Source organism: Anas platyrhynchos, chromosome 21 (genome assembly GCF_047663525.1).
Source record: "Anas platyrhynchos isolate ZD024472 breed Pekin duck chromosome 21, IASCAAS_PekinDuck_T2T, whole genome shotgun sequence".
In the NCBI taxonomy this organism is placed as follows: Eukaryota; Metazoa; Chordata; class Aves; order Anseriformes; family Anatidae; genus Anas; species Anas platyrhynchos.
Genome location: NC_092607.1, coordinates 16,466,808 through 16,519,992, shown reverse-complemented (window position 1 = coordinate 16,519,992; position 53,185 = coordinate 16,466,808). Strand labels below are relative to the sequence as shown.

At 49.1% G+C, this 53,185-nt stretch overlaps 2 protein-coding genes across 5 annotated transcripts; both read left to right on the top strand.

Moving 5' to 3' along the window:
* Nucleotides 1-1,337: 1,337 nt before the first annotated feature.
* Nucleotides 1,338-43,249, top strand: LOC101794631 (peroxidasin homolog). Of its 2 annotated transcripts, none has more exons than XM_027472929.3 (23): nucleotides 1,338-1,618; nucleotides 10,570-10,641; nucleotides 17,932-18,003; nucleotides 18,232-18,303; nucleotides 21,081-21,152; nucleotides 22,663-22,734; nucleotides 24,143-24,312; nucleotides 26,459-26,576; nucleotides 28,099-28,268; nucleotides 28,674-28,946; nucleotides 29,120-29,236; nucleotides 30,517-30,675; nucleotides 32,046-32,158; nucleotides 33,369-33,525; nucleotides 34,976-35,078; nucleotides 35,594-35,751; nucleotides 36,856-38,359; nucleotides 38,838-38,972; nucleotides 39,600-39,808; nucleotides 40,334-40,448; nucleotides 40,808-40,901; nucleotides 41,043-41,160; nucleotides 42,408-42,545. In XM_027472929.3, the coding sequence occupies exons 1-22, from the start codon at nucleotides 1,455-1,457 to the stop codon at nucleotides 41,136-41,138; spliced, it is 4,215 nt and encodes a 1,404-aa protein (XP_027328730.3). In that variant the 5' UTR covers nucleotides 1,338-1,454; the 3' UTR covers nucleotides 41,139-41,160; nucleotides 42,408-42,545. The 2 variants fall into 2 exon arrangements, with proteins under 2 accessions (XP_027328730.3, XP_027328729.3); XM_027472928.3 differs by having other exon boundaries at nucleotides 1,339-1,618; nucleotides 34,970-35,078; nucleotides 42,408-43,249.
* Nucleotides 43,250-45,626: 2,377 nt separating this feature from the next.
* Nucleotides 45,627-52,959, top strand: LOC101795926 (tyrosine-protein kinase Srms). Of its 3 annotated transcripts, XM_072026360.1 has the most exons (9): nucleotides 45,631-46,056; nucleotides 46,155-46,320; nucleotides 48,345-48,466; nucleotides 49,235-49,401; nucleotides 50,434-50,572; nucleotides 50,980-51,138; nucleotides 51,568-51,749; nucleotides 51,904-52,060; nucleotides 52,362-52,959. In XM_072026360.1, the coding sequence occupies exons 2-9, from the start codon at nucleotides 46,259-46,261 to the stop codon at nucleotides 52,553-52,555; spliced, it is 1,182 nt and encodes a 393-aa protein (XP_071882461.1). In that variant the 5' UTR covers nucleotides 45,631-46,056; nucleotides 46,155-46,258; the 3' UTR covers nucleotides 52,556-52,959. The 3 variants fall into 3 exon arrangements, with proteins under 3 accessions (XP_071882459.1, XP_071882461.1, XP_071882460.1); XM_072026358.1 differs by having other exon boundaries at nucleotides 45,627-46,320; XM_072026359.1 differs by lacking the exons at nucleotides 45,631-46,056; nucleotides 46,155-46,320 and adding an exon at nucleotides 46,434-47,649.
* The last annotated feature ends 226 nt before the right edge of the window (nucleotides 52,960-53,185 follow it).

Below are 53,185 nucleotides of genomic sequence, written 5' to 3'. Positions count from 1 at the left end.
GTATTAAATGACTCCTGCTTAAATTTCTAAGTGCTCGAGGATGATGCATCAGCTATTGTATAATGGCAATTTGTCCAATGTGTCAGCAGAAACTAAATACCTACAAGTTCTCTGGGTGAGGAGGAGACCAATAATCTTATTACTGTATCCTGGAAGATGCTTTCTAAGCCTTGATTTACAGGGTCATTGAGAGAGGGAGACTGGCAAAAATAACCCCCTGAAAAGAAACTACAGAAAACAACGCTTGGACCACAGATACTCAAGTGACAAAATATCTGAGGGGAAAAGAGACCGGGGAGGTGATGTCGCTCTGGTTAAGTACCGTTTTGTCATGTTAATTGTTTTGCAGCTCACACCATAAAGCAGACTTGCAGGTTCATAGAAAACTTTGGGTTGGTCCTGCAGGTAGTATGAAATGATGCCACCTCTGGACTTCCTGAGGTAGCTTTATATCCTAACGAGCCTTAATGTTCCACATTTCTGTTAAAACCACACATTTAGGAACTTGTATAGTTATAACCGAAAACTTAAAGACAAGCCATTGGCACTCTTAAGCTGTGTAATATAATGGTAGAAATGATTAATTAAACTAGGAACAGGTCTTCCATTTTGCACCCCAATTTTCTTATCCTTCAACGGGATAAACAGAAGCCTGTATCTCCTGCAGGAGTTACTGCAGTTCAAACGTGGTTGTTTTCATTGTTTCTTTCCCTCTTCACCCCTCAATTGCCCTTGGTTTTTCCAAAGCCCTAACGTTTTTCTAAATTACATCTTTGTAGTATGAAACTACATTAGCTAAAAAGTCTTCGAAATTAATCAAACTTTACTCTGTATAACATGACAGAAAGCGTACAGCCAGGTTTTTTTTTCTCTTTATTTGCAGGTTATTTATCTTTGTTAGTGGTCTCCCTTTTAAAATCCCTTATCTGGAGTGCTCCAAGGTCCCACAAATTGTGGGAGATGTATTTTACCAGATGTTATGCGTACGTGCAATAACTATCCTAAAAGTCGTCTCGTCTGCTGCGTTTTACAGAGGCCATCCTCAGTCTGAAGTGTGTGCTAAGGCAAAAATTTTGCCCTAAAAGCATGATCCCAGGCTATCCAAGTCCTGGCAGTTTTTTGTCATTGTCCACAAAGGTGCATTCTGTATGTTTTTTAGATAAATGGCTAAGGAGTTAGCCTGCTGTTAAAAAAAAAACAAGAAACAAGGCAAAAATAAATCAAAATTAAGACTTAAGGTTTCAACACCACAATTAAAGAGGGGTGGGAACAGTCTGATCTTCAATGATGTACATAATGGCAGGGAGGGTGGGCGGTTGGACTGTCAAACTGCCTTAATTTAATTGCAAACACATGCTGATGAGTCCCCTCCTCCTGGACCTCAGGGCTGGGAAACTTTTTTTTGTCAGCTCCCTGCAGTTCAGAATTGAGGAAAATCCACTCGGGCAAACACCATGCTGATCAAACCTTCAGCTCTCCTAGGCTTTTTGTGTTTTCTCCTCTTGCTTAGTTTCTCCTGTTCCTGCCCCAGTCGCTGCCTGTGCTTCAGGACTACGGTGAGATGCATGCATCTGATGCTGGAAACCATCCCCGACATCCCACCCCAGACAAACATTCTGTGAGTAGCCGTTTTGTTTTACTGCCTTTCTTACCTGCTTGGTCTCTAGAAAGACGAAAGAAAAAGCTTGCTGGTTAAAGGCATGCTTTTTCCCCTTTTTGGTGCAGTTGTCTGTGCTGCAAACTGTTTCAAGGCTTTTAGAGCATAGAAAAGAAACTGCTTCTTTTGGCATCAGTTAATCGTTAACAGGACAATCAAGGGAGTTGAAAAATGCAGAAGAAGAATGGCATGAAATCCCTGGAAGATGGTTTTGGGGAATCAAAGGTCACAAATATTAAGCTGTGCTTATAGAAAGGTACACAGTTTATGTTTGAGAAGGCTTTGTGTATGGGTGTAGGAGAGAGAGAGGAAACACAGCAGTTCGGGCTCTTATCTCTACGGAACAAAACACCTAGTTTTTCATAAATACCGCCCTATTTCTTTCCTAGGCTTTAAGTTTTGGCTTTCCAGATTCTATCTGAACTATACAAACCACATGCAAGGCTTATTAGGAAAGCAGCAATCGGGGCATCTCACAGGCTCCTTGAGAAGTAAAACTCTACCTGTTGGGTTGGATGTGCCTTCTGGGGGGGGGGAGCTGCTGGTGTGTCCATTCAAATGGAAAAGGTGTAGGAAAAGGGCACATAGCACTTCCAGACTTCTAAACAGCTCCTACTGACAGGTCCAGAAGAGCACCTTCCTCTCATTCTGTGGTATATCATATACTTAAGGGTGTTAATGTGACAAAATGTTTCTCTTAGCTGCTCCCTTGGTTTGGAAGACCTTTTTTTGTAAATAGCAGGAAAGACTTGTCAAAAATTCATCTCAAAACCGTTAAATCACTGCTGATTGTCAAACTTTTCCAACTCTGGTGGGTTGAGAAGCCGTTCTCTCTGCCCATAACAATCCAAATTTGGTCTCAGCCAGAACATCCATACGAGCGTGTCTCCTGTAAGCATTTCTCTAATATTACTAATGCGATTTATCTGCTGGCAGCCTAAGGAGCATAATGCAGGCAGGATGCTGGCATTTTAATTGCTGCCATCTAGATCTGCTTGGGTGGATGGAAAAAAAAGCACAGAGGTCCTAGCAGGACTGGCACAAAGGAAATGCCTACTCTAGCTCCATCTGCCAGAGCTGTGCTGGTGCAGAAACTGATTGCAGCTGGGCTACGTGGGGTTCACCCCGACTTGGGGCAGACCCAAATCTGGACTTGCTTTCTGTCGAGGCTGGTGATGCTGTAGTTATTGTGCAGGGTGATGCTTCCTACTCCATGGTTTGTTGCACATTAGCTGGGTTGTAGCTATCTGCTCTTCAGGAACTTGCAGTTTCCCTCTCCAACTTGTCACCAGCCTTTTTTCTCCCCTTACAAGTCTTTCTTGAATGGGAAACTGGGGTTTTAAGCATTAGCTACATGGTATAGGTGTGAGATATGAAAGCAGTCGTGTTTCGAGATGACTGTCTTTATAGACTGATATTTTTGAGGGAGTTTTGTCTGGTATATTCTCTTCTAATAGTGCCTGCATAATTATAAGTAAAAGCCATACTGCTAAGTAGTGATTCCCATAGATACAGAATAATAAGAGTCTGGTAAGTTCTCTATTGGCATATCACATGCCTTTTGTATGGTGTGCAGCAAGCCGAGATACTGACTTTCTGGCAATCTTGAGGATTTAATGTATGTAAATGCATTTGGCATCCAGCATCCCATTGTATCTGTTATAAATACCATTTGAATAATTAAACTTTTTTTAAAAAAATCTGAAAGATCAAAATGCTTCTTAACCCAGGCCCTGACTACTCCAGCTTTTAGGTATGTTAATCTTTCTCTTGGGAGAACTGTTACTGCTCAACGCGAGCACTCAGAATTATAGCAAGAATATCTGATCGTGGAGTTACTCTGAGTAGAAAATGTGGGATTGTGATATTTTCCACATTTGCCCTTTGGTATGAACAGGACCAAGCCTGTGCCTGCAGATTCAAACACCGATGCGAGGCTCCAGCTCTGTTCCCTCGCCGAACAGCTGCAGCTTCCAGATGGGCTTTGCTTTGAAGTCGGGAGTTTGGGACTTTCTGACTTCCGTGACTCCGTGCCACCCTCTCTCGAACAATCCTTGAAGAGCAGGGAAGTCTTCTAGCCGGCACACGCTGTGCTTCAACAAGCCCTGCTGGCAGATGGCCCCCTCGGGGCGGTAGCCAGCTGGCGTAACTTGGAGCAGCCCATGGCCGTCTCTGAGTGATGCTGGGACTGGCATGGAACCAGCTCCGGGATTGATGAGCTGTTACTGGCTCCTCTTTGGTCGCCGTTTCCCTCCTCCCTTCCCAGTCCCAGCTGGGTGCAGCCGAGGATCTGGCCCAGCGTCTGGTTTTAGCAATAGCCTATTTGTCTTTGGTAACAAAGTCTGCTCGTTTTGTCCCGAGCAGAGAAGAGGATGGCAGGCATGGCTACGTGTGTACAGATAAGTAAGCTATAAAAATTTGTGGTGTTTAACTGCAAACGTATTTTGGCTGCCGTCTGTTCGACTGGAACGCGATTATCCAGATGTGATCTGCTGGTTACCGCTGGGATTCGAGCAGTTTCTTTAGCCAGCAGCCCAAAGAAGGGAACAGCTGCGAAACATACACTCCGAAAATTTCAATAGGTCTTTAACCTTCAAAGTCATTTGTTCTACAGAGTGACATTTGAAACAATAAACTTTGAAACGTGTGGGCACGAGGGGAAGAAATCCATGGCAAGAAGTTCCCCTCTGGCTGGCAGCTAATGGATGGCAATCCAATTATCCGTGGGCTGGTCTCCTTTCTGCATTATGCATAGCACGTAATGAATGGGGACTTCGAGGGAAACGTAGCTGAGGGCACCAGCAAAAGACGGCGCGGTAGCTGGGATGCGAACACGCTGCTGGCATGAACGGGAGGTGACCCAGTTGTTCACGGACCTGGCTGCTAATTGGGCAGCGTGGGCACGCTTTGACGAGCTTTGTTCCCCATCGTGGCTGTGCAGGGTGCTGCGGGGTGGCTGCCTGCTCGGTTCCCCTCTTCCTGCAGTAGGATGCTCCGCAGCAGGAATGAAGGCTGTGCTGGGACAGGCTGCAGCACTCTCCGTGTGTCTTAAGAAGCCTATTTGCAGGAAAAGCATCTGCATTTGCAGGGGGAAGGCTTCCTGAGCAAATGAGTTCTTGGAAATGCTGCTCCCATTGTGGTCTCTGTCATGCACTCTCGGTCTTTCAGATGAAGAATGGATTAGTCATTTCCTCTGCCTGTGATAGTCCTATGTGCAGTCATTGAATGTACACCCACACATTCTGCATCTTCCAGGTGTGATCTCCTTCCGACTTGTTCTTTGCTGCAGTATTTAATCATCATTAAACATTTTGGAGGTGACCGAAATCTTCTTTATGTTCTATTTATAAGTCACTTCGTCAGAAGGAAGATGGGGAGGGGAGGTATTTAAAGGTTTTGTGTTTTTTCTTTCCTTCCTAGAGGCATTCCAGTATCTTTTGGTGAAATCACCCAAACTCTTGGGTTTGTGGTTACCTCAAGTATTTAGAAATCCTGGCTTCACTGACCTGTAGTGCCTCTTCATCTGGTTCTCACTTGAATATCTGCACTTTCCCTGACTGCTCTGCTCTCACCACATCCCTCTCCCCATACTTGTACCAGGGCCATCACTGTGCTCTTTAAGGCCACTTTCTCAGAGCAGGCTACAGCAGTAGGTTGGAGAAATCAGTATATTTTGGTGCAAGAATGCATTTATATTCTGGTTAAAGACTGAAACGGTCATGCTCTTAAAACAGAAAAAAGCCAACATCTTTGCTGCAAGGGACTTGGTATTTAAAAATGCCATTAGCAGTTCATTTAAGCTGACATGGTGCTACTGCTTTTTGGGTTTTCCTGAAAAAAATAAATATATCTTTGCACTCTGAAACTTTCTTTTACCACTTCTGGATCAGGGTCAGGATACAGTTCAGGAGGAGGGAATGTTGTCTGTATTCGATGTGGGCAATATCTTGATTAGGCTAAGAGACTCCTCTTTGCTGACATGAATATCCAAGAATAGATTTAGCTCATTTGATTAGGATCAGACCCTAATCTCCATACCAGCTGCTAATAGATAATGGCTCAAATTATCTAAGATTGATGAGGTCAACAGTTTGCTGTGTAATCTTCCTACTTTAAGACGTGTTCAGGGCCAAAAGTGTGTTTTGGAGGTATTTGTTGCACCTGCCTTTTACTGCTGAAAGCTATGGGATGCTTGGTGGCACATGGCAAAATGGTTCCAGCGAGGAAGGAGCAGCAGCAGACACATTGTGCAACTCTTCCAGGCACATTGTACAGCCCAACTTCCTCCAGACACTGACCAGAATCGCATCTTTGGTAACTGGGCTTCCAGGGGGGCTGTGGGGAGTGCCTGTGGTGGTCCCAAACCACCCAGAACTGCCTCTAACCACTTATTTTTGTATGAACGAGTGCCTGTGAGTGTGTGCTGGCTTGTGTGCACGGAAAAAGGGGGATCAACACAGCAGCAGTCAACACACCAAGCTGAATTACTGTCGAGTTCGTGCTCCAGCTGACGAAGAGGGAGCCCTTTTAAAAATCCTGACCTGTTTGTGGGTGCTGAAATTTTAAAACGTTTTTCTTCAGGAATGCCTGTGGTGATTTCTTAATTAAAACCTGGCGTGCCCATCCCTCTACTTTCCATCCGTAAGTGTACAAAAGGGAACAGCAGCTTGTTCTGCAGCATGAGGCTCTCTGCGTATGCTTGCTCTTCCCTGTTTCATCCGTGATCTTACTGACTTCTTTATCAGTATTTCCATGCTGAATGTATTTTTCCTTCCTCTTCATTCCTCGAAGAGTCAAATCTTGATGTCTTAAACAGTTACACCCCAAAATAGCAGAAACTTGGAGCGCCCCCAGCCCTGAGCCCCCCTGTGGTCTCCTCTCCCTAGCGGAGATGACAACGCTCAGCTGTCCTTGTAGGGACTCACAGATGAAAGCTGTCATTTATTAAAGCCATTTGGGGACTTGTGTGCAAGAGGGACATTCCTGAGCCGGGGAGCTGATGACAATGAGCCTGGAAGACTTCATTCCCATCTCAGCAAGGCTGTTTTCCCTTCCTGCCAGCACTGTAGCTGCTTGGCAGCGTGGAGGAACCTGCAGAGCTGACTGCGATGTTCTGTGGATGAGTTAGATAAACGAGCATCTTCCTGACAAGTGCTCTGGCTCTTATTAGAAGTGGGAAACTTGACTTAAAAATCATGTGTAGAATGTCCCACACACCCCAGGAAAAACTGGAAGGAACCTCAATGTCTTATCTCCCTCTGTAAAACAACCATTACTCTCGGTGTCTTTGGTGATAATGGTTGGTTGGTTGCCACTTACCCAACCACTTCTGGGTTAAATGGCCCCAAACTGGCAGCATCATTGCTGTGCACGGTGTTTTGAACACAGAAGATACTTCAGTGAAGCAAACCCAGTAATTTCCACAGAACTGCAGTAAAACACCTCGTGTAGCTAATTATCTGGTTAGGTAACGTGGTAATATATATCTCATTCTTTAAAAGCCGAAATAGGTTAAACAGAAATGGAAGCTTCTTGTAAAAACTGTAGATTGCTTTATATGCTAATCATTGTTAATTATTTAACACAGTGATTTCAGGAACGATTGCTCTGATAACAGCTGGGAGGATCGGAAAGATTTGGGTGTAAATACCTGTGTCCTCAGTCCCTTTGCAAATTCTCTCATTCCTGGTAAGCCTCGGGGATGGGGCTGGGAGTTCCCACAGTCAGGAAAGGTGAGTGATTTCACTAGCATGGGGGAGAGGCAAATCACAAGGGATTCCCCCCTGGCCCCCAGTTTTGCAGATCCCAAGGTGAAGGAAGCAGGCGGGAGGGAGGGAGCCCAGCTGCTCACGTCCACAGCAGCTGGGACAGGCTGGCACCCGAGCAGCTGCGTGGTGGGTCCCGGTGAAAAGCACGCTGCTTTGTTAGGAGAAATGTCGAGTTTCCAACACGAGTACCCTGGGAATTGGGAGAAACAAGCCTTTCTGTGTAAAAAGGGGCAAACTCTGCAGGGAGCGGGAACGCTCTCAATCACTGCACGCAAGCCAGGAATTTCCCAGTGCAGCCCTACATGGTGTTCTTTCACCAGCTAAGCTTAGGGCTAAAGAAAAGTCTGGAGGAAGATGCTGTGGATGAGCCAGAGTTGGATCTTTTTTTTTTTATTATTTTTTAAAATGCATTGGTAAGGATGAAGATATGGGTTGCTCTCAGACTGTTGCCATTGTGTGATGGAAGGCAAGCCAGAGTGACCTTTCCAAAGGAGTGCAAACCAGACGAGTTCAGAACTTGGCGTCCAGGGATTCATTTGAAGATCTTACCTGGAATCGAAAAGGGGTGAAAAATCAAGACATTTCATTAAAATAACATGCTAAGCTTTACTATTTGCTCCTCAAGGGTGGTGGAGGGGAAAAGTTCCTGAAAGTTTGCAGTGCGTGAAACCAGACCCATTGCTCACCCAGCAATGGGAATATCAGGAGGCATCTCCATCCCTGTGCTTCTCGCCAGCAGGGGCACTGCTGATGGTGAAGGTGCTGCCAAGCTGCAGTGCTGGGACCTTTGTTAGTGATGCATGATTGCTCTTGCCAGGCTCTGCAGCCCAGGCTCGCTTTATTTGCTCTCACAGGTGAAAAATCCCACTCTCTAGGAGGTCAGACTTGCTTAGTGAGCTGCAGACTTCTCCAGCACCTTTCCATAGAGTAGTTTTCGGCAAGTGACCCAAAGTGAAAGCAATCCTGGGAGTGGGGGAGCTTGTGTTTTATTTTTGCTGGCTTTTCAGAGGTGTTTTCGGTCACCCGTGGTTTTGGGTTTTGCTTCTAGTTTCAGCTGGGGAAGCTGTGCTCTTATGCATGAATGCTGGGGTGTGAAGGATTGTAGTTGTCTGTGTTCATTAAAATAGTTGGATGTTTTTTCCACCAGCAGTCTGTGACCCAAGGTGGTATTTTGCACCTCACCATCCGCTTCCCACTGCCTTTCTCGAGCATCAGCAGCCTCAGCCTTGACTCCTGTGTGTTTCTTCCATTTGTTTGTTCCCTCCCCTATTACCTGTAGCCAGCTGCCAGGACTAATTACACTGTCCTCACAGCCCCCCAGGGAGGCAGAGTTGGTGTCTGCGTGTTACAGTGCATAAATCAAGTTTGCATTTCTTCACCTTTTCTCATGGTCTAGTTTTTCCCTCATTTCCTTTTAATGAGACCATGGAGAATAGTGCATTGTGCTATCGCCTTTGCCAATACTTAATTGTATTTGGCTTTACGGTGTCAGCCGTGGCCTCGAAAGCTCGGCACAGATACCATCAAATTCACATCATCAGTGAAGAGGGATCTGTAACACCTTCCAACAAGGCGAGCAAGAAATGTTTGAAACACTTTTCAAAATGCTGAAGCTGCGTGCTTTCCTGCCCTCTAGCTCTTCAGCGTGCAATACTTACCACTAAGAAAGAGGAGAAAGTTTTCTTATTTAGTCTTCTCATGTCTTTGTTCAAAGCTGAAAAGCTACAGAAATGGGAAAAAAATAACAGGAGAGACAACTTCCACTGTCATTCTATTGCATTCAGTGATTAATGGGGTAACAAGGCAGAGATTTAATATTTCAGCTTGAGTTCAATAAAAATACTGTGTATTTTCTGCCTAAAAGTAAGAAAGCTTAGTGGGATTCTTTTTAACATAAAATAACCTTCTTTGCAAACTGTTATGCTGAAGAAACATTACATCTTAAACTAAAATCAGCTCTACTTACTGGGTACCCTCCTATCAAATACTTGCTCCAAGATCTTTCAGCCCCCTTGGATGCTCACTCTGTTTGCTTACAGCTATCTGCAGCAAATGCACTTCGTTATAGTCTTACATAGGCCACAAGTCTTGTCGAATCTCATTCTAAAAATAAGTGTTGAACACTTAGCAGTGTGTAGAATTCCTGTTTTAAGCTGTGACTCCAAATTCTCCTTGGTTTACCACCAGAATGACAGGCATTTCAGCACATTCATGTGTTTTTCCCCTCGAAGCAAGTGCCCTTAAAAGGCTGTCTTAAACAGAAATAGCTGTGTGTTCACTAAAGGTAGTATTGGAGAAAAAAAATAATTATTGTTGTGCTTTGGATAGAAACTAACAGCAAAAACCAGTTGTCAGTCTTCTGCAATTTGTTATAATATGCTGGACCATGCAAGGTGCCAAATCGATGCGCATTCCCTATAGAAGTGTTTCTACTTGGTTAACCAGGTTAAACCACTTAGCTCTTATTTTATTATCTCATTAGCCATCAAAACAACATGTTTTAGGGTTCCAAATCAATGTAGATACATGGACAGCCCTTGAAAATTGCCAGAATCCCCTGGACTCCACTAATTCTAATTGAAGTTGGCACAAATTTGAAATGCAGGCAGCGATAAGCTGTTCTGAGTCTTGGAGCACTGTGGAGCAGAATGTGAAATGCTTATTATATGAGGTTATTTGATCAGATTTAACCATTTTAGGACAAAGATAATTTTGCTAGGGACCTAAAAAGTGGGTCAACATGATTATGTGCATTCCTCTACAAACCAGCATGAGGTGCAAGAGCAATTGTACGTGAACTTGGGGTGCCGAGCAGCAGACCTTGTGCACTGCTCGTGGAATTGATCACTCGAGTCCTTTCAGCCTTTAGTTTTCTATGAAATGAAAATAAATTTTGTACATTTTGTAAATGTAGGGTTGGTTGTGCAGGCTTTTGGCAGACTTTGCAGGCAATGGTAGCCCCCTAGCCATTATCCCCACTCCTCCTCCTCTTCTTCCCCCTCCCCATCCCTGATCATTGTCTCCATTTCTCCAGTCCTGTAGACCTGATACAATAAACTCTTCCAGAATTCCTTCTCCCTTTGTTGCTGTTTGCTACTGCCTCATTTATATTTTGAGTGTACTGATTGTGTTTTCTGCTTTCAGAGATTTACGTTTCAACCACATCAAGGAGATACGACCCGGAGCCTTCAGGAGACTGAAGAACCTCAATACTCTGTAAGTCCCACTCAGTGATCCTGCAGTGAGCTTATTTATTTATTACATTAGTGCTATCATAGTTTAAGGATGACCTTGGTCTTAGTTATTTCAGCCGATTTGCCCATACCCAGTTAAAGCTTTAAAATTCTGTTCTACCCTGGATCACGTGTCTTACAATTTTTAATTAAATGAGCAATTTAATAACTTTCATTTTGGTAGTTAACCTGTCTTTAAAAAAAGATTTTTTGTGCATGCTCTTACTGCCTGAGGATGTTTCAGCAGGTATGGCTGGAGCAGCCCATAATGGCCTGGATGGCAGAGGGATGCATTAAAAGTGTCTTTCTTTCCATGGCTGCCTCAAATGTTTCCTGAAGTGAGCAAGTCCATATAAATGCCAGTCTGTCACTCTGTTTTGCCATAGAATAAATACCTACCCCTACCCTACTGCAGATAGGGATGGGATTAGAAGGCAGTTCCTTGAGCCTTGCATCCCAACCAGGGCAGGCGTGCTCATGTCAGTCTGCTACACTACTCTACTAATGAATTTCTTGCTCTGCTCAAAGGAAATAATGGGAGCCTTTGCTGCCTCTTGCTGCCTTAAGGCTGAGGGTTTGAAGATAGATATGAGTACATCTGCACTGTGTAGCCAAGGCGTTGAAAACAAACCAGCCCCCAAATCAGAAACAGAAGCTGTGTCAGCACAGCACTGTGCTGGATGTAATTGGCCTGGTGAGGCTCAGATCTGATTATTCAAGCTGTTACATGGCGCTAACAGCTATAGGATTTCTAGGTTCAAGCTCTTTGTGAGGCAAACCAGCTAGTCTGAGAGTCTGCACTGCATGACAGGCGCATTCATATTTCCTGGGTTCAGACATCCGTGGCCCCAAAAAGCAAGAGAAAGTCCAGATTATTTTTTCTCCGTCTGACCTTGAAAGATCTGAAGTCCCTGATCCAGTAAAGATGTCAGTGCTGAAAGAAGGCAAACCCAGAAAATAAGAAGTTCAGTCAGTTGTAAGAAGTTGTAGAAAGAGTAGCAATGCAGGAGTAATTTGTCACAGAGAGCTGTTTAAAAGCTGAATTTTGAAAATCAGCATTTGCTGAAGTTTGTTCCACTGTGCATAGGGAACTGATTGACCAAACCAGCAGCACAACAGCTAGTTTGAGCTGAACCTTGGGGAAACCAAGGAGCCTGGAAGGCTTGCACAGGAGAAATGCTTCACATAATGGGCAGAGTTCTGTAAGAGATGCCAGGTGCAGTCCTCACAGTGCTTAAATGTAGACAGGTCCCTGGCACGTGCAAGACTTCTGCTTCTTTCTCCCTAAGTCCTGCCACTCTGCTGGATGGGGATATGCAGCCTAGCTGAGAAAGAAAGACCCATCTCTGAATGATATCTGTACGCTCCATGGCTTTGTCCAATCTTTTTGGTTACTGCTTACACATGCCCCTGGGTAGGGACCTCCAGGGAATTCCATGAACTGATAATGAAGGAAATAGGCGTGAACATACACCTACCATCCCTAATCTCAGCATTATGGATGCCAGGGCAGTAAGAGGGACGTGTTTTGCACAGATGGTGGACAGGCTCTCACACTTTCCCTAAACAGCATCCTACAGCTGTCCTCAGAGCCAGAATACTGGGTTGGCTAAAAAACACTGCCCTAAGAAAATATGGCATTTTTATATTTCAGTTCTGAAAATCAACTGTTTTTACAAATGAAACCTTTCCATTTAGATAGTTCATTTACTTTGTTTTATTTCCTGCTTTGGCCAGCAAGCTGGAAGAATCGGTTATTCTCACGCTCGCAGGAGTTATCGGGTTCCCCACAGGTGGGAGTTAACGGAATGGAAGTCAGACCTCACGTTCCTCGGGCAAGGTTCTCTCCAGGAACTTTGGTTTCTCCAATTCCCATATCAGAACCGACAAGAGCCAAAGAATTTGCTGATGTTTCCTAGACAGTAACCTTTTGGCTCAGGACTTGCATAGGTTTTCAAGTGATAAAGAGAATAAATCCTTAAAAATCCCAGAGAGAAGTGCTGGGGAAGTTTGGCCAGAGTATTTGAAGCACGTGGTTTAGAGGACAGAGCAGCTCAGGTTCCATATGCAGGAACTCTGAGATTGCTGCTATCTGCCGTGGGATTTACAGAAATAAAGTTCCTTAACCAAGTAAAAGCTTTTAAATGAGCCTTTTCCTGAAATCCTTTGGCCTGGCAGAGGAAGGGCAGCAGAGCCTGGTGCAGTTTCTGTTTTGCATCTCCTTTTGGGCAGGATGGCTGTAAAATATCCAAGTTTGACAGTTTATAAACCACCCTGATAAGGAAGCCTTTGTACTCTGCATTTGGAGGGAGAGGTGCAGAGAGGTGGGCTGAGAGAAGAGGAGCCTTTCCTGAACATCCCGTGGAGCTTTTAAACATCCTGGGTAAAGTTCAAACTTTCCCCTGGCTCTTCTCTCTTCTTTCCTTTTAGGAAAGGCAGGACATTTGATAAATTACAGAGCACTACTGAAATTAAAAACAGGAGCTCTGTTTGTCTGTGGAGGAGCAACAGTCATTACATGCTCCTGCCTTTGGGCTCCTGGTGCACCACCAGAGGTAATAAGCATTTATTACAAGCAAGCACCGAGAGCTTGCTTGTTGGCTGTCCACAACGTCGCGTGCACCAATATTTTTGGGCAAAAAGTCTTAAATCTGTAAGGTTTTCTCATCCAGCCCTATCCATTCCCATGTAGCTGCTGGTCCCAGAATCTCCTTTGTGTATTTTTAAGCCGTTACTATGTCACCGTAGTAAAAAATGTTAGAGCAGCAGGGAGCAGGAAGGAAAAAAAAAACCTCTTGTATGCCATCCGCAGAGTGCCAGCAGCTTTGCAGCAGCTGTTTTGCTCGAGTTGGCCGACGCCGGCCTCATCGCTTAACCCAGCATTAGCTCACAGCAGGTGCCGGGCCCTGGCAGAGAGCAAACACGTTGCAAGCCCGTGGTGAGAGGCAGTGTCTCATTGCTTCCCGGTCTTTGCTCCTTTAGCTCATCTCTGGGTGGGGATGGATGACAACACCGCTGTGTTACGGCCCTCCTGTGTGCTCCCCAAGAGGCCAGCACCCTGCCGCATTGACCCAACTGGGCGATTGCTGGTTTCACACCAGTGCCACCACAGCCCAGTAGTTGCTGCCATTTGTCCCTCCAGCTCATAGAAACCTCGAGTCCTGAGACCAAAGCAGTACTTATTAACTTCCCCAGAAGGTTTTTTTGTCTTCCTGTCCATGTCACGGGCACCCAAGGGAACAGGGACTGAGAGGAGACCACATCATGGTCTGTGCTTCTGCCCGTGTCCTTGTTCCGTCCATGTCCTCGCTCACATCGTGCTTCTATTTCCACCTTAAGTTACCTGTTTTCACACTTGTCTGTGTCTGTGAGTGCTTTGAAAACTATTTAGGAAGCATTATGTGGAACAAAAAGCACTTCTGGTGAGCTCTGCAGCTCTCCTTTAGGTGCTGCTTTCAGGGTGGCTGACAGGGACAGTGCAGGCCACATCGGATCCTCCGGTGGCTCCTCAGAGAACGCGGCCCTGTGAGCAGGAGGGGATGTTGGAGCCTGATGGATCCTGAAGTAAAGGTTTCTCTCTCACATATGGGAAACGGCTATTCCAAATCATCCTGTCAGCAAGGGAGAAAGCACGGCTGAACATTAAACTAACTTTTTCTACCCCTTTAAATGCGCTACGTGATGACTTCTGGTAATGGCGTGAGGGGAAAAAAAGGAGCTGCTATGTCACGCCGACTGCAGCATGTCGTTTGTCAAAGGAAAGGAGGAAAGGGAACATGTTTTGGGTATGAATGCCGGCCTGTCACATCATCTAATACATTCTTCGGAGTAGAAAAACGACTCGGTGAATGCAACTTAAGCCTGCGCTTGGCAACCTGGAGGCAGGGTGGGGAGGGAAGAGGGAGGGACGGTCAGAGAATAAATGAAACTTGGTGGGAAATGCTCTCTTAGAGGACATGGGCCAGCCTGTGTGGGGCTGGTGTTGTATCCCAAGCCTCCCAGAAGAATTTTCAAGAATAAAACCTGTACAATTGAGTCCGCCTGTTTGTTCTGAGCCAAATTCGCCAGCTGTCCTGGAGGGGAGCACCACACCAGTTTGCTATCTGTTGGTAAGCTCCAGGAAACATACTGCTGATATTTTTAATCGAGCTCGTTTTGCAACGGGGTGTGCTTGAGACATACATCAATAATGATCTTTCCAGCTTCTGTCTGCCAAAGCGTTTATTCCCAGCAGATCCGGTTAGCGGTAGGACTTAGCTTTCAATTCTCTGCAACTTAAACGGGTAATTGGGCATTTTGCTATTGATTGCAGCTGGGATCCGTATCCAGGTCATGCAAATCGTGGCCAGGATTTTGCACACTTCTTCGCTTGGGTGAACTGCACAGGAGTCAAGGAACAGACAGCTGTCCACAAGCCATCTGAAGTCTTTCTAGGATCCAGATGTGCTGTCTTGACTATGCATTTCCCTGAAAGTAGCTCTTTGGAATATGTACAGTATGAGGGACTTCATAAATTATCTCAGTTTTGAGTGTATTCCAGGACATATCCGTCTGTTACAATAGGGAATCCTGAGACAGGAAACAGAGATGGCTCCTTCCATACGCTTTTTAACCTTTAATCAGACAATGAACAATTTAAGTATCAGGCCATGAGATGAGAGACCTGCACAGTGAGTGCTCTTTGAACTTCCAGAGTTCCTCTTGTTTGGTTTGGATCACCAATTCTGCCCCCTTTTAACTGCCCTAAACAGCAGAGACACCGAAATGGACTCGATGAATGTTTTTCAATAGCACCAAAATTCAGCCAGTCGACAAGCTGCGATTTAAAATCTCCCTGGATTTCAGTCCGGGTCTAAACTCTCTGCATTAAAAGGTCTGTGTTAAAGGGTCAGCCAAGGATCCCAGCCCATGGTGGTGCAGGGGGGGCTCCTCAGCCCATCAGCATGCCCCTGCCCCAAGGGTCTGCTTGCTGGTAGCCATCTTGTGTCCTCTGTGAGTCGAGCAGTCGATGCCAGCCACATGGCAGGGGACAAGTGCCTGCATCCAGGGGAGTGATGTCCCAGCTGGCACCTGTTTATCAGCCTATCCAGCATCCTCAGAAGTGGGGCCAAGGATCAGATAGCAGAGAACAAGCCGCCTCCTTTCTCCCCTGGCTGAAGATGAAAGTGTGCTGATAGAGGGCAGGGAAGGAAGCGTGCGCCGCTGGTGCCTGTGTTGTCTTTGTCCTGTGGGTAAATAGACAAAAGTCCTCTCCTGCACCGCTCTTGAGCAGTCCTCGGGTGTTCGGTCATCAAACAAACCTTGGGGTTGCTTTTCAGGGGCTGGATTTCCACTCAGCATATCTGGCTGTCAAAGCACGAGAGCGTGTTCCAAGGGCTCGACATCATTTTTGCATCCTTATGAGCGAAATTGGGTTTTTTAGCCTCAGTCGTGTGTGTTGAGCCATTGCTCGCAGCTGTGCAGGAACTTGCCAGCATCCTTCTGCCTTAACCTCTTCGGGCTGCTTGTCCACGCTGCTGCTACGTGCAGCTTGGAAGTGGCACCCGAGTCCTTGGTGGCAGAATAGGTAATCAAAAGAGGATAGTGAGGTTTTTCCTCAAATCTTTACTGCTTTGGCTTCCAAAAATGTGTTTTTTTTTTTTTTTTTTTTTTTTCTCTCCCCTTCACTCAAGTACCATCTGTGCTTTTTGCACCTTTAATGTAATTCCTCACCTGAGGACAAGCTGGTGGAGGGCTGGTGCAGCTCAGGTACCTTGTGAAGCTGCCGTAACGCATCTGTGTTTCTGAGATCTTTCATCCTTGCATCCCTGGGGCATTCGATTGTATCTTCATCTTCTTTTCCCACGTGTTTTTGCCATTTTCCCCCACCTCTTTGTCTTTTCTCTCTATCCTTTACCTGCACAGATGTTGCTCCCAGGAAGGGACCTTTGCCAGAGGCTCTCTGATGTGCTGTCTACCCGATTTTCTTCATCAAAGGGGGGGCAGAAAATTGGGCTTTCTGCTGGGAAACCACTGAACCGTCTTCCCATGTGCCGTCAGGTGATGGATCATTTCTGAGGAACAGAGCTATCAGGAAAAAAAGGAAAGAGAATGAACTTGTGAAATGAGCTCCATGGGCAGCCTGGCCTGGTTTTGTGTTGAATTTGACCTGATACCGTAGGGTCTGGCTGCTTACAGGGGGAAGAGCAGTTTTTCCTAGAAAAACAGATCTTTGACATGCAGTCACAGCTCTTCTCTGTCCACATCTCCATTTAAGAACTTAAAAATAAGCATAGCCAGCGAGATCCTTAATCCTAGCCAGCAGGCTACGAAATCCACCAGCGGCCACCGTGAGGTTTGTCGGATCCAAAACCATAGGGAAAGACCCCAATAAGTGCGGTTCAACAGCCACGGCGAATAGCGAACCCTCATCCATTCAAGAGCTATTTGTAAGTGATTTATTTAGTTTTCTCAGCCTTGGGCTTGGCAGCGGTCGCAGAGGAGGTTTCTGTAGGGTTCGGCCGTGTGGTCACTGCTGTTGCACCCAGCATCGCTCTTACAAGGACGGGCTGCTCTCTGCTCCTTGGCACAGGCTCGCATTTGCATGCACAGTCATGGTAACGAAACACACAAGTCAGAGGCTGCCTGCCAACGCGATGTTGTCCATAGGTTTTGTATTAAAATCTGGCACGAGGCTCTCCAGATTGAAAGAGGCTGTTTCTGACTAGCTGTGGGACTCAGATCTATATCATTTATTTATTTTTCCCGTGTACATATTTGTATACAAAGAGATTAAAACAATGCCTTACCATTTAATAACTCTTAAAACCGATGAAGTAGCGTTTTGAACTGCTTTTGTGCAGTTAAAACCTGATTCTGCATGCCCCTGCTCACACATTAACACAACCATGCATCCCCAAAAACCTTCGGTAATTGTACAAAACTGGCAGCAATGATTTAATTTGTCCCTTCTCTCTGCTTTCGGCTGCCCGTCTCCCTTCTCCTCACTCTTTTCCTGGCCAAAATTGTAACTTTTGGGTGAAAGCCACCGTGACAAAAGGTAAGGAAATGTTTTTGAATGTTCCTTGCTGGAATGCACCTCTGGGCAAGAAATGTTCTCATTGACTTAAGTGTTGTGAGCATCCTGACTTCAGGCTGATAACCCCTTTAGATTTAAATTCTATGAAACCTGTGGATTAAGGATTTTTCAGTGGCCATCCAGGAGTACAAATGCCGTGAGTCTCTCTCATGCTGAATTCACCAGCTCTGTTTTTTTCTGTCTTGATCTGAACAGGCTGCTGAACAATAACCTGATAAAACACATCGTGAGAAGATCCTTTGAAGATCTGGAGAACCTGAAATACCTGTGAGTTGCTGTCTTGGTAGTTTCTTAACCTCTTGGAAATTGAACAGCCCACTCCCAGCATTGTCCAGTGAACTTTCTGTGCTCAGAATTTCTGGATGCTGATGTTGCAAATGTAAAACATTGCCCTTGAATCCAAGCAGAAAGCTCTGCTTTGGCTTCCTGTGTCTCTTAAAATACGACTGCTGAGTGGGTTGTCCTAATGCTTTTTTCTTTCTCTCCTGTTGAAAGCTACCTTTATAAAAACGAAATTCAGAGTATCCAGCAGCATGCTTTCAAAGGACTCCGCTCTCTGGAGCAGCTGTAAGTACAGACAAGTGCTCTTTGTCGCTTGAGTTTGTCGTGCAGAAGAGCCGAGCTGTTGGCTTGTCTAATCCCAAAGCTGAATTTCTGTGTACCAGCCACTTAGGAAGGAGTAGGATGAGGCTTCTGCTGTTTTGAGGTCCAACTTTGCAACGCTGCACTGGCTTCACTTAAAAACGGCTGGTCCCAGTAGTGATTTGAGGTAGTTAATACCAAGGGCTCTTCCTACTGATGTCCCGTATGTTTTCTTCTGACCCTAAACCTCTGGAGCATAAGAAGAGCCCAGCTGTGCTTTTAATTCCCTCTATGTCCAAAGAACTTCCAATGGGAGGAAACCAGGGATGTGTAGGATGGCTTGAAACAGGAGGCAGCTGGCCTGCTGTGTTTATGTCTGCTGGGACTTCTGGAGCAGTGTAGGGTCTGGCCGTTCTCCTGAACTGACGGTGCTGGTTCAGTTTCTCTCTTATCCAAACCTTTCCTGAAAGCGAATGGATGAAGTGCAAGCTGAGAGCTGGGATGGGGTATTTATGCAAGCCACCAGGGTGGTGGTGTTTGCATGCGCTAAATCATCTGGACATTGCAATGGGGAGAAGAAAAGGTGGAGGCAAACCAAGTAACGACCTTCCCTCCAGGCTGCGAGGCTCTCTGGGATGAAAGGAGCCTCATGAGTTTTCCTGGCAGCTGGAGCCTCTCACAGTGACATTCCTGCATCCTTAATTGCTCCCCTTCTGTGTATTGCAAATCCGTGCTGTTTATTCTGTCAGAGAGGTTTTGTTTTTTGACCGTTCGGGCTCCATGCTAAAGGTGAGATGGCAAGACTGAGGTCTGACTCTTCTAACGGGGCTTGCTGAACTGGGGTTGGATTTTTCATGTCAGGTGTCATGATATATGACGTGCATGCGGGTGAATTTGTGTGTGCTGGAAAGAATGCGAGCATAGGTATTTGAAATACAGCAATTATTTACATCACTGGAGAACAGGGAGCAAAGGTGAAACCACTAATTCATGGATTGTCCCAAACGGCAGAGTTTATGGGGCTGGAATGCAGCTAACAATTTTGCTGTAAAAAGAATAGGATCCAGCTTGTTCTCTAGGCTGACAGCAGAAGTGGATGGGGTATAGCTGCAAGCTATAGGTACTGTAGGAATTATAGCTGTAGGGCATTACAGGCAAGCTTAACAACGGGTGTGCTGCCATCCTTGTGTATGGTATGCTTTTTCCATCAGCCAGCTCAGCCGTGATTCCTGGGAGAAAACGGGAAGCAGAGACGGGCTCAGCTGTGCTCAGGGAGATGATGCTGGCCTCGGTGATATTTTAACAATGAGCGTTCCAGACTTGATGTCACAAATAAAAGAAAAGAAAAAAAAAAACAAAAACACAACAAAGCCACAAAAACAACAAACAACCCTTGGAAAGGCCCATCTGTTTTCAATCTCGGAGGCAGGCACGGTTCCAAAAGAATTAGCTTTGCTCAAATCCTACCCCGTGTTCCTGTACCCCACAAGCCAGCTTTTCAAGGAAAGTATAGCCCCCGATTGATGGACAATATCAGATGCTTTCCTCAAAGGCCAAAGCAGTGACAGCAGACATCTGAGACTTATTACAGCACATGCGTTTCCCTCTCCCCGCTCTTGCCCTCCACTGCAGGATCTGAGTCACCGTGCCTGTTTTGTGCTCTGATAGCGATCCATTTATTGTGAATCCTTCCATTACAAATCAAACAGCCACGCGGAGGCTTAGGCAATTATTTCTCATCCCAGGCAGCTACAATAGCAGCGAGTATTTGTAGACCCACGATTAATCAGTGTCTGCTGGAGAATGTATGCTTTTGTGTAAAAATCAGGGAAGAATTTGGGCAACTTGGAAACTGCCCCGAGATGCGTTTAAAGGTCAGGAACAGGTTGGTTATGTCAGTGCACACCACAGCTAACGGGAGCAGGGGATGTCAGGGTCCTTGCTGTGGTGCTGCAGACCCCAGATTTGTTTTGCTGATGGCAGGGGGTAACTTGGGGCAGTGCAGGAGGTCTCCTGGAGCTCTGCTGATGGAGCAGCAGGTTGGTTGCATGAGCAATAGCAGGGCTGTTCACATTAATGTACCATTTAGATGATGGTGTTCCAGCTGACTGCATTATCTCTGTCTTTGGAGGCTGTTTTCCTTCCACAGAACCAGAATAGCCTGATGACAGCAGTACCTAAATGTTCCTGCTCTTGTTTCTTGTTTCTGGGAGCCCCTGCTAGCATCACAAACAAACACAGGCTGGAAGAAGCCTCTGGATGCCTCTAGCCCAATCTCCAGCTCCAAGCAGGACCGACTTCAAAGTTTTATCAGAATGCTCAGGGCCTTTTTCTAAATATTAATTCTTGGAAAATTCATGATCCCTCTCAGAAATGTTTAAATTTCTAGGCTGGGGACAAGTGCTTCATAGTATGGCTATTTCTTCTCAGTGATCCAAGGCTGTGTAGGGGGATGTCGAGGCATTAGGAGCGAGGCAGGGAAAGTTCTTGGATGGTGGTTGGATGGGGAACAGCTGCTGCAGGCTCTTCATGAGTTTCATTCTTTCACAGTTTAAGGGAAGAGCAAATCTGATCTCCCCAGTGCGTGTTACAGTTTATTCAGAGAGAGTAAACAATTGACAGCACAGGGAGAAGCCAGTGTTGGCTACTATTTTTGCATGTGAAAATTGAAGATAGTAAAGAGAATACTGAGATGTGTGGTGAGTGATTATCTTTTAAATTGTGATCCTTAACCCTGTCCCTTGTGCTTTTCTCTGTGACAGCTACCTGCACTTCAACAACCTGGAAACCCTGGAGGCAGAGACTTTTAGCGACCTGCCTAAACTTGAAAGGCTGTAAGTAAAGATGTGACTTTCCTTGTGAGTAAGTGGGGGAGAAGACAGATAAAAAAACCCTTCATTTTGGTTAACAGTGATGTTTTTGTAGCTTGAAGCAAAGTGAGGTGATCTCCTAAAAGGAAAGAAGTATGGAGAGAAGCATCCTTAAAGAATCAGATTTTGTATACTTGAGAAACAGGATGGTTACTGAAATTATGTGGGAATTTCTCACCTTGTTTAATGTTTGCATTTCCATCTAAGTAGGAGTAAATCTAGAGAAAGTCAATCTTATTCCACTTGTAAGGTCAACTTAAGTCATTGTTGGGCAGCATATACAAAAAAGGAGATGGAAAAGGAACAAAGTCATAAGAATATCTGACAAGAAAAACATGCATCCTTCCTGAAAGCAGTTAGGAAACTAAGTCCTGTGTCCCCTGCTCCCCAGCATTGCTTGTAGTAAAAACATACCCACCAGGAAAAAGGCTCACGTGGTGGTTCCCACTCCATGGTGAAACCAACAGACCCTTCTTGCTGCAAGCAAACATGCATTACACCCATACTTACTAGGGAAACAAAACCGAGGGATCCAAACAACACCCTTAGAAAAATTCAGACCTGGATCAGTACGCTGTGGCTGATCTCAGTCTCTGTATTTGATCCAACAAAAATTCCGAATTTAAGTTTCAGAGGAAGGTTTGTCAACATCCAGGCTGCGCAGCTAGGCTGAACCCCCCTGTACATGTGCGTATGCAGACAATTGCACTCAACTCACACTGCTTTTGTATTGCTTTCCTGTTCCACCATCTACTAAAATTACTTCTCTGTAGTCAGTGGTCTTTTGAGAGTATTAGATGTAACTGACATAACTAAATTTCCTCCATTAAGGGAATGGAGAGTTAATTATTCCATCCTGCTCCCCCCTGCTGTGTTTCAGTGCAATTTTTTTTCTAAGAACTGTTGAGTCTTATCTACATGCTAAGAACCTGGAAGTGAGAAGTTGCTTTGGCTTCGTTCAGAGTATACCCAGGTTTGGCTGCTGCTGTCTGAATTAGATTTACTCATGGATTTGGGTCTATAACTACTCTGAGTTGTCTACTGGAGCCTTACTTCAACAGCTGCCCCTGTAAACTCCAATATCATCTGCAGGGGGGAAAGGTCTCTTGTAAACTGGAGCTGACCATGGCACAGAAAGCACAGGGTGGGTCCAGCCTGCAGGGATTTTGTGCCCTTTCTCCTCCCTTTGCACAGCATAAAGCAGATTAATTTTGAGGTTCCAGTTTAAATCTGTTACATCACATCTTGAGTCACCATTTCCAGTACACACCCGCTCCCTGCTTCGGTGTATTGCATTGCGTTCTCACATGAATAAAATCCCCATAGCTCATGGAAACAAACACAGTCAATTTAAAACTCCGAGCTCCATTTTGGTGAGCAACCTTTGTACTTCAGCTGAGTTCTGACCTGGGTTGTTATCATCCGTGTAGTGCAAATACTGAATAATGTTTTGGCACGGGTTCTTCCATTGCAGATTCTTGCACAACAACAAAATTTCCAGGATTCATCCAGGGACATTCTCTCAACTGGAATCCCTCAAACGACTGTAAGTAAAAAACATTGCCTGCAAAGAGCAATTGTTTATCTTCGATCAGACGGCCAGGATCTGAGGAAAAATGTGCCTGGTTGGCAAAGCCTTTAGTTGTTGCACTTCTAAGGCCACTGTGAAGTTTATAAAACAGTTTTGGTTGGATGCAAGAGCTGATTTAACCAGTTAGGAGTTGCTTCACGCTGGTGTCTAACTAAAGTCTAACTGGAAGCTTACAGATCAATAACACTGCAGGAACGAACGTTCCTGGAAAGTCATCCCAACCCTCTGCTGTCCTACGTGCTTTAAACCATAAAAAAGTATGCAAAAACGTGGGAAGTCCATGCCATGGATAAGACCTCAATCATATCTTAGATCCGTATCCTAACACAGGAGGAAAAATCGTAGCTGTAAAAGAAAAAAAAAGGTCATTTTGCTCAGTGCATGATTCTCACCCCATGAAGGAATGCCCCGCTGTGTTATTCCCGTGTAACCTGTCTCTTATTCTTACTTTTTGCTTGCTTAAATCTCCTAGTGCTTAGCTTTGTTTGGTGTTTTATGATCTTTGGATATGATGCATTTCCAATGGGGGGAAGGAGGGAAGCAAAAACTGAAGAATCTGGGGGTTCTGCCATGATTTTATACTGCAAGAAAATCGTGTGCTTCTCCCCACAGCGCTCTGTGATTTCTGCAAGCGGGTAAAATGCTTCGTATCTTTTTAACAGAGAACAACTTTTGTCTGTGTGGGTCGGAGAAAAAGGCACGGTGTCTATGAAGTGCTGTGTCATGGCCTTGTGCGAAATCTCACCTTCTCAAATGTTTGTCCATTAAGCCATTAGGCCTTTCTCCCGTGTCTTTTTAGATGGCTAAGGCTCATATACTGTAAAACTGTCAGTGGGGAAGGAGGCATAAGCTAATCTCCCTACAGCCTCCTTTATCTGTGCACACAGCCCTGTACGGCGTAATGAGGTCAGTGGAAGGAAAGGCACCAGGAGGTCACCATTGCCCCCATTCGACCTGGTTCAGGCATGTCTCGCAGTCACACGGTGATATTTGACCCAAGAACAGAGAAATCTCTAGCAGAGGCAGTGCTACCTGAGAGAGTTAACAAAGGTTGAAATCTCCATCCTCTGAGAAGTTTAAATATTTCATTTTAGCTCGTTAAATAGAACAATTGTCATTTAAAACTAGGATGACCGATAGACGACTGTGTTTCAACAAAATCATTCTGACTTGGTTAAGAATTTAAGAGCTATGGGGATTAAACATTTCTGATTTTCATTTGGGATATAATCAAATGCAAGGAAGAACAGCCGAGTGGTCCTTCAGTCCAGGGCTGCTCCTCTCTCATGCCCAGGAGAGAGGCAGCAGGTGGGGACACAGGCGGGAGGCTGGGGACTGAAATGTTTTCCCCTTGCTCTTGCAGGCGGCTGGATTCCAACTCCTTGCTCTGCGACTGCGATTTGCTGTGGCTGGCTGAGCTGCTGAAGAAATATGCGGAGCAGGGCAGCATTCAGACAGCCGCAACCTGCGAGGCTCCTCGGGAGCTGCACGGCCGCTCCATCGTCACCTTGACGGCTCAGGAGTTCAACTGCGGTGAGCCCTGCAGCCACGGGGCTGGGCTCTGGGCTAGGAAATGCTTCCCCCGTCTCTTTCCCTTCCTCTCTTCCATCCCGGGATCCTGCTTTCTCTCTCCTGTCGCTGCCAAACCAGAAATGTCTCGCTGGGGTCAGGCTGGTTATCAGTGTAACGCGGGGAAAGTCAACAGTCGCGTGCATGTTGAAAGCTGCTCTGTTTTGTCTGGCGGTTGTTGTCTTGGTTTTTAGAAAGCGTAGGGCCAGCACAGGATCTGCTGCAGTCAGAGGCTAAACCAGAAATTGGGAAATCTTGTCCCGCGTTGGGCTGAATGGAGTGGGAGCGCTGCAAGAGTCTCAGTGGCTCCAAACAGCTGCAAGCCCAAGTAAACACATGGTGGGTGAATGGCCGGATGCTTTGCCTGTGGCAGTGTGTTGCGTTTGTTAATCTGTTATTCTTTAAATTTAGATAATTTCTCCATGAACTAATCCATTTTGAAATGAAAGGCTTTGTTCTGAAAAATGACAAAATTAAACATTTCGTGGAGAGAGAACGACAGAACGCTGCCTTTGGTGTGCAAGCATCAGCAGGGCTTTGGCTGTTTATCCCCGATACTTCCCTGCAGCAGGCTTGGTTTGAGGTTGCCCCTCACCAGACACCAGCAGCCCCCCAGTACGTGCCAGTCCAGCTGTTTGTGTGGCCCTGCTGGGAGCCAGATGTGTGACATCAGGTGGGGCTTGAAGAAATTGAATTCTCCTGAATTCCACTTTTCTCCTACAATTTTATTTATTTATTTTTTTTCCTCTTTGACCATGTTGCAGCTCCATTTAGGGTGCAGCTGTGCAAAGGGCTTAATTGGCACAAACGGGGCCCGTAACCTCGAGGGGGTGGAGGGAACAAAAAGGGTCCAAGGGCAGCAGCTGGAACACGGGCTGGGACCTGTTGCAATGGGCTGTGCTGCACCACGAGCTGTCCCTGCCCTGCACCCGCTGCCGTGGTACAGCCACGATGGAAATTTGTCCCGGTTCAGGCATGGGCGCACAGCGGGATGCCTGTCAAATTAGCCAGGGCACCTGGTGGGAAGATTTTGCTGGCATGAGGCTTTTACGCTGGTGTTGTGCCAGCTGGGGAAGACAAACGATGCATAATTCAGCATAAAGCCCTAATGATGCAGACAGCTGATATCTGAGTCAGTGTGGAGCCTGCTGGCATGGAGTTAACCCACCGCTTCGGAGCAGATGTGAGCCAGCAGTGCGGATTTGCACCGGGTCAGCATTTTGTATCATGGCTCGTGGTGGTTTTGGTCTCTCCCTGGAATCCTGGAGGCTGGCTACCAACTCGTGGACTTGCAGGCTAACGAATAAAGGCACCAGCCTTACACTGGAAAAGTTAGTAGGTTCTCACTTAATTTTTTTTTGAATAATCCACCTGGTTTTGCTGGTGAGCGTAGAGATTGTTAGATGAGAAAGTATTCTGCTGAAACACGATGGAGTGCGTCAGACCATGGGCACGAATTCCTTCCTATTTTAGCACGTCCTTTCAGCCCGTTTGGCTCGCTGAGTGCTTGAGTGCATCTCAAAATGAAGCACGTAGTGAAAGGCTCAGCTGAATAGGGCTGGGACGATGAATTAGGGCCATAATGAATGAAACCCTGTCAGAAGAGAAGCGGTGTGATTTGCAGAGAGCTGGCACCGTCCGGATGGAGCAGGCGGTTGCTGAGAGCAGCAGGATGCCAAGGGCAGAAAAACGACCCACGTGAGGGTGCTGCTGACTTACAGGGTCATTTGGGGGAGCCAGGAACCAAATTTTGGGGCAGCTGTAGTGATCCAGCGTGCAGGCAGGTCTGGTTTCCTCCCAGTGCTGCCTTGGGCTTTGCAGGGAGCTGATCTTCCCTAGCAGCTGTTGATAATAAGAATGGTCACTGTGGACCTGCAGGGCTTGAATAAATGATGCTCTTCTTTTCCCTGGCACCTTTAGTTTTGCAGCTCTTGATAAGAAGTCTTGGGCTGGTTTTGTGTTAAATGCCCGTGTGCCTGGGGCTCTGCTGGTGCCTCGTGCCCAGGGGCTGCAGGATGGGGCTGCAGGATGATGTTTTCCCCCATCCATTTAGACTGGAGGTGCTTTTGTGCTGCTCTCGACTGGGTTGTGTTCCAATGGTCTTTTGCAGAGAGGCCTCGCATAACCTCAGAGCCCCACGATGTCGACGTCCTCCTGGGAAACACGGTTTATTTCACGTGCAGGGCAGAAGGCAACCCGAAGCCTGCGATCATTTGGCTGCACAACAAGTAAGTCGCACGCAATGAGCCCCGGGGTAGCAAAGGTTTCTACCAAGCGCTGAGCTCCTCAGCCTGCAATTACAAAAGCTGTTTCATGCAACGTTAAAAACTAGAAATGAATATTCCAGGTGTTGTATTTACCTTCCTTTTAACAGCGTTCTCTGATGGCCGTGTAATCCAAGCTATCATCTGTATTTAAAACGTTTCATGTGGATTGTAGTGGATTCCAGGAGTTTATAACTTTCCCATAAACACACTCTGCAGACTGAAATAAAAAAAAATAAATAAAAAGGAGAAAGGCATTTTGCGTTGCTCTAAGCCACGATGCTTGCTTTTTCTCATTGAAGGCCCAGTGTGCTGGGAGAACGCTTTTCTATCAGAGGGAAAATTACCGTGCTCCTCCGAAAGACAAGACTTTGCAAAGCAGCCTGCAGATTAATGCTATATGCAGCACCGCTGAAAAAAATATATGGCTCTGCTAGATGCCAAAGCATTTCTGGGAAATGCTACACAATAAAATATTCTGTGCTCAAGCAGTTACCCACTGAGGAAGCGAAGTTACTTAGCTGCTTTACGAGCTTCTTGTCTGTGGGAGTCTGAATAGGGCCTGGTTATTAATAAAAATGATCAATGTATGCTTCTTCAGCTAACTCCCCACCAGGCAAAGTTTCACCACGGAGCAAAAGTTTATGGCTGAGTGAAGTCCCCTGGAAGGAAGGTCTTGTTAGGGAAATGCTGGCAGGCTCCCAAAGATAGCATTGTAAGAGGGGTAATGATAATAAATGTTCCTCAAACAAGATATGACTGCAGCGAGGAGACACCGGGGGAATTAAATAAATGCCCAGCAAGCATATTAGTTTGCGTAGTGGATTCAGCTTTTGTCCTGGGGGGGAGAGAGGTCCCCTCTCCCTTTTCAATCACCCGCAGCCATCCAAGATTCCTTCACGTTGGGACAAATGGGATGCCGTGGTGGGACCTTCTGCTGCGGGCTGGGCTCCAGGAGTCACAGGTCACTGCAGAAAAAGGGAAGATGCTTCCTAGCTTGTAGGTCTCGGGCTGGAATCCGAGCCAGGGTAGGGTCCCGTTGAGACTTACTTGGAGGTTTTTGCCCCCTCCTGAGGCCCTTGAGCCCGCTCGAATAGAAATGGCTGCACACAATAACAATATGCATTCATTAGTATATTTGCACTCGGTAAATAATGAGAACAAGCTTCGCAAGCCTCGATGGCTGACAATAGCAGCGATGCTGTTGCTCAGGAACAGTGCGCTCTCCTGATGGGCCGTAAACGTCACACGGAATCCGTGGTGAGGGAGAAAGTCGCTCGCCCAGGGAGTGAATCAGAGCTGGAGCTGGAGTTCAGAGCTCTAAATCATAACTCTCGCTATAAACTTCATGAGGTCTCAGAGCAGTGCCAAGGAACGCCAATTTACTGCAGTGCGTGCAAAGCCCCCCTGCTCCGCTGGCAGCTCGTGGGAGGACCCCTTGGGCTTTTCCCCTTTCCAATTTTCCCTGTTTATGGCTGTTTTTCAGTAACGAGATCGACATGAAAGATGACAACCGCCTGAACCTGCTGCAGGACGGTACCTTGATGATCCAGAACACCAAGGAGTCGGACAAAGGCGTCTACCAGTGCATGGCCAAGAACATCGCCGGGGAGGTCAAGACACAAGAAGTTGTTCTGCGCTATTTTGGCACCCCGTGTAATTGAGCCTTGTTTATTCCTTCCTGGCCCATCTCAGAGGCATGGGGAGGGCTGGAAGGGGAGCTGAGCAGAGCTGGCACCCTCTTTTTTATGTGCTGAACTGGTCTTGGTGTGCTAGGGAGGAGAGTAATGGCACGGCACGGGCTGAGCTGTGGGGTGTCTCCTTCATGGGTGTCAGAATTTGGGGGGTTAGAGACTGGGGGTGATTTGGGGTTAGGGAGGGACTTGGGAGGCTGGGAAGAACTCTGCAGCATGGGGGCATCAAGTGGGGAGGGGACATGGGAGTGGGGAAGAGGCAAAAGACAGGGCAGTAGCTGGGCTGCATGAAGGGTTCAAGCAATTTCTGTCTGCGACTGAGCAGGCAGCAGGGCTCCTGGTTTCTGAAGCACTCCTTTCCTTCCAGCCAAGCCCACTTTTGTGATCCAGCCGCAGAACACTGAAGTGCTGGTTGGGGAAAGCGTCACCTTGGAGTGCGGGGTCTCTGGGCACCCCCACCCCCGCGTCAGCTGGACCCTTGGCACAGGCTCTCCTTTACCGCAGGATCCCCGTTTCGCCATCACCAGCTCTGGAGGACTCTTCATTCAAAACGTCACCTTCTCCGACCAGGGGCAGTACAACTGCAACGCCAGCAACACCGAGGGGTCCATCCAGGCGACAGCAAGAATCATAGTGCAAGGTGAGGAGCCCCACGCTGATGCTGTTTTGGGGATAAAATGCTCGGTCCAGGTGTGTGTGTTTAATCCCTGTGCATTGTGACTCATTAATTTTTATGCTCCCGTGAGCTGAGAATTAACCAGAGCTTGCTGGCTGAATTCTTGCCTGCTCCTCAGTCGTTGCTTTCTCCTCCAGATTCTCCCAGGTTTCTCCTCGTCCCCACTGATCAGACGGTAACCGAGGGGCAAAGTGTGGATTTCCTCTGCTCAGCTGAGGGTCACCCTCCACCCGTGATTGCCTGGACACGGGCAGGTACTGCCTCGCTTGGCTTGGGTTTTCTCTCTCTTCCACGCCACCACCCATGGGATGTGGGTGAGAAGAGCTAAGCTATAAGGTCACCCTTGAAACCCATGGAGAGCCTTGAGCTTCCTCCTCCTGGGACTTCCTACAGCCTTTGGAAAGGTGAGGTCTGGAAAACCCAGGCTGGTGGATATCACCGTGTGCCAGCTCTGTAAGTCTCTGATCTGCTCCTCCTGAGGAGCAGGAAGGTGCTGGTTCTCTGCTGACACACCTCTGAGGTTTCTTTTAGCTCAGGAAAAACCTCTTTGGGCCAACAGGTGGTGGGGAACTTTTAAAATCTCTAATGATTGTTAGCGCTGGCTATGCTGAACTGATCCCATCTAACACGCTCTGGGACAGAAGCCAATAACGCTTGGCCCAGAGGCCCTCCAACTTTTCCTTATGCTTCACAAGCCATAATTAATGGTTTAGTGCTGCAGAGGATTCATGGCTATTGTATTCCAGCTTCCACAGCTATAGCCCTAATGCAGAGTTAAGGACCAGCTGAAATTCCCCTCCACCTTGTTCCCCATCTCCTTTAACCTGATTTCACTGCTGTGATCTCTTGGAGAGATGTAAAAGGTTACGGTGACAAGAAGTAAAGTTAAGGTGATTTTTTTGACCATTTTTGCTACATCACTCAATAGGGCAAAAATCAGCTGAGCTTTGAAGTGCTTTTACAGGAGACATGCTAAGACCAAGACAATAGGAGAAGATCTGGAGCACAGCTCCCACAGAGCTCTCATTTGGAAGAAAGCAGAATATTAAAGAAAAAGTAACTAGATAGAGAAGTTTGGGTGAGGGTTAATAAAACATTTTCATTTTGAACTTTCCACCTTAAGTAGAGAAAATATGAATGATAAAGTTTCCAACCTGGAGAAAATCAAAACACTGAATTAAAGGCAATGCTAAATATTCCCATGTATTTGACTGAACAGACAGCTTGGATAACTGAACGCAGATTTGCTTTCCATCAGGTGTTGGTAAATCTGCATTTTTCACTAAGAAAAGGCTTGAGGAAAGAAAGCACCATCTCCTTTGTGTTGCTTAGACAAGACAACTCAGTCATCTTCCTGGGTGTGGGAAGAGCAGCATCTGCCCACTCCTCCCTCAGCGTGCCGAAGCTGATATTTCAGGGTGCCTGATGCCACGTCGGGAAGGAAATGAAATTTTTACTCCTCACACAGATACCTGCAGTGATGGGGAGAGAAACCTCGCAGCCAATTAACAAATTGCTCTGCTTGTTCCATCAGGTGGGCCGCTGCCAAATGACCGGAGGCACAGCATCCTCTCCACGGGGACCCTGCGGGTGATGAGGGTCGCGCTGCACGACGAAGGCCAGTACGAGTGCCATGCCATCAGTGCCATCGGGGTGAGGACCCTCCCCGTGCAGCTCTCCGTGACCCCCCGAGGTAAGCTGCCGGGAGCTGGAGGTTGTGAGAATTAACCTGGCAAACCTTAACTCGTTAAGTGAATGTTTTGGTAGATAACAGTTTCTGACAAGGCAGGGATTTGCCCTGATGCCTGTGGGATGGGAGTTTGCTTTTGCCAGGGAGCAGACGTCTAGCCATGAGAGCTCGATCTGTTGGTGGGAAACTTTAAAGAGGTTTCCCTTGTGCCAAGATTTGCAAATTGGAAGAAGCTGCTTCGCTTTTCCTTACTTGAAAGTTTGTCTAGTTGTCTAGAAAGAGTATAATCGTGGGAATGCAGTCATCTGGGGTGGCCAGTGAATGGGAGAAGGGATTGTATCGGTTGCATAAAAACTAAGGCAGCGTTCTGTGAGCAGAGGTGACCTTTAACACCCATCAGATGAGCTTGGACCAGTTTGGGTGAAAAATGGGGACCTTTAATGTGTTAGGGAGTTTTTATTAAGAAAGTGATTTTTGGTAAAGGAAACAAGACTTTTGTTGGAGAATTTTAAAAAATTATATTAATTAAATTCTTAGTAATTCTTTTTTTTCTTTCTTTTTTTTTTTAATGTTGGCTTTCCTACAGAATAAATTGTGACATTCTTTTTTTTTTTTTTTTTTTAAATTAAGTGTTCTGCAAAACAAAACAACAACAAAAAACTGATTACTTCTCAGCAAGATTTAACTCAGGCTCCAGATACATTTATCTTAAACATTCGCTACAAGGCCACAGGTTCAACCTAAATTTAGGTATTCTAAAATCAAACCGTTGTGAAAACAAAAGTCACACAGGAATGCTTTCGTGTTTTCATTTTCTTTTTTATTCCCATATAAATAATCTTTCAAAACAAGCAACTGCCCTTGCTCTTTCACAAGCATGACAGAATTTGGTAATGATAGACTGCATGGAAGGAAACTGGAAGCATGAAATTATTAATGCTGCAAAGAAAGGATTCACAGAATATTTTAAGACCACCACGATCGATATAATTCCTTAATCTGGCCTAACACTTCCCAGACAACCTCACCCAATAATCCCTGAATCAATCCACAATCAGCATTTCGGCTAGAGCATCTTTCCTAGAGAGTCCTTTAATAAAAGTTTTTAAATGACAGAGAGCCTAATGCATTCCAATATAATTGCACCAAACAAAGACACACGGGAGTAGAAAGTAAAGAAATAGATGTAAATGATGGAGGACCTGGTGTAGGGATAGAGACTGTGCATCTTCTGACACTTTTTGAAGAACCCTTGGAACAGCAAAAGGAGCCCAGCAACTCTGTGCTCTCAACAGTGAGAAGTTCTGCACACAGACTTGTTTTTCTTTGTGTTTTTTTCTGCTTGTAACTTTTTTTTCCCCTGTGTCTCACAGTGATCCCCGTGTTCCTTCATCCCCCCCAAGACGTGGTGGCAGAGACCGGCCAGGATGTCGCGATCACCTGCGCTGCCCAGGGGGACCCACGGCCCACCATAACCTGGGTCAAAGTAAGAGGCGACACCACTCAGCGTGGCTCAGGAAGCCTCAGCAGCTCTCTCATTAAACTCTCCCAGCTGAACTACTTAAATCAGTTTCAGCAATGCACAGGGAAGAAGCCACATTCACTATGAGGACCAACACTTCCACTGATTTGTGCTGTTAAATGGTTTTTCGGGCTCAAAGCCTCGCAGTGCACATGCCTGCTTTCTCTTGCTCTTCCTTCCAAACGAGTAACTTGAAGCCAGTGACCTTCCAGGATGTTAGAAACGCTTGATTGACTATTCCTGGAAATAACTGAAAACTGAATTTTTCCTAAGCAGTTTGTCCTTATTTCCAGGATTCCCACTGGTGGGACTGGATGATGCTGGTTGGCCCCAGCTTTGGTGGGGCAAAGCCATGATCCCTTACAGTCATGCTGCAGTCTGGCTGTTTTTTTTTTTGAAGAATTCATTAGATGGAGCTCTTCAGACTTTTTCCTTCTGTGCCATATCACACCTGTGACCTTCACTTGGGACCTGCCCTGGCTGTGAGCACAGCCAGGCATGGAACAAGTCACAGGGGAAAATGCTTGAGCCTCATTTACCCCACAGAGGTCTGGTGGGAGGTGACCTGCAGCTTGCCTTGGGCTCCAGCCAGCAGTGGAGCAGAAGGAAAGAGTCTGGGAGGGCAGCACAGTGAGTTTTAGATTGGGCCAGGGCAGCAGAAAGATATTAAGAAATAAAAGAATAAAGAAATAAAGCTGGAGCCACCTGTGCCACCGGGCAGGTTGAGAGGTGGGGTTGAGTGTGCTGCCTTCTGCAGCACTTTAATCAGCGAAGCCGCCCAGAGCCAGCAAAAATTGGCATCTGCAGTTCAAAGCCAACAAAAATCCCTCAGTTTCAGGCTGCCCCCAAACTGCGGACATTTAGACTTAGTTATGTGGCTCAGAACTTCTGTGCCAAGCTGTCTGTGCGCAGCGCAGAGAAACTGCTGCTTGTGTGCCCTGCAGCGAGCGCCTGGGGGCAGCTGGGGGTGAGGGAGCTGAGCAAGGAGGTCTTTGCTGTGGCTCCAGGCAGGAGCAGCTGCCCTCGGACGGCTCTCTGGTTCCTCTGGAAGAGCAATGCTAACATCTGGTGGCCGCCTTCGCTCATCGCATCCATCTGCGGGCTTGCCGAAGGTTGGGCTGATGGAAGCTTTCCACCCACTGACACCTTTTTATGTATCTTGACGGTTCAACAGGAAGGGATTCAGATCACCGAGAGCGGCAAGTTCCACATCAGCCACGACGGGACCCTTTCCATTCAAGACCTGGGGGTGGCCGACCAGGGCAGATACGAGTGCATAGCGAGAAACCCCTTTGGCTTCACCTCCAGCGCCATGCAGCTCACCATCACCGGTAGCGTATCTCCTGCTGCTCCTTTGGAGCCTCCTCTTGCTCTTGTGCAAGCAGGGGCTGTAGCATCGTGACGGCTGCAATCTGAAGGGAAAACACTCTTATTTCCTTAGCTCCTTTGCACACAGGTCACCCACAGGCGTGCTCGAAGCCGTGCACCTCCTCGCTGCTGCCTCAGCTGAGCCGCAGTTGCTCAACGCAGAGCACAAGGTGTTGTCCTAAACCACCGGCTTTGTCTCATGCTGCAGTGAGCTGTCAGCGTGCCTGGAGTTCCTGCCTCTGCTGAGGGGGAGAAACTTATTAAAATGTGCCAGCACGCTCACAAGTCAGCGTCTGACCGTAACCTCGCACACCAGGGGATGGGGAGTGAGAACAACACTGTCACTGCAAATACGGGGGTTGAAACATTCCCCGCGTCCCTTAGGGATGGGAAATAAGTCTCGGGTTTTCAAGCAAGTGCTCTGTGCATTAGGGAAACTGTAATGAATAAAGAAGAGCAGCACTCCTCCGCTAATCAAAGCAGAGGTCAAGTGCGGCCATTGTGCTTCTTAGAGGGTGAGGAAGAACTGATAAGGGAAAAAAACATAAAAGGCCGGCAGTAAGGTTAAGAATTTAAGTGGAGACCTTTTCTCAAGCACACAGGAGTGACCATCATGAATACTGAGGAGCTTATTAGGTGAACTTAATAGCATTTTCTATACAGGGTCAGTATGCAAGGAACCGAGATAATCTGAAATTTCTTTGTTGCCTGAAATTATTTGAAAGATAATTTCTCTGATTTATTCTTGATTCCTACCTCATTTTCCAGCTGCCCATTTTACACACCAGTAGTCAAATGAGAACTGGTTTGCTTTGCTGTGAAAAAGGCCCCCCAAAAAAAAGCATTCTGTAGTCATCTGTCAAGGATTTTTGTTTACTTCTGAAGGTATTCAAACAACAGCTTTCATTTTTGTTTTAAAATGATGTGGTTGATGTGCTAATACTAAATTTGAACTGAATTAGAAGTGTTCCACAAACGGAAAGTGAATATAGAAGCAATGCTTTTAAATGAATTTCATGAATTTTAGAAGTTTCCTTTGTAGGAAGTAAATGCATTTGGGGAGGGTTAGCCCACTGTGATTTGTACATTTTCTTTTTCCACTTTAACCACCAACCAGAACTGGCATTTATTTGCAAAGCTGTACAGGAACAGATTCTGAATGAGTGTTCCACAGCCGCCACCTGGAAAAATCACCTTTTTCAGTCAGTTAATTTCTTCTTCAGAATATCTGTTAAAAAAAAAAAAAAGTTTCATGGCATTTAAATTGCAAATGCAAATGGAATTTGACCTGCTGTGGAGTTACTGTGGTGCCTGTTCTCATATGCAGATTTTTTTTTTGAGCTTGGACAACAAATTAATATCAAAATAAATTTAGAATTTTGTATTTTCTCTTTGTGCTTCGGAAAGCCACAGATGTCGGTCGGAGCGGCGACACGTTTGTAGCCACCTCCATACGGGAAGCTATCAGCAGCGTGGACTATGCCATCAATTCAACACGTACTGAGCTGTTCAGCAAGTAAGTGCATGAAGGGCCAAGAAGTGAGGCGTGAAGCAGAAACGAGATAAGAGGCACTGAATGAAGCTTTCTGAAATCTCATTTTATTGTTGACAATCCGCAAATGAAAGCTACGGTGCTGGTTCAGGTATTGGAGGTTGAAGCTATACCGTGTAGATGTGAGGATGTGCTAGAGGGCATTTGGGGTCCTGGAAAAATCTGATATACTAATACCACTTCTTATGTCACGTATATCTGCTACATGCATTTTGTCAGCTGGAGTTGGCTCCAGAGACAGTGGGAAAAAAAAGGAACATAGTCATATTATAAATGCAATTGACTTTGTGTAGGGAGAAATGCTAATATAATCCTTCTTAGAATTTCCTTAATGAAAAAAGACTTCTGAGAGAATGACAATTCCTTCCTCTTGCATCCCAACATATGTTTTGTTGAAAAAATAAACACTTTGTATTAAGCCCAAAACCTTGGGGTTTCAGCTATTAAAAAATAGCATCTCTTCTAATTCCTTGGAACAGACGCCCCAAGACACCCAACGACTTGCTGGCTCTTTTCCGCTACCCCCGGGACCCCTACACCATTGAAACAGCCAGGGCAGGTGAGATCTTTGAAAGGACCTTGCAGCTGATTCAGGAACACGTGCAGCAAGGCTTAATTGTGGACGTGAATGTCACAGGTAGGAGAGATTTCATTTCCCTTCTGAACCATGTGATTAATTAAAATTAATTAAATTAAAAGAACAATGTATAGGTATCTAGAAAGCTTTAAAAGTACAATGTTCTGCCAAGAGTATAGATTAATTATCATTATATCAAGAAATGTGCTGTCTGGGTCCCAATTCTTTGTAACATCTAAAGGTTTTCATGACAGCTGGGGGCTGTTCCTGTGGTTGTTGTACCAACCTGGTACTCGTGAAAGTGGTTCGGTTCCCAGTTTTGCTAAAAATCTCCCAATTGGCTATGAAGACCCTAATCTTTACAAATATTTACCCGTCTACCTTCCTCAGCCCTAGAAAAAGGGGGTCAGGCATCTGAGTGACCTTGTGGATCTGAGTTTCAGCTCCTCAGCAGCACGGGCAGAGGTGATTCCTGCCCTCCAAGTGGCAACAAGAAAAATACCGAAAACTGGAGTATTCAGGTGCTGTAACGGAGGATGAAGTTTGCTAACTGGGTCTTCCTTTGTACCCATCAGACGTTCCCATCCGCCTCATGTTTCCACCTCTACGTGTTAGGCAGCAGGCAGCAGGCACGTATGTTTGGGCCCGTAAATACTTTTACCTGCCTGGATCTGCTCCAGGCTGCGAGGAGCTGCGGGGCTGGTCCGGGCTCGTCGGATCGCCAGCCTTCCTCCTCGCTCCCCGCCAGCATCCGCACGGCTCAGCATTATTCAGCACTTTCGCTCTGTGCAGTCGCCCACAGCTTCCCTGCTGCTCGTCACGTAGAATTGGGCTCGTCAGGGATGCTCAAGGTTGCGGCAATAACCCAGAGAGATGGGAAATAAACCCAGAAGATCGCCCCAGCAGTTTGGTCTGCCAGCCACAGCGCTTCTGGTTTCCATCTCTGCACAGTTTATACTAAATTATTTTCCCTTCTTATCTGTGGGTCTGATCTAATCCCGTGCATCCAGATTTTCTGTAAATTACACGGTGACACCACGCTGAGACACGGCCTCCCCATGCCCATCCTGAGGATCCCAGCAGCAGGTTTCAGGCCAGCACCCTTACGTGGGACAGCAGGACCCGGCTGTGGGCTGACGTGGTGCTCTTTGCTTTCCTTCCCAGGTTATCGTTACAATGACTTGGTGTCTCCTCACTACCTCAACATGATCGCCAACCTGTCGGGCTGCTCTGCTCACCGCCGTACCCCAAACTGCTCCGATATCTGCTTCCACAAGAAGTACCGCACCCACGACGGCTCTTGCAACAACCTCCAGCACCCGATGTGGGGCGCGTCCCTCACGGCCTTCCAGCGGCTCCTCAAACCTGCCTACCAGAACGGATTTAACCTCCCCCGGGGCTTTTCCTTATCAGAAGACGCCAGGGACCTGCCCCTTCCTTTACCCCGCCTCGTCTCCACCGCCATGGTTGGCACCGAGACCGTCACCCCCGACGAGCAGTTCACCCACATGTTGATGCAGTGGGGTCAATTCCTGGACCACGACATGGACCAGACGGTGGCAGCCATCAGCATGTCCCGCTTCTCGGACGGGGCTCCCTGCAGCCAGGTGTGCAGCAACGACCCGCCGTGCTTCTCCGTCCTCATCCCCGCCAACGACCCCCGCGTGAGGAATGGGCGCTGCATGTTCTTCGTCCGCTCCAGCCCCGTGTGCGGCAGCGGGATGACCTCCCTGCTGATGAACTCCGTCTACGCCAGGGAGCAGATCAACCACTTGACCTCCTACATCGACGCCTCCAACGTCTACGGCAGCACCGAGCAGGAATCGAGGGAGCTGCGGGATCTCAGCAGCCAGAAAGGGTTGCTGAAGCAAGGCCAGGTCGTGCCCAGCTCGGGGAAACCTCTCCTTCCCTTTGCCGTGGGGCCACCCACTGAGTGCATGAGGGATGAGAACGAGAGCCCCGTGCCGTGCTTCCTGGCAGGAGACCACCGTGCCAACGAGCAGCTGGGCCTCACGGCCATGCACACCCTGTGGTTCAGGGAGCACAACCGCATCGCCGCCGAGCTCTCGGCCCTCAATCCCCACTGGGATGGAGATCTCCTCTATCACGAGGCGCGGAAGATCGTGGGTGCCCAGATGCAGCATATCACCTACGCCCACTGGCTGCCGAAAATCCTCGGGGAAGCTGGGATGAAGATGCTGGGTGAGTACAAAGGCTACGACCCCAACGTCAACGCAGGGATTCTCAACGCCTTTGCCACCGCCGCTTTCCGCTTCGGGCACACTTTGATCAACCCCATCCTGTACCGGCTGAACGAAACCTTCCAGCCCATCCGCCAAGGCCACGTCCCCCTGCACAAGGCCTTCTTCTCCCCTTTCAGGATCACGCAGGAGGGTGGGATTGACCCCCTCCTCCGCGGGCTCTTTGGGGTTCCTGGGAAGATGCGGGTCCCCTCCGAACTCCTCAACATGGAGCTGACAGAGAAGCTCTTCTCCATGGCCCACTCCGTCTCACTGGACTTGGCCGCTATCAACATCCAGCGAGGTCGAGACCACGGCATCCCACCGTACAACGACTTCAGGGTCTTCTGCAACCTCTCGTCTGCGCAGGAATTCGAGGACCTCAGAAATGAGATAAAGAACTTGGAGATCAGGGAAAAGCTCAGGAGGTACTGCAGCCGGGTCTCGGGAGCATCAGAATCGCTGCAGATCAGTCGGTGAAAAGCGTCTGCTCTTGCCAGAGCACCCCTTAAATAACCTCCCAGATATTACTGCCCACAGATATTAGGATAAGTTAATAGCTGTGGTTTAAGAACAGGGTAAGATAAATCAGGTCTCTCCGAGTGATCAGGCTGGTTCTGAGTGAGTTGTCATCAGGCACTGGTGTGGTATAGTTTGGGAGCAGATTGAGCCTTAGAGCTGTTTTCCAGTGAGACTAAACTGCCTCCTATCTGCACTGGCTACCATTAGCTTACTCTTTCCAGGACAGATCTTTATCCCATTTTCTTTTAGATAAGACCATTAGAAATATTGTCCAGCTGAGTTCCTGGCATACAAATTCCTACGATGGGATCAGATTTATTTTGTCTCCATTCTTTGATAGTCTTTAAATGATTTTTTTTAAAATATATATCTTTTATCCCTCAGTTTATATGGAACTACCAAAAACATTGACCTGTTTCCAGCACTGATGGTGGAGGATCTTGTCCCTGGTACCAGAGTTGGACCAACGCTGATGTGCTTGTTAACAACACAGTTCAGCAGGCTGAGGCATGGAGACAGGTACAGTCATCAGAGTCAGCCTAAAGTCTTTGGTATTCTGTTTGAGGAGGTTTTTCCCCTTTGAGGAGCAAGGAGGTAACAGAACATGTCATTTTTGACTGTGGCTTGTCTTTGATACTAGGCAGGATTTCCTCTGCCTGGTATTTGAGGGAGGACATGCCACGGTTACTGTCAATGTGTCCTTTCATGATTTAACAATTCCCTGTCCTCTTCAGGGCACCTGGCACCACTGAGGATGTGTCCACTCTCTCCTCAAAATGCTGAAAATATCTAGAGAGCTTCCTTCTATTTCCATTTTGCTCCTTGTGCAAGTGGGAGCCTTCTTGGCCTGATGATGCACTTAGGGCAGGAGCATTGCAAACCCACCCATGCATCTCCCAGCCTGCTGCAGCAGAGCTCCTTGAAGCTTGGGATTCCCCTGCAAGGGACCGTATATGTGAGGTGGTGGCACTCAGATCTGCCAGCAGCTCATGGGGTCTCACAGTTGTCTGACAACCAAATAAAAGCCCATTTCAGTGGTCTCAGTGCAGCCACGCAGATGTAGAGGAGCTCTTCTCCCTCTCCCAGCCTCACTCCCTGTCCTCCTCTTCTACTCCTGACTCATGCTGCGATTACCGCCCACTGCAGGTTTTGGTACGAGAATCCTGGAGTCTTCACGCCGGCGCAGCTGACTCAGATCAGGCAGGCGTCCCTTGCTCGTGTCATCTGTGACAACAGCGACCACATTCAGCAGCTGCAGAGGGACGTTTTCCGGGTGGCATCGTACCCCCAGGGCATGGTCGGCTGCGAGGAGATCCCCGCGGTGGACCTGCGCTTCTGGCAGGACTGCTGCGAAGGTGGGAAGGAGGCTGATGGCCCTGGGGGGCATCACCCAGCATCATCCCTTTGTATAAAATGCCAGGAGCTGGTTTCATGGTGCACCGTGAGAACCAAGTGTTAGGCAAGGGGAATATCTGTGATGGATGTGGCCAAAGGGTCCTCTGAGCTCAGTGCTTCTGTCTCTGGCAGCAGCTGATGGCTCGTGCTTAGGGGTGAGACTAAAATAGGGTGTAGGCATGGTGATCTCCACCACGTATAACCAAACAAACACATTTGAGGTGTGTAAAGCTCCTCCGTTAAAGCACACATCCTGCCATGGTCTCTCTGGGCTATGTTTTGGCACAGATGTCCTCCCGAGACACAGGAATCCCTGCGCGGTGCACGCCCTGTTATGCACCTTTGCTGTCTCCTCCACTCTGCTGTAAGAGAGGCACCAAGGGTGGGTGGGGAAGGCGAGCAGCACTGACTTGTTCACACATCACTTCAGGATGAATGGTTCATTAAAGACGGGTGCTCATGCGGGCTTTCCCTTCCTTCCCAAGACTGTCAGACACGTGGGCAATTCAGGGCGCTCTCCCAGCGCTTCCGAAGCAAGAGGTCTCCTGGATTCAGCTACCCAGAAGAAAATCCTGCCAAGCTCAAGCCTGCCTTCCCCAGGTGCGGTATTGCCACTTCTTTTGTTTCTGTTCTGAAGCGTAAGAGAAGTTTTTAATAACCCATTCCATTCATGCCTTTAACATTGGCATTCTGAACTGAGGCCTGGAGAGTTTCAGTAAGTCACTGCTGAGCTTGATCAAAATCCTCCAGCACTTTAGCACAGAGCATGACTCTGCTGTTTAAATATCTGGGCACATCAGGGACACCGTAAGTGGCTGTTTAACTGACCTCCCTTGGCAGGCAAAGCGGGTAGCTGGGCTTTTCTGCGCCCCATTTATGATTTGGAGGCTGGTGTTGGAGAAGGCAATTCAGGAAGTCAACGATTCCATGATCCGTTTCATTTTTATCCCTCTCCCCAGAAATGAAGTGCCTTCTCCGAGCCCTTATTCCAGAAGGAATCTCGAGTCCCTCGTGGGTGAACTGGAGAAGACAGTTGCTTCCCTACGGAAACAGGTAAAACATTCAGTATTTGTCTTTTGTGGCGTCTGGAGCAGGATTTAGCTATCTGCAGCCTCTGTGCCCTCCAGAGCCATGAACAACCATCTGACCCAAGGGAGACTCCTCTTAGAGCTGCTGGTTTTTCATCCCCACCAGGTGAATGTCCTAGAGAGCCAGCTAAGGTGGCACCACAGGAACTCCAGCGCATACGGACAGGGGAAGAAGACTGGAGACAAATGGAGAAAAAGATGACCGTGCTGCCTCTTTGTACAAGGTAAGTGTGGTTGTTCTGGGCTGGGGTCCTCCAGGGGGATGTGGTGGGACACCCGAGCAGTCTTCACCTACAGAAGAGACTGCAGAAAGGGATGGAGCAATCCAGTGGTGAATGGGACAAGAGGTGATGTGCTTAAATGCAGCAGGTTAGACACCATTTCTAACAGCGATGATTAGTGACTCACTGCAATGGGTTGTCTGGGGACCTTGTGGCATATCCATTCCTGGAGGTCTTTTAAGAACTGGTTTGGCAAAGATGGGGAAAGACATAAGTATAGGATGGACGAGGTGGACTGGGTGAGGTGTCTGAGGTCTGTTCTCTGGGACTCCGGGTCGATTTCTTCTAGCAACACCACAACCCCAAATCCACCAGAGCCTCCCTTTGCGGGGAGAGCTATCAGAAAGCCTAGCGCTGGAGTAGGTGGACTGGTTCCTCCTCAGGGGAACGAGGACACCTGGGCAGATGGAGCAATCCACTATTTGCTTACATATTGACAGAGATTTCCCCCTGAGTCACTCTCAGCCCCAGCCAAGGGGGCAGGAGTGCTGGAAGCACCACTCAGCGTGGGGACTGCTGCCGCTGCTCAGCTGTGGTCTCCAAGACCTCTGGTTCCCTGTGCCCAGGGTCACGGTGAGCACAGGCTGAGATCCTTTACCACTTCCCGTAGAGATCCCTGCAGCTGTGGAAGAGAGGGTAAACAATTTGCTGGCACCTGCCAGTCTGGAGGAGGCATTTAATAGTTTTTACATGTTGCAAATGATCACTCCGGGGACGAGAGCGGAGGAGTTATGCAGAAGCACTGCTTTGCCAGGCAGTCTGTGCGAGGAGGAGCATCCTCTGGAAGTCACATTACAGGAGAGGGCAAGCAAAGGCTGTTCTGTGCTGATAATCTCAGTGGAAAACAGAAGGGGAAGCCTGTAGGCTGGCCATGCCATTTCCAGCCTGGTTTGGTATGTGGATCCTTACAGATTTACTGGCCGAACGTTGATCCCCGTTAGAAATTTGACAGCCATGGGTTGCAGCGTGACCCGTGTAAATTGGCTTTTTCCTGACATTGTTTGCAGATCCCTGAGGAGTCCTGTAGGGTCTGCAGGGTCCCTGGAAAGTGCTTGTGTGGTTTTCAAGGATTATTGCTGGTTTTGTACTGCAATCATGCACAGCCCAGGCACGCCAGGCACTGTACCAATGGTGATCTCGGCCTCCAGCTTCCTCCCATGGAGTTTTTCTGTTTTTCTCTTCAATTTCAGGTGCCCAGTGACCTGCACTCCTGCTCTCCACCAGCCAGCCCACCCCACTCCCAGAGGGCTCCGAACGAGCACCCCACGAGCCCCTGCGATGCTCTGCCTCCCCTCCTGTCTCCTGCACCACCTCCGTCCCAGCACGACCGTACTTCTGCCTGCATCGAGCCCCTGCACTCCCTGCTCCGAGCCCTCCATCTCCCGGACCTCCTCTGCTTGTCAGCCTCTGGGGACGGGCTCTGGCACTTGCCCCGTGTGATGGTGGCAGAGCAGCAGTCTGCCGAGGTGCCACCTTCTGCCACGCGTCCCCAGGAAGCGGAGGATAACCGAAGCTGCTTTAGTGTCGCTGTCGTGCCCTCCTCTTCCCACGCACCCCATCATCTGCAACGTCCCCTGGGCACCCGACCGAGGTTCACGATGAAGCACGACCTCTCTCAAACGCGCTGTCTCCGAGCCCTTGTGCCAGGAAGCATCAGGAGAAATCTGGGTGGGGTTTAAAAAAACAAACAAACAACAAAACAACAACAACAAAAAGAGAAAAATTGAATAAACATGAAACCCCAAACAAATCTTCTCATGCCAGCAGAAGGAGCAAAAAGGAACCCGAGGGCTGGAAAGCACCCTTTTGGCTGGGCTTGGGTCTGCGCCACCAGCGATGAGGCAAATCCAGAGCCTGGGGAAGGCTCCTGGCTGGCTGAGCCCTTCGGGCCAGGATGGCAGAAGCAGCAGACCACCACGGCAGCCACCGTCCTGTGCCATCTGTTTGGTAACAAGTGGCACATCCTGAGTTATATTACCCTGTGAGTGACCTCCCGTTACGTTCCCAGCACTCAAAAACATTTTCCTCAACATGAACCGCATCCTCCAAGTTTCTGCCCTTCTGAGGGTTTTAATTAGATTGATGTTTCCCTCCCCTTTTTTATTTTTTTTTCCTCCCAAAAGGCTCTTCGCTGGAAGATGTGTTTTGAGTGTAAACGTAACAGGACCTGGAACAGAACCTCGGATAATTAGATGTAATGGGCGCCCTCGTTAGTGGAGGGGAGCTGCTGGTTTCCGTCAATTAGTGCGGAAGAACATGATGTGCAGCGTTTGACACATGGATGAATGCAAAGTGCTGTTTGTGTTTATTGCTCCTCGGTGCTCTGCAACCAAACCAGGACTCTGTAACCAGCTCCACAGAACAGGTCTTCTGGTTTCCTTGCTCTTCGGAGGTGCTTTTTAGTGGTGCTAGAACTGAGGTCCCTGGGTGTTCGCCACAGCCACAAATCCGCGGGCAGGTTGGTTTGAATGCATCTGTGAAAACCAACCACAGGGACCGAGAGAAAATACTTGACCCATTAGGGACCTGTGCCGTCCTTACCTTTTTCACTTTTCCCTCCATCCTCCCACCTTTCTTCCCCAGCGCAAGGATCCAAACCTTCTTACGGATGTGCTTTTTCTTTTCCTTTCTGTTTTTAGGTGTGTGATAGTACCAAAGGGATTCAAAGCAGCAGGGATGCTCCTGGAACTTAATAGAAAAATAAAAAAAAAAGAAAAGAAACTGAAAAAGGTGGTGATTTATCAGCTGCTTCCTGGCGTGGGACTCGGAGCCGTGCGTGCGTGTGCTGTGTAGACGGAGGTTTGCAGTGATGAGTGTGTGCTATGCATGTCTGGTGAGCCCGGCTCGGAGGCAGTATTTAGTCCTCAGGGATGTTTGTCATTTTGAAGTACTCTTTCATTTAGGTGCAAATCAAGGTCCAAAGCCTTGTGTGTTATAAATCAGCTGCACTCGTCTATCGGTCGTACCACTAGAGAGTCTAATCCGGCGGAGGTCAATAAAGGTAAATCAGGCTCCAGTCTCCTTCTGCAAACCACAAGTTTACCAAGTCCCCATTCAAAACAGCGAGGCATAAACGTTTGGTGCTCGATCTGATCAGATAATCTCTCTAAATGCATAAGCAGGCAGCCCATTTCCTTCCCCGTGGAGCATGACGTGAGGAGCAGGCTTGTCAGAAGAGCTGCTGAAGGACAGCAGAAGGAGGACGGCCGCTGCTTTTCCCCCCCCTGGGGTTGCAGACCCTTTTTGTGCTCCATCCTCTGTTTTTCTCAAGTGGGAAAAACACACAAATTAAATGTCTGTCTGCGCCACCGAGAAGGAAGCTGAAAAATCCCCAAAGTCATTGTGGTGGGGATTTCTAAGCTGCATGGCACAGCCCCACCTGGGCAGAGGCTGCTTCAGGGCCCGACTGAAGTCCTCAGCTCAGACCCACTACAATAAATCTTCCTTTTTTTTTTTTTTTTCCAAGTAGCTTTGCAAACCCAGCTGCACGCCCAAAACGAGCTATCTGCAGCAATTACAGCAGGGGAGGATCAAAATAACAGGCTCAGGGCCAGGAGCTGAGTCCCCGGGGGAGTAGCTCGCACCGAGCACAAACCTCCCCCTAATTAGATGAAGCAGGGAAGTGACAAAACCCACGCGGGGGTGACTTGGGGGGGCCGCAGTTGGGATTTCTCAGCAGAGAGGTTCATTACAGACAGTTTAAAGCATGCAACCCTTACGTGAGGTGTAAATCTCCATCCTTCTGCAGCTGCTGGGGGTTGACAGGGGCTTTGCTGTGTGGTTGTGAGCGGGGCTGCTGGCACCACGGGTGTGCAAATTGGCCACATGGGGCTGGGGGTGAGGGTTTGGCTGTGGGGCGCATGCGGGGGCCTGGGGATGATGCTGGCGCTGTGGCTGGTGATGTCCAGCGGGTCCTGAGGGGGTCCCATCCCTGCCACAGGCTGGGCAAGATCCTGAGGGGTCTGGGAAGCAGATTCCTTGGAAATCCCTTGTAATGAGAAAGGGAAATCAATGGGAAGAGGGGAATGCTTCAGTGGGGTGATGCTCGGAGGCCACTGCAGACCCAATGGAGAAGGGTTCTGGTGAGATAAACCCCATAGGATTCCCCCACCAAACCCCCAAACCACTTCAGGTCTCTTCTAGGTTACTTCCCTAATTCTTTTTTTTAACCCTTGCGCATTTGCGGATGCAATTATTTTCCTCTAGAAAAAAAAAAAAATTACAAAAACACCCTCCCACAGCCCCAAACTATTAACCGGAGCCCGCCACTTCATCACAAGAGCTGCTTACAGAGCAGAGGGCTGCGCTCCGGCAACGAGCGTGAGAGCAGGCGTTAAAATAATAATTAAATAGAAAAAAAAAAAAAAAAAAAAGAAAGAGAAAGAGAAGCCTTTCTCCTTGCTGGTCGTACTGCAGCTCCAGCTGTGCCGGTCTGCCAGATGTGCCCGCAGGTGCGCGCCGGGGCTGCCGCCTGCAGCCGCGTCCCGCCCGCGCACCCACCCCAGCAGCCACCCCACCAGCCCGACCAGTTTCACTTTCAGAAATAGGAACTTGGCGGCGCCGGGCGCCCAGACGCACACGCGGCTCGGGACGAAGGCAGCGAGCTGCCGGCACGCGCGGGGACCCCGGGGCCGGCGGCATGAACCCCAGCGCGCCCCTTCCTCCGGCTTCCCAAAGGATATAGGAAAAAGGAGAGCAGCGGCGGCGGCCAGACACCGCGTGTCCCATCCCGTCCCGTTCCCCGGGGATGGAGCAGTTTGTCCGCAAGCGTTTGACCTTCTTGACATCCTTCTGGAACAAGCTGTGGCCCCGCTCCGGCCCGGATAGCTGCTCGCTGGGGTACTTTGGTTCCGATTCTGTTTCACTGCACTCGGAGCCCAGCTCGGTTTCCTTCATCCCCAAGTCCTCTCTCTTTATCGCTTTATACGCTTTCACAGCCCGCAGTGCGGACGAACTGAGCATAAGCGCAGGGGACAAACTGCGTGTCCTCAGAGAAGAAGGGGACTATGTCTTAGCCCGGAGGCTGCTTGGGGAACCGGCCATGGGTTACGTCCCCGCCGCCTACGTGGCCAACCTCAGCCAGGGCTCCTCCGCTCACCGGCCGTAAGTACCCGGGGCTCGGACCCCGACGCGTGTCCTGGGTGGTTCCGTGGGGAAAGGCAGCAGGAGCACAAAAATCCTCATCCCCGGCTTTTATGGGGCTGCTATAGGGAGGTTTTCCTGCTCCTGAGAGGGATATTAGAGGGGTGGGGGTGCTCAGCGTGTGGGGACAGAGATGCTGGTTCCCTTTTCCCGATGTTAAACCTTGCGACCGGGTGGACCAGGAGATGTGCGCGGGGGTACCTGCGGTGCCCAAAGAGCGGGTCGCCGCTTGCTCCAGCTCCTCTGCCTCTCTCCCTGCATTCCTGGGGAGGCAGCAGGGAGGGATGGAGCTGGGGAGGCTGCCAGGAGTTATCTGAGCCCTGCTGGCTCCAAAAAGCCCGAAAACACGGGGAGAAGTGGTTCGGGTTGAGACCCACCGGGGAAACCTGGAGCTTTTTAGGACCAAGCCGTGCCTGGGCTGTTCTTGTGCACCCAAAACCGGGGGCTCCCTCCCCGCTGCTGCCTCTCCCACCCGCACGGAGCTGGGTTAGCCTCCCAGCCCTCTCCCAGCTGGGGAAAACCTGGGCTTGTCCTCGCACGAGGCAGCCCGGTCCCGACACGCCAGGCAAAGTGCCCCGAGAGGCGGCTGCTCCCCTGCACGAGGTCCTGAGTGGCGCCGAGCGGTGGGGATGCAGGTGGAGATCATCACCTTGCAGGCTCCCGCTGCCCCCAAAGCTTGGGGGTAAAGGAAAATAAGGCTTCAAAGCTCGCAGCCAGCAGGATGGGAGAGACCCTCCCTCCCCACCCTGCCTGCGCTTTGGGGCGAATCGGTGCGATTTGGGACCACGCTGTTGAGAACTGGGGGGGAGTTCAGCTCCGTGCTGTGTTCCCATTGCACAGAGTGATTCGGCAGGCTGAGGCTGACCACGGGTCTGTGCCCACGGGTTTGGGGGTGTCCGCGGGACCCCATCCTGGGCACAGGGGTGAGGGCGATGCCGTGGGGCCGCTGAGCAGCCGCCGCGAGCCCTGGGCACACAGACTGCCCGGAGCCGCCGGTCGCAGCTGGGTGGTAATTTGTTGAGCTGCAGTAAACCCATCAGGTATAATTTCCTGCACGGCTTCCCAGACGCCGGGGATCCCGGCTAATGACGAAACCTTGGGCTTTGCACGTCCCGGCCGCGTGAGGCTGAACGAAGCTGCCTCTTTCCCTGGATCGCGTGCGTCACGAGGGCGTTGGGCCCGAGCTGCCAACCTGCCTTTTCTTGCCGGGGGATTTTGGGGCATGAAACGGGGGGGGAAGGTCGGCTGGGTCCTCCCCTTCTTGGCTCCGTGCTGCTGCAGCCTGGAGAGGTCTGCGTGGGTTGAGACATGGGTTGGAGGGCTCTGAGAGCTCTTTGTGAGCTGAAGGTCAAGCACTGAAGGGAGATCCTGCTCCCCTGGCAAGGCACATGGGTGTAGCCCCCCAAAAAAGAGGCAGAAATGCCCAATTTTGCTGTTTTATGAGCTTGGAGGGAAGCTAACACAGCCCACAGCCCTGCCTTGGTGCACGCAGAGGGTAAGCTGGAAATTTGTTTTACTTGGAGAGGGGTGAAAGATGCCTTCTGCCGAGCATTAAAGAAAACAAAAACAACAACAAGGAAATGGTTTGAAGTTAGGAATTTGAGGAAATTGTGCCAAAATGCAACAAGCACTCATGAAAGCAAGGAAATGAAGCAGCCCCAGGCGCAGGCTGGCCACGGTGCACGAGGGCAGAGGCGTTTACAGGCTCCGTGCCACTCAGGAGGTGGCTGCCAGGAGGATGAGCAAGCTCGGGGGGGGGGGCTGCTCCCATCCCCTGGCTCAGCTGGGGCTGGGTGAGGGTGTTGGAGCCCTGGGGACTGCTGCAGCCTTGGCTGTGTGAACCCTGTTTGTGCATAACCCCGCTGCATCCCACCCCAGCCCCTGGTCCTGGGGGTCAGGGACCAAATCCCTGGCTCTGGGGGGGTCCCTAGCCCTTGGGGGGGGGGTCCCAACCTTGCTCTGACCGGTCTCTGCTCTCCCCCCAGCTGGTATTTCAGCAAGATCAGCCGTAGCGAGGCCGAGCAGCTCCTCCTCTCGCCTCCCAACCAGCACGGCTCCTTCCTCGTCCGGGACAGCGAGAGCAACAAGGGCGAGTACTCTCTCTCAGGTAATTTTGGGGCAATTACCCGGAGAAAATGAGCACAGGGAAAGGAGCCAGGCCGTTCCCAGGAGCAGCTCCCGGCTCAGCCAGCACGGGGGCAGAAAAATGTGGAAATGCGTTTAGGGTTTCTTGTTGAGAGGAGCTGGCTGCTTCCTAAAGGCAGGGGGAGCGCTCATGGGTGCAGGTGTGGGTTGCTGGATGACCGTGGCGAAGGAAAGTGCCTCGCTCCTGCCCAGGGTCCGAAAGCCACGAACAATTTACAGCGGTTTTAATGACAGTTTGGCAGCCCTAACTCCCAGAATTTCATTCCAGTGGCTTTTGTCATCCGGGGATTGTCTAAAAGCACGCTGCCACTCCGGGTTGCCAGGACCTGGGCAGGTTCAGCCCAGGCAGCGTCGTTCCCCTCTGCTCCTCTCCAAACCAAACATCTCCCCGAAATTCCTGGCAAACCCCACGTCCCCACAGTCCCCACGCCGCGGCGTGCCTTCCGCAGGCACAGCCGCTTCTGATTCATCGACCTCGGTGAACTCAGGTGCTCTCTGAGCAGCTCGTTTGCATGGGGAATGAGTTCCTCTGCCAAAGCATCGCCTCCCCCGGTCCAAAGCCACCCACAGCCAGGAGCCTGCTGAGCCGGGAGCTGGGGGAAGGACGAGGTGCAAACCCCCAGGGAGAGCTGGGTGGCTTTAGGGGGAATTCAAGAGGCTGGGAGTGGGAGCGGAGGGGTTCAGTGGGATGTACAGGAGCTGAGATTTCCCCCTCCTGGGCTCCCCGCAGTGCGCAACCACGCCAAAGTCAGCCATTTCCGAATCTGCAAGAGCCCTGGGGGCAGCCTGTACATCCAGAAGGGGCACCCCTTCCCCGACATGGAGGAGCTCCTCGCCTTCTACACCGAGAACTGGAAGGTCATCCAGAGCCCCTTGCTGCAGCCCTGCAGCCCCACGGTGCGTACCGGCTCCTGCTGCTGCCATCCACCCCCTTTCCCAGATTTTTTTTCTCCTTTTGGCCGAGCTGGGTACATCTGGTGTTTTTTTTTTGCTGGCAGGTGTCTGGCAGGTGTGACTTATTTAGTTACTTTTTGCCTAGAAAATTTCCAGGGTGGGAAGACAGAAAAGGAAAAAGGAAAGGGAAAGGGAAGGGGAAAGGAAAAAGGAAAAGGAAAAAGGAAGAGGAAAAGGAAAATGAAAAAATAAAAAGAAAAAGGAGAAAAGGAAAGGAAAAAGGAAAAATAGAAATCCTATCCATTTGGGATTCGAGCTCTATTAAACTAAAACTTTAAGTACACCATTAACATAGCTGTCAGCTTGACATTTATTGGCTGTGTTAAAGGTGGAGGTGTTGTTTCTCTGTATGTATAGTTGCTTTTTGACTTTTTGTTCGGCCAAAATGCACAAGTTTTTCTGAAATGTTTGCTCCATGACAAAGATTGGAAACCACGTTGCTACAAGCCCCTTTGATGCTGAGTCAGGAAATAGCTGTGATTCCAAATTTTTTGAGAATATAATAAAAACATAAATACATTCCTAAATCCAACTGCAATACCAATCCCAAATTACCAGCTTACGTCCTGATTTGAAATACATTCACCGAGTACAGCTTAGAAATAACAATTAAACATGGGAATAATTCGAGAGTGAGATAGAAAGGCGTCCGATAAAAGAAATGTTTAACGACCTGAAGCCTCGATCAGACATTGCACGCAATGATATTCATTTAGTCACTTTTATTTAGTGGTGGACAGAGAGAAAAGCCCCTTTGGGGGGTGACGAGGAGGATTCGAACACCTCGAATTCCTGATATTTACGCACTCCCCGTGCACGCCGTGCCCCCTGCAGCGGCTGCGCCGCGCTTAGTGCCCCCAGGGAGCCCTTGGCCGCTATTGCACCATGCCTGGGGCGCTGCCACCGGCACCGAGAGCCGGTGCTGGCTGTGCCACAAGTCCCAGCGGGTCCGAGCGTGCCGTGCCCCTTCCGCAGACCCCCCCCGAGAGGGACGGCTGGGAGCGCCCACGTTGGGAATTCACCCTGCGGAGGAAGCTGGGCGAGGGCTACTTCGGAGAGGTGTGGGAAGGGCTGTGGAGGAACTCCGTGCCGGTGGCCATCAAGATCATCAAAGGTGCGTGGGGGAGAGGATGTCGGCGGTGGTCTATGGGGTCTTGGTCATTGACACAACGTTCACCCCGTTGTGTTTCCGAGCTGGCAAGTAGCCACGGGTCTGTGGATCCAGCCAAGCGTGGGCTGCGCCTCTCCAAAATGGCTCAGTCCAACGGGCTCATGATAATTGATAACCCAAATTAAGCTAAGTAAAGTTTGTGATATGTCCCAGTGGAAGAATGATGCTGAAAATGGGATGCAAAGCCCCGTGGGAAACATCTCACGGGTGTTTGGATCGGAGGTGCTGGGTGGGCGTCAGCCCTGAAAACAGGGGTGGGAAAGGTCCTCATCCCAAATTAGAGGTGCCGAGCTCCCAATGTCTGGGTGATAAAGGGGTTCATGACAGCCGTGCCGGCTTTCCCCCCCCAGCTGACATGAAGGCAGAGGACTTCACCAAGGAGATCCAGAACCTGAAGCGCTTGAGGCACGAGAAGCTGATCCAGCTGCACGCCGTCTGCTCGCTGGATGAGCCCGTCTACATCATAACCGAGCTGATGAGGAAAGGCAACCTCCACAGCTACCTCAACAGTGAGTGCTGCTGTGGGGAGCAGGCCTCTGGGCCAGAAGGGTGGCCCTACAAACCTGTGAGAGGACCCTAAGAGAGAACAAGCCCTGGTTTTGTCCTGTTGTCAGCCGTAACACAGAGCAATCCGTAGGTGCTTGGTGGAGGAGGGCCTGGGTGACCCCAAGACTGAAGGACGTGGTCTGGTGTCATCCCTTTGGTGTCCCACCAGCACGTAGGAACCCCTCGGTTGGGTTTGGGCAATTCCAACCTCACTGGGAGTGGTTGGGTTGGATGGTTACCTCTGGTTAGATGGGACCTCAGATTTGAGTTTCTTCACATCCCCTTAGAACAACGGGTCCCATACTACAAGCACAGGGTCTCCTCCCAAACCAGAACACCTAAATCAGAAGATGCTAGATTGCCCCAAATGCCTGGGTCCTTTGGGTTAACAGGTCCTGAAGGGAAGTCCCTGGGCACCTCCCACCTGCTCAACATCGCCTGCCAGGTGGCGGATGGGATGAGGTACCTGGAGGAGAAGCACATTGTCCACCGGGACTTGGCGGCCAGAAACATCCTGGTGGGAGAGGAACTCACTTGCAAAATCGCCGATTTTGGGCTGGCCCGGCTCCTCAAGGTCAGTCAGTGGGATCTGCAGTGCCACCGAGCTGCCCCAGGCTGCAGCCAGCCCCCGCTGCCCCTTCCCAAACCCACAGCCCCAGCAAGACTCCAAAAGCAGTGGCTGCATTCTTAAGTCAGTCCCTCAAAACCCTTCTCCCTTTCCTTTCCAGGATGACATCTATTCCACCAGCAGCAGCACCAAAATCCCGGTGAAGTGGACGGCCCCGGAGGCAGCCAACTACCGTACCTACTCCCTCAAATCCGATGTCTGGTCCTACGGGATCCTCCTCTACGAAGTCTTCACCTACGGGCAGATCCCATACGAGGGTAGGGCTGGTGGGCCCCTCCAGCACCTCTCCATCTGCACTCTGAGAAGCTTTTCGGAGGTGGAAACACCTCCTGGGACATGAGATTGGTCACGTTGGGGATTGCTTAGAGGGATTTTCGGTGCACAACCCAGGGGGCTGGAGGGTGCTGTGGGCTGGATGATCCATCCCATGCTAAACCTGTGGCCGCTGCCATTTCGTGGCAGTGCTCCTTGACGTCTTGGCCTGTTGCAGGCCGGGACACACCATCGGGATGTCCTTTGGCGACGATAGAGTGAGGGGAATCTTCTCCTTCCTTGCAGGAATGACGAACCAAGAAACCGTCCGGCAAATCACCAGGGGCTACCGCCTCCCCCGGCCCAGCTCCTGCCCCCCTGAGATCTACAGCATCATGCTGGAGTGCTGGAGCGGCAACACAGAGGAGCGGCCCACCTTCCTGGCGCTGCGGGAGAAGCTGGGCTTCATCTACAGGCGCCTGCTCAACTCCCTGTCCTGAAGCCCCTTCCCACCACCCTTCCTGCAAAGCCCCCTCCACGCCAGCTCTTGCCGAGTGGCTCCTTCCTCCTCTCTCGCCCTCCAACAGGGCTCCGAGGAAGGCACATCCCCAAAAAAAAAGAACACTGCCCGTGGCCCCTCTCGGTGAGGAGGCAGGGAGGTGGCCAAGGGACGAGGCAACGAGGTGGGGAGGATTCGTTGCCGGAGCTTGGCCGTGTCTTGAGAAGCCCCGTGGCAGTGAAGGCATCACCCCAGGTTCACATCTCCGTTCAGCCAGTAGGGAGGGAGGTCCCTGCCGCTCCCCAGGCCCACATGAAGGTTTGCAGTTTGTGTCCAGTCGTGGCTCTGCTTGATTTTCTTGTAGCGTGTGTCCGGTGTATTTATCAATAAATGCGTGCGCATCCATCCATCCATCCATCCATCCATCCATCCATCCATCCATCCACCCACCCACCCACCCACCCGCTTCACCCTGTTTTGCTGCAGCACAGAGGCTTTAAACCCTTCGGCACAATTTCCTAGGGCTCCCCTGCAACACCAGGGCACGGTGCCCACCACGCTCTGGCTGCCTGGGGCGAGCGGAGCTGGATGGGGACATTTTTTGGGGGGGGTGAGGGGACTCTTCTGGCCT

Coding starts and splice junctions, on each gene's coding strand:
- LOC101794631 (XM_027472928.3), top strand. CDS start 1,455: ATGCTGATCAAACCTTCAGCTCTCCTAGGCTTTTTGTGTTTTCTCCTC. Junction 1,619..10,569: donor CCACCCCAGACAAACATTCT/GTGAGTAGCCGT, acceptor TTCTGCTTTCAG/AGATTTACGTTTCAACCACA. Junction 39,809..40,333: donor CTGGCAGGACTGCTGCGAAG/GTGGGAAGGAGG, acceptor TTCCTTCCCAAG/ACTGTCAGACACGTGGGCAA.
- LOC101795926 (XM_072026358.1), top strand. CDS start 45,965: ATGGAGCAGTTTGTCCGCAAGCGTTTGACCTTCTTGACATCCTTCTGG. Junction 46,321..48,344: donor GGCTCCTCCGCTCACCGGCC/GTAAGTACCCGG, acceptor CTCTCCCCCCAG/CTGGTATTTCAGCAAGATCA. Junction 51,750..51,903: donor GGCTGGCCCGGCTCCTCAAG/GTCAGTCAGTGG, acceptor TTTCCTTTCCAG/GATGACATCTATTCCACCAG.